Source organism: the organism of the source record quoted next, unplaced genomic scaffold, assembly GCF_019419815.1.
Source record: "Pyrus x bretschneideri cultivar Hongxiangsu unplaced genomic scaffold, Pyrus_bretschneideri_v1 Contig83, whole genome shotgun sequence".
NCBI classification, from domain to species: domain Eukaryota; kingdom Viridiplantae; phylum Streptophyta; class Magnoliopsida; order Rosales; family Rosaceae; genus Pyrus; species Pyrus x bretschneideri.
Genome location: NW_025999824.1, coordinates 1424128 through 1493476, shown reverse-complemented (window position 1 = coordinate 1493476; position 69349 = coordinate 1424128). Strand labels below are relative to the sequence as shown.

Sequence of the window (69349 nt, the reverse complement as noted above, 5' to 3'; positions counted from 1 at the left end):
ATTAGTTTTTAATTAAAATTCGTTTTTAATATTACCCAATTTCAAAATCTCTTTTCTCGAGTTTTAATTCTAAGTAGTTAATTAGGAATTGTTTTTACATAAATTATTAAAATATTCCTTGAGGAGAACGACCTTGCATAAGTATCTATACTACAACATCATTGTATTCTTGCAAGTATTTCATGTGATTTTGCCCCTATTTGCATAGACGGTAAAAATCCTATCAATAATGCTTGTGTTCCCTTCATGCGTCAATTGCTTGTCCTCCTACTGACAGTTAACATATTTTTAATGTACAAACATTATAATTGGAATCATTCATTCTTTTTACCTTTATTTAAAGATCATATATGCAAAAAATTATTCATTTTAGAAATCTTTTAGTCATTTTTATATATAAAACAATTTGATGGTTTATCACGCGGATGCTACTTTTTATTAAAACTGTAGAACAATTTCAAATATAATGTTCAGACTGTAATGTTCATAAATCATAAATGAGGGGACAAATACATTTACTAATAAGGAGAACACAAGCATTATCCCTGTATTATAATTTATTTTTTTTTGGTACAAACATTATCCCTGCATTGTATGTTGTTAATTGTTCCAAGAGAACAGAGTGAGATGGCCCTATATCTGTGAGCAAAAAGTTCATATGAGTGATAAATGTATTAACTTTTCCTTATCGCAATGGCGAAGTATTGCCACCGTCGGAAATGGCATCAAATCACTCAAAAGAAAGGTTCTCCAAAATAAGAAAGTAAAATTAAAATCTTCAAAAAAAAAAAAAACATTTCCGGCATCAAATCACTCAAAAAAGTTTCTCCAAAACAAGAAAGTAAAATCAAAATCTTGAAAAAAAAAATAAAGCAAAACCATTAATTTTGGATATGTAAGTTATCACCCATGGTTTTGGAATTCCTGCATGGCGCCACGTATAAATCCACATATATTTGTATAGAAATTTCCACTAAAATAAAAGCAATTATGACTCAACTGCTAGATTTGGCTTTGTTAATGGAAAACCAACAATTTTTTCCCACTGATCCTCTCGAAAACACGGCAGTTCACTTTTTTAGAAGTCCAAAAGATTAACTGAGACTTTTCAATCTTTTCTAGCCATCATGCTTAAGCATTTCAGCTTTTTCTGACTACTGCATAAATTCGTTAAGATGACGAGAACACAGCACACTTATTGGGAAAAATTGAAAGTGAAATAGCCAACGTGGCATAATCCGGAAGGATCGAGAACCGGAAGATGCTCGAAGTATAACGATGTCACTGGTATTTAAACCCATGAACCTCCCCTTACGAAAGCAAACGTTCTTTGCGTACAATTTCCGAACTCACCTAGTGCATTGCATTCAAGCTCACTCCCTTGTTGGATTTTGGTTTTGCCGAGCTTCTCTCTCCTCTTTCTCTCTCTAGATTCGGTGAGTAGGGAACTGTTTGAGCTTAATATGTTGATTTTAATGGCGGTGGTGTGTGCTGCCTGAGCTCTTTGTTTGCTTCAAAACCCTCAATTCTTTCCCTTTTTCGCTTCTGGTTTTTTGTTTTCTGCATCAGTTTTGCCTCAAGTTTTTACATTTACCAGAAAAACGAACATGCAACTCACCTGGTTTCTTAATTTTTTCCATTGATGGTATCTTTTTTGTTCCCAAAGATTATGTTTTTTTCACTTATGAACTAAAGATGAAATTTGAAATATTTTATCTGATTGATGGTTATAAATATAAACTTGACTTTTTTATTTTGTTTTATCCCATTGGATGTGAAATGTGTTAATTTGTTGTTCTGATCATGTATGTATGTCAATGCCATGGTGTTTTATGTTGTGAGACAGTAGTTGGGCAGGCAGTCATCAACCATGACGGTGACACCGCAGATTTCGATCAATGATGGGAACCTGGTGGTTCATGGAAGGACCATTTTGACTGGAGTTCCAGACAACATCGTACTCACACCGGGAACGGGTGTCGGGCTTGTTGCCGGTGCTTTCATTGGCGCCACGGCCTCCCACAGCAAAAGCCTCCATATCTTCCCTATTGGGGTTTTAGAGTAAGTTCATTCTTTATGTTACTATGTTAAAGTTTAGATATTGTGAATTTAGCTGTAAATGGAGAGTGAGTAAGTTTGCAATGATTTTTATGATATGCTTTGAGTGTGAATTTTTTCCAAAATGGTAGTAAATAGTATCGTTGTTATGATCGATAGGGGTCTCCGTTTCATGTGCTGTTTTCGATTCAAGTTGTGGTGGATGACTCAGAGGATGGGGACATCTGGGAAGGATGTACCATTGGAGACCCAATTCATGCTTGTCGAGAGCAAAGGTGGTGGTGAAGGAGATGAAGAAGAGGATTCTTCTCATACTATCTACACCGTCTTCCTGCCTCTACTTGAGGGCCTGTTCCGCTCTGTTCTGCAAGGCAATGAGAGAAACGAAGTCGAGATTTGCCTCGAGAGTGGTGAGTAGATTATGGCCATGAAAAAGCAGGTATTTAGGGTAGGCTATATGCACCTTCCCTGCCTGTCATTCCATTATTTAAGGCCATGTCTTCCCGTTAATCAGTACCTTCCTGCCGCCAATTATGAAGGAGATGAACATTCTGAAAATGTGGGGTGCAGTGGAGCTGTCATTACTGCAAATACTCGGGCTGGAGAAACCACCCGCAATGAATGCCAATCAAATGGATCAAATAAATTGGTGTATAAAGCATTTGTGGAAAGAAAAAAAAAACAGAAATCGAATTCCAAAAGAACCAAAAACAACTCCTTTTTTGATTTTGTAGGAGATTCTGCTGTTCAGACCAATCAAGGCCAGTGCCTCGTTTACATGCATGCTGGAACCAATCCATTTGAAGTCATCACCCAAGCTGTAAAGTAAGTCCTTAATTTTCTTTTTTAATGACTTTCTTGTATTCATTGTAAATCTGCGATTAAATATCTAGTTTTGTTCGCTAATATGATTATGCTAGTGCTAGAAAAGGTAAATATTTTGGTCTTGATTAGCATAATGTCTTTGCTTTTAATTTTTGTACATGACTCCTTGTTTTTCAATTTCATTAAACAGGGAAGTGGAAAAACACATGAAAACTTTTGTTCATCGTGAGAAGAAAAAGGTAAGTTCAGCACGTGTATTGTTTTCTTCTGTAATTGGTGTTCTACAACTGTATGACGTATCACTATGTTTCTTGAATGAATCTAATTGTCCATCTTTTCGTTGCGTGTAGTTGCCTTCTTTTCTCGATTGGTTTGGCTGGTGTACATGGGATGCCTTTTACACTGATGTCACAGCTGAGGGTGTGGAGCAAGGCCTTGAAAGGTTATAAGCCACGCTATCATCTTTAACTTGCTCTTTACTATAACTTGAATCGAGCGTCAGATTTATTAAATCACTATTTTTTGTTTTGCAATGATTGCAGCTTATCGAAGGGAGGGACGCCTCCACGGTTTCTAATCATTGATGACGGTTGGCAACAGATTGAAAAGAAAGACAAGGATTCTAATGTTGTTGTACAAGAAGGAGCACAGTAGCGCCTCTGACTTATTTCTCAATGTTAATTGATTACGCTTTTATTATTTTTCAAACGGCTCTCTTTCCATGTCCTGCGTGCATGATTGGCATAGGATGCGTTAGGATCTTCTTTTGTCGTCTTTTTACACGCAATTATTCGTTCCCTTTGTTGGTTCCAGAAATTGCTGCTTGGTATATCTAAATAAAGGAGTTGGTTATCTAATGCGAGTATGTTAATTGCAGGTTTGCAAGTAGGTTGACAGGAATCAAAGAGAACGAAAAATTCCAAAAGAATGACCGCAACAGTGAGCAAGTCTCTGGCCTGAAACACGTTGTGGATGTAGCCAAGCAACATCACAATGTGAAGTAAGTAGCAACGAATACTCCCAAACTGCCAGCTGTTCTTTTTTAACTTTTTAAGATCATTTTCTTTTTAAGTTTAGGCACATAGTAAAGTAATTCTAGGATCTAAGATTCCATTATTTTTTTTTTTTTGTTGTTGAAAATGGTAGGTGGCAGTAGGGATAACATGAAATTAATTACTGATATCTGTGATGGTGAAGAGTGAATGATCTGAATAAAGTTTCAATGGGCTCATGGGGCTTAGTTTGTAACTTTTGAATAAAATCTAACTATATCAACAACAAACAATAAATTTTTGTCGAATTTATTAATATGCTAGACTCTGCTCTGCTTGCCGTTTTCTGATGGTTTACCAATATTAAATTTTATTTGATTTTATTTAAGAATTAAGAGTTTCGTAGGAAGTAGTATTGTTACTCTTAGTCAAATTTATGTTTTCTGCTGGCACAGATTTCTGTATGTATGGCATGCCCTAGCAGGTTACTGGGGTGGAGTGAAACCAGCGGCTACTGGCATGGAACACTATGACACTGCTTTGGCATACCCAGTGACGTGCCTTGGTGTAGAGGGCAACCAACCAGACATAGTTATCGACAGCTTATCTGTTCATGGTCTTGGTCTGGTACATCCGAAGAAAGTTTTCAATTTCTACAATGAACTTCATTCCTACTTGGCTTCTTGTGGAGTTGATGGAGTTAAGGTTGATGTTCAGAACATCATTGAGACTCTAGGGGCAGGTCATGGTGGTAGAGTTTCTCTAACCCGCAGCTACCACCAGGCACTTGAGGCTTCAGTTGCTCGAAACTTTCCTGACAATGGATGCATTGCTTGCATGTGTCACAACACTGATGGGCTCTACAGTTCCAAGCAGACTGCTGTTGTCAGAGCTTCTGATGATTTCTACCCCCGTGATCCTGCTTCACACACGATTCATATATCTTCTGTTGCTTATAACACTCTTTTCCTTGGGGAATTCATGCACCCTGACTGGGATATGTTTCATGTAAGTAAAATGATTACGCATCCTCTATCTCAATTTTTTCTTTTTGCCTTGCTACTGCTTGATTTTTTTTTCCTCCTTTTATGGATGATGATGTATGGAAACCTAGTGAAGACCATTTCTTCCTTTTATGTATTGCTCTTTAAATTTACAGTGAAAATATAATTGTAAAATATGGTTTACTGATGCATAATTGTCTATTCTATTTGGTGGAGGCTTGAAACGTCAATATGTCTGTTTGCTGAAGATTTACAATTCAATTTGTATGATTATCTGCAATCATTTTGTGTTTGACATTCAGTGTCATTTATTTGGAATAAAATTTAATTTTGTATATCACGACATTGATGAAACAATCTTTACTTTGCAGAGTGTACATCCAGCGGCAGAGTATCATGGTGCAGCTCGTGCTGTTGGCGGATGTGCAATCTATGTCAGGTATGCACTAAACAAATTTATTCTATTTTTCACTTCAGGAAAGTAGGAGTTCTAATGCATAATTTGCTATTTCTCTAAACAGTGATAAACCAAGCAATCACAATTTTGACCTTCTGAGGAAGCTGGTCCTCCCTGATGGATCTGTCCTCCGTGCCAAGTTACCTGGCAGGCCTACCCGTGATTGTCTCTTTGCTGATCCAGCAAGAGACAGGACCAGGTTCGTTCTGTTTCCTCTCTAAATTTCCCAAGTTTTGTGGTTATCAAAATTTAGATCTCTGAGTAAAGCTCATGTGAATAAATCTCTTTGTAGCTTGCTCAAAATATGGAATGTCAACAATTGTTCTGGTGTGATTGGTGTGTTTAATTGTCAAGGTGCCGGTTGGTGCAAGATTGAAAAGAAGACACGCATTCATGATACCTCTCCGGGTACCCTCAGTGGTTCTGTCTGTGCCACTGATGTTGATGCCATTGCTCAAGTTGCTGGAGCTGATTGGAATGGAGAAACAGTTGTTTATGCTCATAAGTCAGGTACCACTACTGTCTGACAGCAGCGAGTTTGAAAGAACACTTCTACCTAGTTGTCACGAATTTTAACATTGTTCTCATAGTATTTCCGGTCTTCAGCTTTCTAACGAAGTGAACCATTATTGACTGTCAGGAGAGGTTCTTCGGTTGCCAAAAGGTGCTTCAATGCCTGTGACACTCAAAGTTCTTGAATATGAGGTTTTCCATTTCTGTCCTCTCAAGGTTAGTCTTGCTATCACTGACATCTATCCGACTGAAGTTTAATCATTGCAAAGGATTTACTAATTGATATGGTTTTCTATGTTGCAGAAAATTACATCCAACATCTCACTTGCACCAATAGGCCTACTTGACATGTTCAATTCAAGCGCTGCTGTGGAGCAGGTTGACGTCCATGTGGCTTCTGATAGGATCCAATCTCCAACTGCGACAATTGGTCTCAAAATCAGAGGATGTGGAAGGTTCGGAGCTTACTCTTCCCAGCGTCCGCTGAAGTGCACTGTTGACAACGCTGAGACCGACTTAGAATATGACTCTGCATCTGGATTAATGACGATTACCATCCCGGTCCCAGAAAAAGAGATGTACAGATGGTCAGTAGAGATTCAAGTGTAACTAGCCTGATCTGATATGAAGAGTTTAGGTATTAGGACATTGTCTTGCATCTGAAGGTATGCAGTATCTGGTTAGCAAGATGGAGGGAGAGACTCAAATGCCTGGGAAATAACTAAAGCAGCCAATAATGTTGTAGTTTTCCAGTTTCATTAGTTATGTTGCTAAGAAAGAGTGGCCAATGTTGTAGTGTTCTGGTTTTCTCTGTAATAAAAGTGCCTATCTTATCTATTCTGCATCGCCTTTCCTTTTCTATTTTCTTAAGGTCAATCGATTGCAAGCAGCTTGCAGTTGGATGAGCATTCATCTTTGCACTCGAGGTTTCGAAATCAATTCATCGTTCTCCGAATCACTTCAGACATGTAAGGTTCATTAATTCCATGTGGTATTTCATATTTGTAGTCCTAACAAATCCCTTGACGTGTGGGTTCATTTAAGCCTAATATCTAACACAATGGGTAATGTGAGAGCATGTGAACCATTGGATTCAATACATGGTTCATGTGTGGGGTCATTTAACATGTGGGCTGTTGCGTTAAACACATGGCTATTTGTCGGGCTCAAGATAAGATATACATGTGAGGTCATTTATGTCTAACACGTGAATAAGAACACGTGGGCCGTTAAAGACATAGCTAACAGGGCCGGCCATGAAATTTTATGCGACCTATGGAAAAGTAAATCGAAAATCCTAAACCATGCTGAGATAGTAAATTTTTTTTTTTTTTCCGTTGTATTTTCTATAAACTGCAATAGGACAAAGAATTTAACAAAAATAACTGATGGTTTGACATCGAATATTATAGAATGGTATACCACTGTTGTCGAGGTGGTTGTCTCAAAAATTTTCCTAGTCAAACTTTGCCATCCATCTAATATACCTTTAATTAATATATACATGAGTGAACAGTCTTATATTAATTTTATTCATATTTTTATATGGTATCATTCGTATAGATTTCTCACGTCTAATAAAAATTACAATTTTTTCACAAGGCCAAAGAAAACGAGCCTATTCCCAAAACTTCCAACCCCGCCCGTCAGCCTTGGGTTCAACATGATCAAATTGGTCATTAGCTACATCACCATTGCCATCTCTGAACCACTCCTTCCTCTCACCATAGGCTATGACACTACGAAGGATGTATGAGATTGTCTTCAGCAACACTTTGCTCAAAGTTCTGCTGCTATTGAAGCTAATCTCCGCTTCCAACTCCTTGATCTCTCCAAGGCACTATAAGAGTTGATGCTGATCTTCAACACCTTCGTTAACAGTTAGAACGTAAGCCACACATGCAAGGCTAAAACAAAATTTTCTGTTAATTGTTAGTACGTGAATCTCATATGTAAGACTTTATCACAGAAGTTTAAATCTTGATTTTTCTTACCACAGGAACTATCTTTTGAATACTACGAGACTATTGATTTGATTAAGTCAAATAAAAGTAAAAAATAAAATAATAAAATAATAAAATATCTTTCACTCATTCTCTTACTGGGTCTCACCATTTGCTCTTGTATATAGGTCACCATTTGGGTTTAAATTAAAAAAGTTGTCACCAAACAACAAACCTAAACCCAAAATAATTGGGTTTTGACCCAAATGGAAACCCATATTTTGGTTTTGATTTGGCTGACCCAAATGTTGGGGGCTTACCCTTTTTCTATACACCCACATGACTTTAAATGTGATGGTCGACAGCTGAGTAAGTGTTTGAACTGTTTATATCCCTTTCATTCCGATTTTATGCATTTACCACAGATATGCTGAAAATTGTAATTACATATTTAATCAGAAGTTAGATTTATCTCACCATTCTTCCTTGTGATGCTCACCAAAAGGGTTTTTTTATTTTTTATTTTTTATTTTTTCCTTTTTCTTTTTGAACAAGCAATATTATCTACACTAAGGGGGTGAGAAATTGGACTAAACCTCACAATGAGCTAACAATAATGTGGTTCAAATTCGCCTTTGGCGAGAATCGAACCTAAAACCTCTCACTTGCAAATGAAGAGAAATATCACTAGATCGTAGTATTAAGTGGGTTTTCCTTTCAAATATGATATTATCTAAACCAACTTATGTGTTTATTGATGATTGAATATTGATTGAAAATTCAACGTTGTGATTGAAAAGATCGAGAAGTTGGGGGCCTCATTAATCGCATAAAATCAAGTTCTCTCAGTTTCGCAGAAGGCCCATAAGTGAAACATATCTAAATGATTTTTTAGATACGATAAATTTACGGTATAAATTGCACCTAGCTTAAAATTTAGACCTACAGTTCTTTTGTAATTTAAGTGTTTAAACTGCCTTACATCTATTTCCTTCAGATTTTATGCGTTAATGGAAAAAATGCTAGCAATTACAATTATATATTTTAAAAGAAGTTGGATTTCTTTTACCATCCTCCCTCGTAATGCTCACCAGAATTTTTTTTTTCTTCCTTTGAACATATGAAATTATCTAAATCAAATGATGTGTTTGTTAAAGATTGGATTGTTACTTAAGTTTGATTAATGTGCTTATTTCCTATTATTGACACATCATTTGGTTTGCAAATTTGTTTGAAAATTTTGGTCTCCGTAGCATTCAATGTTGTGGTTAAACTTTGATTGAAAATTCAATTTTGTGGTTGAACAATGTTTGAAAATTCAATGCTGTGGTTGAACAATGTTTGAAAATTCAATGTTTTAGTTGAAAAAATTGAGAAGTCGAGGGTCTTCATTAATCGAATAAAATTAAGCTTTCTTTGCTTTGCAGAAGGCCCCTAAAGGAAACGTTTATCTAAATTATTTTTTAGATACAATAAATTTGCGGTCTAAATGCACCTAGCTTAAGGTTTAGACCAATAATTCTTGTACAGTTTAAGTGTTTGAATTGCCTTATATCCGTTTCATTCAGATTTTATATATTAATGACATATATACTAGAAATTGTAATTATATATTTTAGTAGAAGTTGGATTTCTCTCGCCATCCTTCCTCGTGGTGCTCACCAGAAGTATTTTTATTTCATTGAATATATGATATTATCTACACCAAATGATATGGTTGTTGATGATTGTCTTATTACTTAGGTATTGATTAACGTGCTTATTTCTTATTAGTAAAACATCATTTGGTTTGTAAGTTTAGACCTGTAGTTCTTTTGCAGTTTAAGTGTTCGAACTGCCTTATATCCCTTTCATTTAGATTTTATGCGTTAATGGCAGATACACTGGATTGCAATTATATATTTTATTAGAATTTGAATTTCTCTCACTATCCTTCCTCGTGATGCTCACCACAAGTGATTTTTTTAGTTGAACATATGATATTATCTCAAACAAATGATGTGGTTATTGATGATTACATTATTACTTAAGTGTTGATTAACATGATTATTTTCTATTGGTCACACATCATTTGGTTTACAAATTTGGTTCAAAAATTTGGTCTCCCGAGCCTCAATGTTATAGTTGAACATTGATTGAAAGTTCAATGTTGTGGTTTAAAAGAAAGAGAAGTTGGGGGTCTTCAATAATCGCATAAAATCAAGCTTTCTCTACATCACAGGAGACCCATAAAAAAAACATGTTTCTAAATGATTTTTCATATACAAGTTTTCTCTGCATCGCAGAAAGACCCTAAAAGTTTAGACCAAAAATTCTTTTGCAGCTTAAGTATTTGAAATGCCTTATATCTGTTTCATTAAGATATTATGTGTTAATGATAGATATGTTGGAAATTGTGTTTATATGTTTTAGTAGAATTGGGATTCTCTCGCAATCCTTCCTCGTGATGCTCATCAGAAGTGTTTTTTTTTCTTTCTCATTAAGCATATGACATTATCTAAACCAAATGATGTATTTGTTGATAATTGGATTATTACTTAAGTATTGATTAAAAATTCAATATTGTGGTTGAACATTAATTGAAAATTCAATGTGGTTGACAAGATCGAGAAGTTGGGGCCTTCATTAATCGGATAAAATCAAGTTTTCTATGCTTCGCAGGAGGCCTATAAAAGAAACGTTTATCTAAATGATGTTTTATATACAATAATCTACAGTGTAAACTGCATCTACCTTAAAGTTTAGACCTGGAGATCATTTGGAGTTTAAGTGTTTGAAATACCTTGTATCCCTTTCACTCCGATTTTATGCGTTAATGGCAGACATGCTCAATTGCAATTATATATTTTATTAGAAGTTGGATTTCTATCACCATCCTCACCATCCTCCTTCGTGATGTTGACCAAAAGTGCTTTTCTTTTCCCTTTGAACATGTGATATTATCTAAACCAAATGATGTGTTTGTTAATTATTGGATTGTTAAGTGTTTATTAACATGTTTATTAACATTATGTTATCAGATACTTAAATATTTTTATCTTCAATCTCTTATTTGCCATCTTTCAAAATGGTCAAGTTTTTCTAGTTTAACCATATATATGCATTAAATTTTTTTTTTTTTCTAATTGTGCAAATGTCACATCTAATCTGGTTGGTCCCCGGGTCTCCCAGGCGCCAGTGTCATCAACCTCTTTAGTAGCACTACTTGCTAGCATAAGGCGTGGTCACTGCCGCCCCCGCACGCCCGACATGACATCGGCATCCACTACTGATGCCTCGGGGTCATAACCAGGTAAAGTTAAATAACTCCCTTTATTTCCTTGTGAATTTAGTCCAAATAGGGGTGACCCGCTATTAGAATCAATGCCTTAATTAGAAGATATATGATACATAACCTTGGTCAAGTTTTCAGAAACCCATTATGTTCTTAATCAGTTTGGAATGGTTATTTCATCAAGTTTGTCTCTCCATGCCATGGGTTGTCAATTTAACAGTAAATTTAAAAGGGCTACACTTAGTTTTGTTCTTATTAATCATCAATATGCCATAAAATAGTTAATCAACATTTATAAGTCAAGTGTAAGTTTTCTTTTTCTCTTAGAAAAGGAACTAGCCAAACATGGCCACGCCATAGCAAGGTGCTGCTTTTAAATTATATAACATATCTTACATTACCTTTGTGCTTCTTGGAGTATCCCTTTTCCTTTGTTTTACTGAAGTTGTTTTGAATTTTCCATAATAATTCCTTGTCATTTTTGTATTCTTGTTTCTAGAATTTTGCTGAGCTATTATGATCCGCACAAAAATTTAGCTTAGTGGTTTCCATGAGTTGATCCTGCATATGAATTTAAATTTTGCTAGTTTCTCCAACTTATTGGAAATGACTATTACTAGTGTGCTAGTATAAAGGTTAAGTGATCGGGCTTTCTTTCAATCAAAATTGTTACATACTACAATTGTGCATTTGGTCCAAATTTGGCTTATTCAACTGTTGTGATTGTCATTAGGTACCATATATTATTCATTACAATGTCCAGGGTTTGGGAATTGTTATAACTTTAGGGGATGTTCTGCCGAAATTTCGGTTTTATTTGTTGTGTTTGTTTGACTATTTTTTATTATTATTATTTTAGCAAAGAAAAATTCCCAGGAACCTTGTCGCCAGTTGAAAATGGTGAAGGTCACCCATGTCACCAACGACTGTATCACGATCAGATACGACGACCGGCATTGGGCTGCACCAACGATGGAGCAGCAAAGCACATTGGCCCACGACATTGGTCACGTCATTTGGACATATTGCCCTATGCAATGGAATTCTTAAAAGGTGGTGCCAGTCGAGGTGAGGTCGAAGGTGCACGCACAGTTGTCGGTAAATATCCTACCTTTTAATTGTTTTTGCTTCAAATTTTACATATTTATATTACTTAATGTATGTAATTAATTTGTTACATTGCAGACGAACTACAATTTCAATGACATCAACGACAATATGTTGACGTACATCAATAGGCTCTTCGTTGAATGATACAAGCAATGGAAGAGCGACGTGCACCAATATTTTGAGACATTTGATGATCCGTAGGTCACTCTTGAGAAAGGTTGCCTGAAGGAGTTTGAGGACCGGGAAGATAATTGGGTATGGCTCTACAGTCATTTTCAGGAGCTCGGCTATGCGGTACGTTTTTTATATTAAGTTTAAAAGTATTATACGTTTCTTACTAATGTTTATTGATTTTTTTATATTTCATTTAAATTAGTACTAATATGTTTATTTTTTGTATAATAGAAGAAGGCGAAAGCCAACAAGAGCAATCTAGAGAAGAAGACTCTTCTCCACCATTCCCGTTCTAGGCCCTTCTCATATAAGATAGAGGCATGACGGTAGGTAATAATAGAGTTTTTCATATTCAATTTTTAATATGCCAATAATATTATTATTTTTTTCATACTAACATTTTTCTTCTCTTGTTCTATTCAGGGCGTTCAAAATTCCCAAAGATCGATGTCTTTAGCGTGTTTATGTTCGACCCGGGGATGAGTTGGCTGAGTCCCTTCATGTAAGTATTCTTCAATTGTAATTACTATCTTACGCATTCAAGTATCATGGTTATTATTTGAATGTTATTAATAATATTTCATGTTATATTATGCAGGCGACGATGATGGAGAAGAGGTAGTTGGTTCTTCAGGAGGCCGCCGAGGCCGCCTCCCAGCTTCCTCTCAAGACTCCGCTTGAGTTTGTGGATCCGCCAGAGGATGCGAGGTTTCAGATCCTTACAGAGGACCTTGGATCAGACTCTCGGGCAAAGGCCGGGGATGTATTGTAGGGGGATGGGGAATGCCCAAAGGTGGGAACCTAGAGCCTCTTCATCATTGCAGTCAAAGAGTGAGGTGACAGCTTTGACAGCGAAGGTGGCCTACCTTAGGATTGAGTTGGCCTTGTATAAAAGCCAGATGTCACTGATTGTACAAGCCCTCAGTCAGTCCAGCATTCGTCTCCTGGATCTTCGTCCTCCGTCGACATTTGAGCCCCTCCAACCCGAGCATGCCCCTAACCTCAATACCTTCCAGCCACCTCCGAATGACGACCCCGTAGATTACGCCGCATCATTTTCTTAGTTTTTTACTCCCTTACTTTTTAAACATTTTCCTTGTACATACATTTATATTTATTTAAATAAATTATTTTTCTCTTCGTTACATTTTTTAATTGCAATTTAATTTTATTACAAAATTAAAAAAACAGAACAAAAAATTAAATTAAAAAAAAAAAAATTTCTTTTTGCGCAACAAATACCTTTGTCTTGCAAAATTCTAGCAACTAACAATTTTCCGTCGTGCAAGAATAAATTATCGTCGTGCAAAGTTTCGAGAGATGAATACTAGTCGTTCCACATTTGTATCTTGGTATTTTGTGCAACGAACACATTCGTTCCTAAAAATTCCAACGCTATTGTTTGTCTCGCAGAGTCTTTCTTCACAATCTTTGCATATAAATTCTTCTCAACGAAATTTCTATCGAGTAGACATTTGTGCGATGAAAATACACTTTGCGCGACCAACTTTTGTTCGTCGCACAAATAGTTAAATGTAGTAGTGTTAGTATGCTCTAGGATCTCTCATATACATAGGGGCATTGGCTCTATAGTCCCATCCATAAAGAAACCCAAAGCCTTTACTTGATCCTTTTGCGCGACGGAATTACACTTTGCACGACCAACTTTTGTTCGTCGCACAAATAGTTAAGCGTAGTAGTGTTAGTAAGCGCTGGGATCTCTCATATACATAGGGGCATTGGCTCTATAGTCCCGTCCATAAAGAAACCCTAAAGCCCACTTATAAAGCCTTTACCTGATCCTCTGATCAACATTAGGGTTTATCCCTTTGAACTCCTTTAGCCTCTAGTAATCTAATCCAACACTAAATATTAAATCACCCTGCTTTAACTCAATACAATACCTAAACCTTAGCTTATTACTCATAATCCCACAATGACTACGAGGCCGTATCATTCAGAAAGAATGTCGGGGTAACACTCCAACAGAGGCTACACTTGCCAAAGAATAAAACATCATTCACAATTACAAGCCCATGAGAAATACAACATCATTCCTCAACTACAAAGGACTCACATCCAACCAACAACGGAAATAAGAATTACCTTCACATGCAAAAAAAACTACTCTATAAACACCCCGAAAAAAAGACTTCATCACCTTCGTCTGATGACACGTTAAGATTTGGCATTTTCCATAAATTTGGATATCTTGTTATCATACCATTTGAGATAATGTGCATCAAATGTTGTGTCATTGTTAACAGAAATAGCTTTGTAGCGTACCTGCAGACATACATAGGTTGAAGGTCTTTGTCTACTATGAATCATTGATCTTTAATAATTATCATGTTATGTATACTTAATACTTGCTAACCTAATCAAAGTAGCCAACATGATGAGGGTTTAGAATATTCTTATCCCACCATGATGATCAACTACGAGAATAATATACCGCAACGTTTAATGTACACAACTCTCTCTGACGAGAAAAACTTGTGTGGGGCTTGGCATGCAACTGGACTTTGCTAAGTGGCACTACAATCCACTCAAAAATCACCACGTGACAAGTCTTAAATATAATTTTTTTTCTCATTCTTTTATATTTAAAATTCTCATAATTATTTTTTTCACTAATTAATATGCATCAATTTAATGGCTTATATTTTGTTCGTACCCACACCCCCCCCCCTCTTTTTCCCAAATTCCCTCCAGTTTATGTTGCGGGGCATGCTTGCCTTCTTTAACTTCCCAAACAATCTCATTGTGTAATATTATTTGATTTATCTCTTTGAATATGCTCTTTATGAAGACTAAACCCTTTCCTCATAGTATAAGCATTGTGTACTTGAAAGATTTCAATGTCAGAATTCACCACCATTCTAATTTTTACATCTTCTTAAAACTCCATTGTCTCAACAGCAACCTACCAATTGAAATAAATAAAAAATAAAAAAATAAAAAGACTACCACATTAATAAAATACTCATAGTAAAAACGGAAAAAACTATTGTATAAATATGTGGGTAATTCGTATCAACATATTAACCATAACATTGATTAACATTTGAGCCCAAATATTAGATTAACATGTTAACGAAAACAAATAAAAAATTAGGCTAACCCTAATACACCTATATATATGGGTTATTTATGTCAAGTTCACATGATCAAATCACGTATTGTATAAATAACGAAAAAACTTAAAGATTATTGATTGATTTCCATGACAAAAGTTGGAGAAAGTGATTTTGTTTAGGGTACAAAATTTTTTCTAAAGAACAGTGAGAGAAAAAAGTCAGAGAGACAAAGAAGTGGGAGAGAGAAGAAAGTGAAAGAGTCCTGCAACATAAATTGGAGGGAATATTTGGAATGGATAACCATATCTTGCCACCAATTGTCCCATTTTTTTTAAAAAGAAAGAAAACAAAAAAAATATCCATTAGATTGATGTATATTAATTAGTGAGAAATATAATTATGAGAATCCTAAATATAAAAGAATGGGAAAAAAAATTACATTTAAGACTTGTCACGTGGCGATTTTTTAATGGATTGTAGTACTACTTAGCAAAGTTCAGTGGTAAGCCAAGCTCCACACAAGTTTTCTCCTCTCTAACATAATTCTTTGTAAAATTTGGATCCTTCATGTGCTATTCGATTAATTAATCATCACTACATGCTATATTTTGCACGCAACAGATCTTGTATTGCAGAACCATGATATTACATATGAGATTTTCAGAAAGGGAAAACCCCATGTAGACATCAAAATTTCGGTGAAATAAATGTTGACCAAAAATTAAAATTTCAACGCTCACATATCACATAAATTTTACATGTAGCGTGTGACTCAACGAAAAATCGAAATAAATTGGAAAAGTCATCAAATAGGACACGTGTCAATACCTGGCAGAAATGATTTATTTCATCTGATTATTTAAATCCAAAAATCAAGTTTTGGAATTCTATAAATAGGAGGCCAAGACATTCATTTTGGAGGAAGGAAGGAAGAAAGAAAGAAGCCTTGAAACTCTAAAGCTCTCAAGCAAATCCCGAAGAATCAAGAAAGCACTTTTCGTTCATCGTTCATCATCCATCAACCTTCAAGATCAAGCCCCAACGCCCTTGAAGAACTTCCACCAACTCAAGATCAAGCCCCGACGGCCCCTTGAAGAAAGTGTTCATCGTTCATCATCCACCTTCAAGATCAAGCCCCGACGGCCCTTGAAGAACTTCCACCAACTCAAGATCAAGCCCCGACGGCCCTTGAGGAAAGTGTTCATCGTTCATCATCCGTTCATCCTAAGATCAAGCCCCAACGGCCACTTTGGATCAACAACCTCAACAAATCCACACATCCAACCAACCTTCAAGATCAAGCCCAAAAACCCTTGAAGATCCGCTCATCCACCAACCTTCAAGATCAAGCCCAACGGCCCTTGAAGAACTCCCACCAACTCAAGATCAAGCCCCGACGGCCCCTTGAAGAAAGTGTTCATCATTCATCAACTGTTCATCCTTATATCAAGCCCCGACGGCCCTTTGGATCAACAATTCATCCACAAACGTACACCCTTCGAAGATAGAATCAGAGGACCAAATTACAAAGAGATTGTAACCCCAAAATCATTAATACAAAATATATATTTTGTACACGTATTCTTGTCGCTTGTTTCAGGAATTTCTCGTGTTTACAAATTTGGCACGCCCGGTGGGACAATCTCTACCTCTCATCTCTATCCTCAAATCATCAAAAAACGCAAATGGCATCAAGAAAGGATCAAGCTGTTCTTGCAATCAAAGCAAAGAACAAGAACATCATCGCCGCAAGTGGTGATATTTCGGGCATCATAACCCGAAGTAAGGCAAGAGATCTTTTTGCCGCGGCTTCCGCCCCTGCATTAACTCTGTCAAAGGAACAAGAGCACCTGAGGTACGAGCCTGTGATCACCCTAGCCTCGCTAAGGGCGTCAAAAGGGGAGAGCCCAAGGAAATACGCAGAGTCCCTACTGTCCGACGCTGATTCGAGCGGCAGTACAACCATGCAAGTCATGACCACTGGAGCAACTTCAATCGAGGAGCAACTAGCTCAGATGAATGAAGCAATTGCAAAGCTCACACGGACTGTGGAAGAGAAGGACTTGCAGATTGCCGCACTCGTCAACCAACTAGATGCGCAGCTCGACGTGAAAGTCGACCCAAATGTTGGCCCATTAAAGAAAGAAGAAGAGGAGCCACCAGAGGAGGAAGATGAAGAGAAGCCGAAGCTAGACCAAGCAACGGCATCCATGGGATCTCTCTCTATCCAGCAGCTACAGGAGATGATCGCAAGCACTATCAAGACACATTACGAAGGAAGCTCGCATGACTCCATACTGTACTCAAAGCCTTACTCCAAGAGGATTGATGCTTTGAAGATGCCAAGGGGTTATCAGCCCCCAAAATTCATGCAGTTCGATGGAAAAGGCAACCCGAAGCAACATGTCGCCCATTTCATTGAAACTTGCAACAATGCTGGGACAGAGGGAGACTACCTCGTCAAACAGTTCGTGCGTTCGCTGAAAAGTAACGATTTTGACTGGTACACTGACCTCGAACCTGAGTCTATCAACAGTTGGGACCAGCTAGAAAGGGAATTCCTCAACCGTTTCTACAGCACTCGTCGTACTGTAAGCATGCTAGAGCTGACCAGCACGAAACAATGAAAAGATGAACCTGTCGTCGACTACATAAATAGATGGCGTTCTTTAAGTCTGGATTGCAAAGATCGGCTTTCTGAAACCTCTGCCATTGAGATGTGCGTTCAAGGCATGCAGTGGGGACTACACTACATCCTTCAAGGCATCAAACCACGAACATTCGAGGAGTTAGCCACCCGCGCCCATGATATGGAGTTAAGCATCACCCGTCATGGGAAGAAAGAACAGATCGCCGACTACAAGAATGACAAAGTTTTGGGGCCAAAGGTGGATAAGGCTACGTGGAAACCCACCAAGGAAGCAATGACGGTCAACACAACTCCAGTCAAAATCCCTACACGAAGCAAGGCGATTCAAACCGAAGCTTTTCGTGATCAAGAGATACGTAGACGCACTTTGAAGGAGCTTGAGGAGAAGACTTATCCATTCCCCGACTCTGATGTGGTTGCCATGTTGAAAGACTTGCTTGACAAAAAGGTGATCAACCTACCTGAGTGCAAACGGCCAGAAGAGATGAACCGTACTGACAGTCCAAGGTACTGCAAATTCCACCGCTTCATTAGTCATCCGACGGAAAAGTGCTTTGTGCTAAAAGATCTCATCATGAAGTTGGCTCAGAAAGGGATCATCGAGCTAGATCTTAATGATGTGGTGAAGTCAAACTATACCACCGTCACTTCTGGCTCTTTGAACTCAAAATCTTCACCTCAACCGCTGGGGGCATGCTCCAAAACCATGTCAGTCAAGTCAAGTGAAGTTGAAGGATGGACTTATGTCACTCCAAAGAAAATGCACAAGAAACATAGGTCTCTTCCACAAGTTCACCAATCGGAAAGGGGGCAAAGCAGCTACCGTCAACCTTCAAAGCTACATGAAAGTGTTGAGGATGATGAAGTTATGACACAAAGATCGTCCGTTGCCATCACGATGCGCGATTTCTTCCCCAAAGACTTCTTCAATCACTCAGTCAAGACTTCTTGCTATAAAGATTGCAAGGAATGCGTCTCTAAGATCGTTTGACAAATTCAAAAAGCTCCTTGCCCGCACGAGCCTAAAAGGCGACAACCAAAGCTCCTTGTCCGCACGAGCATAAAAGGCGACAACAAACGCTCTTTGCCTGCACGAGCTAAAAATGCAAACGGCACCAAGACGCTCCTGGCCCGCAAGAGCATAAACTGTGTACGGCAAAATCATCATCAAAATCATCATCAAAATCATCACTCATTTGAACTACGTTATGACTTGATCTCTTCTTTGAAAGAGTACGTAGGCAACTTGAAACTTCAAAACTTCAAGTACAGTCACATCAAAATAAATAAATAAATGTTTCATTAATGAAAGTCAATATTATTACGTTCTTTGTACAAAAAATTACATGTTGTTGGTTTCAAAAGAAAAAAGATATACATATGTTACTATGTATTAGAAAATATATATATATATATATATATATATTCTCTATCAAAAAAAATAAATATATACATATGTTACTATGTATTAGAGTATATATATATATATATATATTCTCTGCGAAAAAAAAAAGTACATACGTTGTTATGTGTTAAAAAAAAAAGGAAAAAAAAAAAAGAAAAAAAAAAGAAGGAAATATATACAATATATATATACAAATCCAGGCCCGGGCCCGGCTCTCAAAGCCCAATCTGCGTGTGCTCCATCATCCGCTCCATCATCTCCTTAAACGTATCTCTCTCACACACTCTCTCTCCACAATAACAACAAAATTGTCAAATGGCTCCAACGCCATCGCTCGCCGGACTCCAGATCGAGACGACCGCGTTTCCACCGTCTGTCAAACCTCCGGGCTCCTCCAACACTCTCTTCCTCGGCGACGCAGGGGTGAGGGGGCTGGAGATTCAGGGGAACTTCGTGAAGATCACGGCAATCGGAGTGTATTTGGAGGATAACGCCGTGCCTCAGCTCGCCGTTAAGTGGAAGGGTAAGACGGCCGAGGAGTTGACGGAGTCCGTTGAGTTCTTCAGGGACATCGTTACAGGTCCATTTGAGAAATTCATTCAAGTGACAACGATACTGCCACTGACGGGCCAGCAATATGCTGAGAAAGTTTCGGAGATCAAGCGCGCCGAGGAGACCGAGGATCTCGACAAGGTTGAGGAGATTCCATCTTCCTTCCCTTTTAAAATTGAAGATACTCCCGAAGATTCCGAGGATCAAATTGCCTACGAGGGGCCTGATTTCCATGATTTGGACGAGAACCTTCAGAAGGCATTCCACAAGTATTTGGAGGTGGTGGAACAAGATCTGTTATGGGAGGATCACGGATCAAACTTGCGAGACCCGGGGAGTTGGGTGTCTTGAGAAATTCTTTTCGATTTCATCCTTGCTATCTCTACCGCAACGGATGAGCTTGAAAGGTGGGAAATAGACGCATACTACGGTGATAGTTGTTATTGGGGTGAAAGAGCAGAAAACGCGGAGAAGAAAGAGAGACGCTCTCCGCTCCCTGCCGCTGTCGACTCCCCAAGGTCCAGACGGCTGCTCCTTGTTTCTCTCTGCCCAGCGAGACTGCCATCCGTGAGCCCAGAGACCACAACGTGCACCCTCGTCTCGGCCGATAACAACGGAAAGGCAGTAGCAAAGTGGTGACATTTGGAGACCACAGTTCTCTCTCTACTTCTCTTGGACTTTCCTTCAACGCACACTGCAGCCCTTCCTTCCTCGACTTCCTTCTCGCCGCTCTCGTGCGAATCCCAACAATGCAAATCCCTCGATGTGTTTGAGTGTCGGAACGGCACGTGTCTCTACGAGGTGGCGTACGGTGACGGCTCGAACACTGTCGGCGACTTTGTGACGGAGACAATCAGCATAGGTGGGGCTTCGGCGAAGGAGATTGCCATCGGCTGTGGCCACACCAACGAGGGCTTGTTCGTCGGAGCGGCTGGGCTTCTCGGACTCGGCGGCTGCTAATGCTCTGTTTCACATCGCCACTGATCAAGAAAGGGTCCGAATTATAATTGATTTGTTGGGAATTAACGTTGTTGTTTCGGCTTTGGGCGATTCACCAATGAAGGTTCAGGTGTGCATGGTGAGATTGGTGTCCGAAATGGCGGAGCTTGACCCGGTGGCGCAGGAGGAATACGACAGAGCAGCCTCTTCCGCTAATCTGAAAATCAGATTTGATCAAGTCCATGTCGAAGAATGAGATAATTGAATCTGATATCGAGCTTTCGGATCTCCAACGACTTCCAAGGACACGCTGAAATCGAGGGAAGTCTCCACCATGATCAAAATGGGCTTCATCTTCGATTGAACTTTCTCTTTCTTGCCGTCAAGATTTCTCTCCAAGCACTCATTCCCCTGCTCGTTGATCCTTTACTTCAACAACTCCGTCTTCTTCGTCTCTGCTGTTGACATCGACAAGTTTCTCCAGTACGGCAATTCGTTGAAAGCTAGCAACTATAGATCTGCCAGCAGCATCCACGAGCTCAAACTCCAACAGTAGCTTGTTCGCTGCCCGTCAACGCCTCCACCAATTGCAGCAGCAACCATCCTTGCCGTCTTTGCCGATGTCAACTCCTCCCGCGGAGTGTTCCTTCTTCATCTCCACCGATTGAGACATTTGCAGCACTACAAAAAAAAAAAAAAAAAAAAAAAAAAAAACGGAAATCTCACCATAGCCGCAGCAATTCCTCCACTTCAGGCTTGACGCCTTGCACTACCTCGAGCTCGTCACCCTGACCACCATGATCAAGATCGGCAAAGAAACTTCAGTGACCGCCGTCAAACGACTAGCCGGTCGTGAAGCTCGACGCCTTACACTTTGCCTCAAGATCTGGCTGCTTCTGCACCTCCGCCATGACTGCTGCCTTTGAATGTGATCAACAAAATCAAAGTTTGTCAACTCACACCCAAAGATCTCATCCGTCTGCCTGCCTCTGCTGCTGCCTTTGAATGTGATTGACAAAATCAAAGTTTGTCAACTCACACCCAAAGATCTCCTCCGTCTTCTCTCGGACTCGCCTGGGTTTTCACCCACGAACTCAGCCTTGCAGATGGCCATATAAAGAAAAAAAATAATAATAATAAAAAAAAATGGTAATGATGATGCTGGGAAGCATCTTTCAAAAGAATAATAAAAAAAATAGCAATCATGATGTTTCTGGAATCATGTGAAAAAAAAATAATATATATATATATATATACATATAATAAAAAGAAAGGAAAAAAACGATGGTGGTGCTTCTGGCACCATCTGAAATATATATATAAATGAATGGTGGATCAGCGCCACCGAAAGCAAAGAAAAGAATAAAAATTTGATTATGGATGGTGATGTATATGTTTTATCTGTATTTAGCATAATACACTAAATAAAACAAAGCATGTTCATTGATTTTCGAGAAATTACAAATATGTACAAAAAAAAAAAAAAAAAAAAAAAAAAAACAAGTTGAAGCTTTCACAAAGGATGTGTACGTGAAGCCCCACTACGTGGCAACACTCTCAGAGCAGGAGGCATCGGAGCAGAAGGCATCGGAGCAAGAGGCATCGGAGATAAAGCATTCGAGGCCTCAATACTTGGCGGAACGCTGGATGACCCAGGAAAGAGGTGCCTCTGGAAGAAAGCTGCAAACCGTTGACGATCACCAAGCTCATCAAGCTTCCTCTTCATGCCCGACGAATAGTTATTTGCAAGCACATGCAAACTTCTATTCTCGTACTTAAGCTGTTTAATCTCCTGCTTAAGATCTTCCACCTCTGCCATCAATGATTCCACCTGACGGGACCGAGCAAGCAGGCGTTGGCCCATGTTGGACACAGAGCCCGCACACTGAACGCTAAGAGCGAGGGACTCTTGAACGGCCAACTCATCGGACCGTCCTGACAGCAGCCTACTATCTTTTGGAGTGAGGAGGTTCCTAGCTACTATTGTAGCTGTTGTGGCGTCCTGCATCACGGAGTCTTCACCTGTAAGAGGACCGTTAGAGGATAAGAAAGAAGGACACCATACATTACCTTGAAGCGGCGCAACCGGATCACTGCTGAGACTCAATTCTAAGCTAAGGTTCGATGGGTTAGCCATTTTTCAAAGGTGTTAAAAGAGATGGGTGGATGGAGTTAAAACTCAAAAGGCCGGAGATGATTTTCAGGAATGAGCAACCTTCAAAGTATGCATGTTACAGGTGATCAATACCTCTATAAAAAGGAAGAGGCGCTTGCTCAGAAATCAAAGAGGCGTTGGTTCAGAAATCGAAGGGCCGCTTATTCAAAAGTGAAGAGACATCGCTCTGCAAATCTCAAAAGCTGGATTTTCCGGCGTAAGTTAGGCGACGCTTTCTCGGCTTTCCAGAAAACGCGTTCAACTTTGTCAAAAGATCTCCGACAAAGTTGAAAACACGTGGAGACTGGCGACGCTTTCGCGGCTTTTCAAAGCACGGGTGCCACTTTGTCAAAAGATCACGTGGAGGTCATCATCGCAGCTACACGTCTTTAGCTGACAAGCGCAAAGTTCGGCGACGCTTTCTCTGCTTTTCAGAAAACGCGCGCCATTTTGTCAAAAGAGACGCTCGTGCAGAAATCGAAGAGGCGTCGTTCAGAAATCGAAGAGGCGTCGTTCAGAAATCAAAGAGGCGTATTCAAAGATCGAAGAGTCATCACTATTTCAAAAAGCCGGATTTGCGGGATCAAAACGTTTGTCGACAAGGGTAAAAGAACAGTACCACCACTTGTTATTTGGAAATCCCTATATATGTCGACCTTCATCTTTTATGGCAAGGCAAACCTGCAAACAAGAAAAAAAAAATGCCCAACTCTTCCTCACCTCCGAGAGTACACTCCCAGCAAAGCATCTCAAAATGCTCAGTTTTCTTCCTCTCCGAGAATACCCTTGCAAACAAATGACACCAAGGCAAAAGTATCTCATATCATCAAGGGCGAAAGCAAAGGTATCTCATATCATGCTTTTGCCCTATCTTTTCCTTTGCCCTTGTTCTCACCTGCCAGGACAAGGACAGAGAAAGCAATATGTCGGAACCTCCACTCAAACTTGCGCTGCCACCAAGAAGTAATGGTCCATTCAAATGCAAGGTTTGCATTCAACTCCTGCATCAAGAACAAATAGTACAAGAGAAGATGCTAAACCTGCATAAGGAAATACCACTTCTACAAAGGGGAGCAAGTAAGGCAAGTGAAAATGATGCATTGAAGCATGTGGAGACAAGCGACAACTGCATATGCTGAGCTATCCTCTAACCCTCTTCAATACGAATTGGAGAGATTGAACAAAGAAACAGAAAAAAAGGAGTAAGCTCAGACCTTCGGGGAAGACCAAAAGAATCCTGCTACCCAGTTCAAGAGTAGCACAAAGGAAAATCAACGATAGGGGGAGACCAAAAGAATCCTCCAGCTCAGTTCAAGAGTAAGCTTGTGGAAAATCAACGATTGGAGGAAACCAGAAAATCTTCCAGTCGAGCTCAAGATCAAGCCTCGATGGCCCTTGAAGAAATTTCCAGCCCAATTCAAAGATCAAGCCTCGACGGCCCTTGGGTTGACATCTACATTAAGGGACTTCAAAACGCATCTTCTACACGTGACAAGCACATGTCTACGACACGCCTTGAAGTGGGGGCATTTGTAGACATCAAAATTTCGGTGAAATAAATGTTGACCAAAAATTAAAATTTCAACGCTCACATATCACATAAATTTTACATGTAGCGTGTGACTCAACGAAAAATCGAAATAAATTGGAAAAGTCATCAAATAGGACATGTGTCAATACCTGGCAGAAATGATTTATTTCATCTGATTATTTAAATCCAAAAATCAAGTTTTGGAATTCTATAAATAGGAGGCCAAGACATTCATTTTGGAGGAAGGAAGGAAGAAAGAAAGAAGCCTTGAAACTCTAAAGCTCTCAAGCAAATCCCGAAGAATCAAGAAAGCACTTTTCGTTCATCGTTCATCATCCATCAACCTTCAAGATCAAGCCCCAACGCCCTTGAAGAACTTCCACCAACTCAAGATCAAGCCCCGACGGCCCCTTGAAGAAAGTGTTCATCGTTCATCATCCACCTTCAAGATCAAGCCCCGACGGCCCTTGAAGAACTTCCACCAACTCAAGATCAAGCCCCGACGGCCCTTGAAGAAAGTGTTCATCGTTCATCATCCGTTCATCCCAAGATCAAGCCCCAACGGCCCCTTTGGATCAACAACCTCAACAAATCCATACATCCAATCAACCTTCAAGATTAAGCCCAGAAGCCCTTGAAGATCCGCTCATCCATCAACCTTTAAGATCAAGCCCCGACGGCCCTTGAAGAACTTCCACCAACTCAAGATCAAGCCCCGACGGGCCTTGAGGAAAGTGTTCATCGTTCATCATCCGTTCATCCTAAGATCAAGCCCCAACGGCCACTTTGGATCAACAACCTCAACAAATCCACACATCCAACCAACCTTCAAGATCAAGCCCAAAAGCCCTTGAAGATCCGCTCATCCACCAACCTTCAAGATCAAGCCCAACGGCCCTTAAAGAACTCCCACCAACTCAAGATCAAGCCCCGACGGCCCCTTGAAGAAAGTGTTCATCATTCATCAACTGTTCATCCTTAGATCAAGCCCCGACGGCCATTTGGATCAACAATTCATCCACAAACGTACACCCTTCGAAGATAGAATCAGAGGACCAAATTACAAAGAGATTGTAACCCCAAAATCATTAATACAAAATATATATTTTGTACACGTATTCTTGTCGCTTGTTTCAGGAATTTCTCGTGTTTACACCCCATGCCTACTTTTCATGCGAAGAACTATCTTATATAATATACTCACTTATAAACTTGTCCAAACTGCCCTCACATTCCCCTGTACTAAGTCAGTAGCTTCCAACTGAAAGCACATAATTTTCTGACAAGATTTATCGAGTGTTTCAGTAGTACATGTTTAGGTTAACATTTGAACTTTGGGCTGAAAGGAAGAAGGGCCCAAAAAGATTAAAAAAGGGAGGCTTGCTCAAGGCCCAACACCAAGCTCAGATCGTCCATCTCAGGACCAAATGGTACTCCCCCATTAATGCAAAGGCTAGTTGCTTATAAGGGAAGTGACAACTGAAGGAAATCAACCTACTCTCAGCCCAAAAGCACTTTCTGAATGGCAGAAAATGTATAATACTGATTAGTCACTACCCTTTAGTTTCTTTCGGGCAAGAACAAAGTTACAGGTAGTCGGGCTAATTTGTCTATAAAAGGGAGAAGAGGCCCCAGCAACAAGGACACTCAACCAATCAAACAAACAAATATACAACTTGCCTCTCAGTCAAGCAAATACCCAAAAAGCTATGCTTTGTCCAGACTTTGCACCTTTAGAAAAACATCCTTTGTCTAGTGCAAAAGTTCTGCTACCTTTCCCAAATGTTGTAGTATCGATTCTCTCATGTAAATTTGTTCATCTTTCACCCCGTTTTAGTACTTGATCCCCTGTAACCACAAGGAGAAAAGACCGTAAGACGTTTAAACCTTGCCCGACAAGGTGAAATCTTGCCCGATTCTCTTTGTTTTGTCTTTAAATCAATAGATCTGGCGTTATAATTCATTTCCCAGTATATGTTCAAGTCATTTCTAGTCTTTTGACGACCCAAAGTCCCATCAGTGCTCAGATCTGGCTTACATAGTGGTTTACCATCATTAAAAAGGCTAAATGGAAACCAAACTGGTGACTTAACCAGATCTGGACCTCCACCCTTTAAGCATACAAGATAACGAACTAAAAGTTCTTGGTCCCAAGGTATAGAAAGGAACTTAATGTGGACTTAACTCAGCCACGACAATCCTTTAATAACAAGAAGTTAGAATAACTTAGGGCGCAAGTAATTGACTTAAATACACTTGTTCTACATCTGTCATACATAGATGGTAGTGGCACGCCTTTGCACTTAATTAGTTTTGATTGTGAGCCTCAATGCCTACACCCAAGGCCCCACAAAAGCACCTTTCAGAACTAATTGTGTCCTCCTCTTGCAGTATCCCGACAAGCAGGAGCCCGACAAACAACCAAAGTGCCAACTCCTCGGGGAGTTGTGTGCTTGAGCCAGGGACCCTTTCCAACGAAATTCCTGTCTGAACAATACCGAAATTGTTTTAAAACGTCAGTAGATCCCAAACGAAATATTTTCATGTTTGTGTGAAATGTCTATACTTTTAGGTAGACGTCCAATGAAATATCTTCATAGGTTTGGTAGTTATTATATACTGAAAATTTATCTTCTGGTTTAGAGTTTCACTAATCGTATTGCATCATTAAAATTGATACAACATGAAAAGAAAAAAAGAAGTTATACTTCATATGGAGCCTTCAAACAGCCGATTTTATGTTTCATTCATCAAAATAAGCTCCTTTTTTTCCCCCTTTTCTTTATCAGTGTGAGTATTTGTGTCTTTAGGCTTCCTTTGTTCTACAATATAGAGTGAGAGTATGAAGAAAAAGATTCTTGAAATCTCAGGTTGAACTTGAGAATAAATTCATAAAACTGAATTTTATCTAAAACATTTTATGTGCCTAAATAGTCATTTAATATTAAAGTGTATAAACTATTTAATATTAAAACTAGGTTTTATTGTTTGGCGGACAGTTTAGTTGCTCTGGAAATCGTATAATCTAAAAGCAAATGGAACATTGATTTCAATTTTTCCTAGTGAAGTGCGACGTATTTTAAATTGATTGTCACCGTTTATTCAAGTGTTATCTAGTTACTATGCACATCCTACTGCCGTCGTATAGAAATTACTCTCGCCATTGCATGCTGGTAATATAGCCGTAAGGCTGTTTTATGATTAAAAAAAATAAATGAAAATTGTTGTTGGCACTCTAAAAATTTCATTTTACATTTCAAATTTTTCATAATTAGAAAGAAAAATACATTTAAAAGGAATGTAGAAAAATATTTATGAAATGCTAATAATAATTTTCAAAATAAAAATAAATATGAAGTTTAGAAAGGGTACACGGGTCGAGTCAGTAGTTGCAATGTCGATGTACGTATGTCTTGAGAGCACGACGTGTTAGCGTAATGTACATCTTTTGGGGTACCTTAATTTGAAAATGTTTGTGGTGCCAAGATGACTACATCTTCTTTTTCTTGGATGTTTGAGGGTCGTAAATGACAGATAAGCTCCCTGTTGTGCTGAGTCTGCAAGACATCTATACATCTAAATACTTAATTAGGCAGATGAATTCTAACACCATATATAAGAAAGGAAAAGGATCATCACTTTCATGGGAATTCTAAAGATTGCGTGATCATAACCGTTCATCGTACATCATGCGATTAGAAATCATTTCAAAATTTAAAATTTAAAATTAAATATAAATAGTACCGCACGATGTACAATGAAGGGTTACGATCACAAAATCCCTAGGATCCTTAGGAAAAGGAACCGGCAAGGATCCTTTTCCTATAAGAAATGTCAACCATGCATGCCCTTTCAAAGTTCAATAAGTGTAATTTCGTACTGCAGTTTAGTGATATTTTTCTTGATTTGTAAGTGAGAGATCTTAAGTTTGAATCATGTCATTTATTTTAGCATGTGCATGCTAATTTTCTGGGACATTTTTGTCCTATGTACGTTCATGGTCGTTTCTTGATAAATTTATATTACCTAAAAAAATCTCCTCTAATTTACATCGTATAGCAAGTGTCATGTTTGTTGTACAGAAAGAAAGAAAGATTTGATTAAATATATAAAAATGCTACTCTTATCGTAATTTTTATACCACATTTATATTATGTTTCTAGTAGAAATAGATGTCGCATGTGTTAATAAGTCATACTTCTTTTTTTAATCAATAGTAGACCCTACTTCCATTAAAAAAGTAATGCAAATACAGTATAAAAAATATAATAAGGGTAGCATTACTCATAAACATATCATACATGGATTTACGTGCATCTAGTAGCTATGGTTCCCGTTCCCTAGTACTGCCAAAGACAAATTAGCATCAATAACTTGAGGGGCTATCAAAAAGCGACGCATGCAACTTATCAGTTTGTGTCTGTCTCTATAAATATTGGATCTCATAATGGACATCTAATATATTGCATGCTCATATTATATAATAGAAGAAAACGTAGGATGGCTCCTCAGAAGAATGAACTCATCCTATTCATTATCATCACCCTTCCCTCCTTTGTTTTATGTTATAGCAGTTTACATGAGAAGCAACTCATCGACAAGAATGTTGACGAAGCATCTGAATTTGATTCCAAAGCGTATCCATCGTACCTCAACACGATCGACGATGGCAGTGACTTGTTCAAGGGCTTGATAAAGGAAAGTGCAGATGTCCTATGCTTAAGGAGCTTCGATAAAGTGGATAGCAGCACTTCATCTTCGGCTGAGACGGTCAGTGTTTATGATTTTGGAGCTGAGGGTGATGGAGAAACTGATGACACAAAGGTAATTAATTACATAAAAATAATTATAGTAGTAATAATAACAAGAAGATAGCAAATAATAGGGTTAGTCTATAACAACCTGCCTTGCAATGTAATCACGTAAGCACATAACAACCTGCCTTGCAATGCAATAGGACGTTCACAACCTAAACATCAAACTTCTTACAGTGATAACAATTCCATTACGTGCTATTAACTATAAAATTACCATTACTATGTAACATTAGACTGCAAATATAACTTTCACCAGCCTTACCTTTCTTGTAATTCTTTGTTCCAAAAAAATATATTCTTACATTTAAGACTCCATTAACGTCATGTTATAACAACGTTAAACGTGAGTAATTAAGGAGCCAAAGGTGAATAACCATGATAGGTTATTCTACGACATCTCTTATTAATCTGATTTTTTTTTTTTTTAATGGATGGAGAGAGGAAGAGAGAATGTAGGAGTGGGGAGAGAGCTTTATTTTTTATTTTTTATTTTTTAATTAGAGATATATTAGAATCATATATAGGTGGGGTTTTGAAAAAAAAAAAATTTTGGTTGTGTGAAATTATAGTCTGCCCATATTTTTTTTTCATATTCAGTTTTAATTAGAGGGTTAAAATGGTAATTTCATAAGGTTTTGGTTGTCAGTAAAGTTTTTTTTTTTTTTTTTTTAACAAACAATATTATTTACACTAAGGGGGAGGGGGGGGGACTTAGTTTCACAATTGGCTAGCAATAATGTGGTTCAAATTCACCTTTGGCGAGAATCAAACCTAAGACCCCTCACTCTCACTCACAAGTGAAGAGGAATACCATTAAACCTTAGTACTAAGTGGCAATAATGAGGGTTCTATTAATATGTAGTTTAGATTATAACTTTTCTTCATACCGTACAATTTCTCTAATAATTGGTCAATCTTTACATATGAGCTCTTCCAGGCTTTTGAGAAGGCTTGGAAGGTAGCTTGTTCATCTAAGGAAGCTGTTCTGGTGGTGCCTAAGAAGACGTATCGTATTAAACCAATCCGATTTTCAGGTCCTTGCAAATCTCAACTTACAGTGCAGGTGAGTTATATAAATTATGTACTGTACGTTGTAGACTAGCGTTCGAAGCTTAAGATTTATGTTTAGGTTTATTTGAACAATTTAAAATTTGGATAACTTTCAGATTCTCGGAACGTTAATAGCTTCTGATGATCGATCTGACTTCAGCAAAGATGGTAGACACTGGCTTATCTTTGACAATGTTTCCAATTTGGTGGTTGAAGGTGGTGGAGCCATCAATGGCAATGGGAAAAATTGGTGGCAAAATTCATGCAAAACCGATCAATCTAAGGTATTTTATTAATTACCAACACAACAAAATCATATATATCCTAATTCTGTTTATAATTAGATACTTGTACTTCGTTAATTAATTGCTGACTATATGTGTTTCAATATTGATTTGCAGCCCTGCAAGGACGCACCAACGGTATATAACTTCATGTCCTTGATATACACATACAGCAAATGACGTTTTACCACAGTGGTGGAAAACAATCATACTTATACACTCTGGTGCGGGTTTGATCCCCACCAACCTCCCTTTCCCTAACAACTAACAATTTAACCCTTACTATTATCGTTTATAAAAATAAATAAAAAATAAAAAAAACACACACACACACGCACATATATATATATATATATGCTAATAAAATAGTAAATTAATTTGTTACATGCGGTCTTCAGTCTTGATCAACAATATTGCCTAATTAAAGCAAAAAATGCAACTTTTAAATATCATGTATTATTGTTAATTTGGGTCATTTGCTTAGACTTAAACCTAGATGTTCTCTTTTGAAGACACGTTTGGGAGTATATTTGCAAGAAATTTTTATGGTTATTAGTGCTAAAAAGTATTTTGTAATGGCTAACTTGAGTTAGGATTCCCTTCAATAAACAAGGAAAAGGACACACATATGATGAAATTCTTTTCAATTATCAGATATTAACTAAAAAACAAACATTCATAGAACTGTAAGCATGGCAGAGCCACGAATGGACTAGAATGGTTTCTGACCCATCCTGCCTTTTTTTCTTGCTATTCTAATAGATTGCTGCATATTAGTCTAATACCCTTAAAATTCAAGTGTGTTGTTTATATAAACTCTTTTCCGTTCCAATCCAATCCTCACTTTCGTCTCCACTTTCTTATTGTGGTGCACTACTCTTCACTTCCCCTCCTTATTCTATCAACTTTTCTTTAGCTTTGACTTATATTTCAAAAAATTCTTGTTTACTCTTTACCTCATATTCGGGTTTCTGGGCATATACAATGTTCTTAGTTCTCTTTATTGAATTTAGGGTCATGCAAATTACTCCAATCTCTCATGTTTTGAGTTCAAATTACCTATATATGTGAGAGGCCCCCTCACATGAAATCCTAACTCCCTCACTAACTACAAGAATTATATATAAGTGATTCTGAATGGAAATTTATTTGCAAGTGTAGTAAACACAAAAATTAGCGGGAAGAAAGTTGCAGCCATTTTTTGTTTGTTTTTGCAGTTTCTTTTAAAAGGGATTTCTGTTGTGGGAAAGAAGATATTCAAGGTTTCAATTATCATACCACATTCATTCAGCACATTATGAATCACCTCTCTACATGGACCTATCTGTATTAGAACTGAGCATCAAAGTGGTCCAATAGCAGTATTGTATAGAACGTTAACACTTTGTAGTATATATAATACAAATTGTACAGTAAAATATAGTTCAAATTAAAGTAATCATAATTATTTTTTCTAAAATAAGATAGAGGGAGTAATTTCTGCCCACTCTTTTTCACTTTTTACACGTCTCTTCCTAATTCTGATACTTGATTCTCTTTTAATTTGCTCAATTTAAAGGTCACAAAAAGCAAAAAGTTAAAAAAGCATGTAAAAATTACTTCCTAAGATAGAATTGGAGCCGCTTTTAGGCCAAAAAAAGGGGGTATTTGCATGGGTTTTCTACATGTATTTGATAGCAATTTTTCTTTTCTATGTTTCTGAATGAGTTTTACTCGTGTATTTTGGCTGCAGGCACTCACCTTCTATAAGTGCAAGAATTTGATGGTGAGGAACCTGAAAATTCAAGATGCACAACAAATTCATGTGTCTTTCCAGAAATGCATGAACGTTGAAGTTTCCAATCTCTCAATAACTGCACCAGAAAAAAGCCCCAACACCGACGGAATTCATGTTACAGACACTCAAAACATATTGATCACAAGCTGTGTCACAGCCACAGGTACTTAACAGAAACATCCAAGTGTCCTATAATATGAACTCATGATGTATAATTTAGCTGTGTTTAATTAATTAGGTGATGATTGTCTTTCTATTGTAAATGGATCCAAATTGGTGCAAGCTTCGAACATAACCTGCGGACCAGGCCATGGTATCAGGTTGAATTTTGTAATATTTATTATTGGGATTTATTTTAACGGATTCTCGATTGATAGTTTGAAAACGTAATATGTCGGTCTGACTGACAAAAGGGTTTTCACAATAACCTCAGTATTGGAAGCTTGGGATCTGGAAACTCAACAGCATATGTTTCGGATATTACAGTGAATGGAGCAAAACTTTATGGAACTACAAATGGAGTTCGGATCAAAACGTGGCAGGTAGAGTTTCAAAATACTTCAATTAATTAGATGTACTTGTTGAGCTTTGAGTACAAAGTACATAAAAAACCAGCAAAGTGATATATATATGCAGGGAGGGTCAGGAAGTGCAAGCAAAATCAGATTTCAAAACATTGAAATGCACAATGTTACCAACCCCATACTTATAGACCAATATTACTGTGACAGAAAGAAACCGTGCAAAGAACAGGTAATTCATAGAAATACCGCGAGGCCAAACCAACTTCTATCGCTTAATTTCTTGATCGAAAATGACGTATCTATTGGTTCAATAATATTAATCACAGAGATCAGCGGTTGAAGTAAAAAATGTGGTGTACAAAAACATCAAAGGAACAAGTGCTTCAGATATTGCTATAAAATTCGATTGCAGCAAGAGCTTCCCTTGTCTGGGGATTATATTGCAAGATATTAACCTCCAACACGAAGGAAGGAAAACAGCTAAAGCTCTGTGCAACAATGTTAATGTGACTAGCATAGGAGTTGTTTGCCCGCTTTGTCCTAAATTAGAAGGGCAATATGAGACTTGCCAATGTCTATGAACACAAGCACTTATAGTGTACTGGCTGTGTTGAGCTGGCTTAATATGTGTTGTTATTGTCCTGCCTTACATTATATGTATCAAAAGTTCGACGGTACTAGTATAATAATTAACATGCATTATCATAATGCATGGATCCATTTATTTGATACATACGTAGACTAAACCTGTTGGTGGAGTATCACCCAGGGATTAATTTAGAGCTTCTTAGATTATGCTTTGATTAATTAGTTTCCTTATTGTAACTATGTTACGACCTCCAAGGCATACACTTGTGTGTGTGTAGCTATCAATAAAATTATATAATTCTATATTTTAGAGCTAACTGTTGCACATGAGTACTTTCTAGAATATGTAACTCATATTTTATTCAAAACGATTTTGCATTGAGACTTTTTTATGTACTGTCCAATACATTATATGTTATAATATAACTAAAAATATATTTTTAGTATCTCTTCTCTTTATTATATACTATGTATACAAAATCACGTGGAGTACACTGAAAATATCTCCTTCACATCAATAAAGGGAGTCCGCATATTTAGTTTTGCTAAAAGCCCATGGGCCCAAACACACTGGCTTTGTCATTTATTCCAGCCCAAATCTCCAATTCCTTCTTCTTCTTTTTTTTTTTTTTTTTTTTGGTCATTTTTCCGTTTTTGTTCGTCCTTTTGGTTTCCCAGTAAATTTCCCGGGGGGCAATTTGCACGACCATCTTTTTTTCTCTTCGGAGAAAACTCGGGCGTGGACTTGGGATTCCGCGGATTCGGTGTCTCTCTCTGTATCCGCGGAAGCCAAAATCCCATCCAAACCTTCGGACAATCCGATTCCGGCGTCTCTCAACAAATCCCGGAACTACATAATCCCGTCGATTCTACATTTCCAGCACGTTTCGTTTATTGGCGGGGAGCTTCTAGTGTTGTACATACAAAATTTGAATGGGAACTCCGGAATTTCCAGATCTGGGTAGGCATTGCTACGTCGCCGAGTGCCAGCAGATCGATTTCTTGCCCTTCACCTGCGATAGCTGCCATCAGGTTCTCTCTCTCTCTCTATATGCACACATTTGTGAAATTATATACGTCCATATTATATAAATATTGAATGTGCATTGTGTTTCGAAATAGGCATTCCAGTTATTTGGATCGGGATTATCCTCTGTTTGGTTGCTGAGAAAAGTAGAATTACCCAGACAAAAAGAAGGGAAATTTTCAAATTTTGGTGATTCGCGGGCGCGGGGGGGGGGGGGGGGCGTGGTGGAAGGGGGCAGATTGCTTGAGAAAACGCAATGGGTGTGAATGCACATTGGATTGGATTATGAATTTGTATTTCTTGGAAAAGGAAAGGATGAAATTCCGGAATAAATTTATCTTATCGAAATTTGAATGGTTGACAATTTTCTGTCAACGTTGTCTGGAAGCTTACAATAAATTTCTGATCTTGGCGTTTGCTTGAGTTGAAACTGTTTATCTTTATAGGGTGATATTTCATTCCTGCTCTGTATTTTTCTTTTGCTATAAATGTTTGTTTCGGATTCACGTTAGATTGACGTGCATGGTGCAACGTTTGGATTTAACTGAATTCCAAGTACATTACCGAATATTTACTTATGTGATGTTAAATATCGAGGTGCTAAAGTTGTTTGCTGGGAATAAATTGAATGTTGTAGCTTCATGTTCTTAGATTACTCTAAGAAGTGGTATGTTTCGGAGAAAAGAAGGACGGTGGAAAGTGTTTGAAATTAACAAACTGATGGTAAAAGGGAAGTGAAATGTTTTGCACCCTCGTTCTTCCGGAATGGTGGTGTGATGCATCACGTAGATCTTGCAGTTTTTGACCAAATTTAACCAAAGATAGTTAGGGGTTGGAATGTTTTCCATTTGATTCCTAAAGTCTTATTTACTTCAATATTTTTAGGTCAGAAAAGTCTTATTTACTTAGGTTAATACAATAGCATAGTCTTCAATCTTTTTACCATCTTCCATCTTCCTAATTGTGGATTATCATTCAACTGCCTTATTTCTGCTTCTCAAGAATATTCAATTCTTCGTACTCACACAAGCTGACATTATGCAGGTATTTTGTTTGGAGCATAGAAGCTACATTAAGCATAATTGTCCGAAAGGTGACCGAAAAAATGTCACTGTTGTCATCTGTCCCCTCTGTGCCAAAGGAGTTCATCTGATTCCCGATGAAGATCCAAACATTACTTGGGAGAGACATGTTAACACTGATTGCGACCCTTCTAATTATGAGAAAGCCACAAAGAAGAAAAAATGCCCTGTCCCTGGCTGCAAGGAGATCTTAACATTCTCCAACACAATCAAGTGCAGGGATTGCACGGTAGACCACTGTTTGAGGCACCGATTTGGACTTGATCACAAGTGTCCTGGACCCAGGAAACCAGAAGCAGGATTTCCCTTTTTGGGTTATTTAAGTAGGAGTAGGAAAGAAGTGTCAAAACCGAATCATGCTCCTGCTGCATCCTCCCCGAATTGGAGTAGCTTTCTTACTGCAGCTTCATCTTTTCGAGCCTCAGCTGAAGCAAGTGTGGCAAAACTGAGTAGCGAACTTAGCCAAAAGTGGCAGATAGCAAAGGATGGAACAGGGCAGAGTAGCAGCAGCAGCGGGAGTAGAAACGGGCAGGGTGAGGTGTGTCCTCAGTGTGGTGCTAAGTTTTCCTCAGTCACCACTCTAGTAGACCACGTAGAAAAAGTCCATGAGAAGGGTGGCAACCGAGCTGCTGCGGTGAAGAAGGTGACAATTGATGCCTGCCCTAAATGTAGTAAAGGATTTCGTGATCCAGTAGCACTTGTAGAGCACGTTGAGAGAGATCACGGCGGTACTTCAAGAGCATAGGTATCGTTTTTGGAGAAAGTATTTGTTACTTATATTTTCTTTTGGGTATACATTTCACGGTTCACATTGACAAATCGCAAGTGTATATATCTCTTAAGCATTCAGTCGACCTACTTGTGTTTTAAGCTGTAAAATTGTATACAAAATTGTTCAATTATGTTTTCGGGATAGTGATTTCTACGCATTATTTTTCTCAACACACCACACCCATGTTGCTTTTGGCTTTTGTATTGAGAAACCAAAAGAGGATGAAATGACATAAATAAATTTGGGTTTGCAGAAGGAAAAATAGAGCGTGCAAAAATAATTTCTCATATTTTATTTTGACAAATGATAGTATACTTAGTAAGCTACTGTTACAACGGCATCACTCATTCCTATCAAAATTACGCTACCAAAATGGGCTAGCCAAAATAAGGTGTTAACATAACAAAATATCCTCGTATTCATGTGAGTCAAATTTGAGACAATCTCTAAACAAATAAAAGACAATGACAATCAGACAAAGGCTAATTAATGAGAACATTAAGTTAAGATTTTTGTAAGACTTATTTTGCGGTATAGTTTCATGATTTGAACCGTACTTAAAATGAATTTCTAAACCATGCTTATAGAACATCAATTTTTTTCCTCTTTTTTTTTTTTTTTTTTAAGTCAGCATGTTGGACCAACTTTAATAATTTAGTAACAAACTCGTTATACACAAAAGTTAAACTTAAGACTCTTCACTTTAAAATGAGCATAAATACTACTAGACAGACCGGTTGAATAATTTCTTTTTATCTTCAAGCCAAGTGAAGCGCCATGACCCGCTGATTATTGTTGAGTGCGTGTCGGGCGGTTAAAGACGTGAAAGGGAACGGGCGTTTGAGTGCTTCCGTTCGGAAAGAAGCTGAATAATCAACCTCGTAATTGTACTTTCTCTTCTCTAACTTCCTCATCCAACCTCATCTATTTGTTATCGTTGTAGTTGGCCTTTTCATTTTTTTGTATTACTTTGTGTTTTTAAGTCACTAAGTCAAATATTAAACGGTCAAATACCTAAAGAAATATGTTATAAAATCTAAAATTTAAAAAGAAGTGAAAAAAATGTTTGTCAATATTGTTGTCCTTTGATCCTATCCTATTTATTTATGCATGTGATTTTACTTTGTGTTTTCAAGTCATGATGACTTGCATATTAGCTAAGTTAGCCCGTACTTTGAATTTGATTCTTGTTGGTTTGAGGATTAGTTTAGGATGATCTTCAAGAGCATTAATTGCAAACTTCCATAATCTTTTTGATAAAATCGCTATCGTTTCTTTCTTTAAAAAAAGGTATCATTTTGATGATTATAATTGAATTAAATAATAGCTAAAATTTAAAGTACGTTGAAGTAAAAAATAAATTTTACGATTAGAGAATTAAAGGAATAAGTACAAGGTGTCCATTTCCTACTATATTGTGTGAGTTTGACAGATCAGTTTCTTTCATGAGTATCTTATACACCTTCAAGATACTTTGAATGAGGAACTCCCTTTTAATTAAGAATTTTGAAATAAAAATTACTTTTATGTGTAATTCAATGAAGAACCCCTTTTAACTCTAAAGTTAAACTTAAATCAAGTATGACTTCATACTTGACTCTAAAGTCATATATAATATCAATTTTTTTTCAAGGACTGAAGAGCGATATAACAAATTTAGAGTCAAATATGATTTTTTATTCTAAATTTTCCGGCTCATAAGAGATAGCCTAAAACAAAATTCATGGAACTAAACTCCATGATAGAGATCATATTAAAAATACATGAATATATGACATCCTTTTGATTCGATCGATATTCTACCCAAGAAATGCAAAATCATAGTACCCCAGCCGTTTTTTCCTTCCTCTATCGAAGTAAGCCTTTTACACAAAAAAAAAAAGGGAAGAAATTAGGTAAATTGACTGTCAAAATTTCGGTTAACAAAAAATGAAAAAATTTTAGGAAACCTAATGAAAGAGTTTTGAAAACTTTGAGTTTTAACGATAAAGATAAAATAAAAAATAAAGTGATTAATACCAAAATTAATATTTTAATATAAAAATATAATTTTTCTTTAAACTAAACAATACCGAAAAACTTATCCGTTAAAGCTTTCAAAAATTTAACCGTCGAGAGAGCAGAGAGCACATCTATGATCACAGAATCTTAATCTAATGCATCCACGTCAGCATGGACCCCAAAGATCTACCAAATCCCTAGGACCCACAAATTGAGCCGTTAAAACGTTATTGTCCCAGAACTGCAGGTGCAGGCTGGACGGATATTATTTGGAGTATAAATTCAAAAATTCAAAAACAGAAAAAGGGAAGGACACGTAAGAAATCGCGGTGGAATATGCTGGAATTCCGGTACATTTTCTGCATGGCATAAGGTAGATTTTCCAGCCTCAGGTCTCCTCCTGCTCTTTGAAGGCGTTCATCGCCACGATTCCATACAAAGCGATCGAATTTCGATGTGTATTTGCGATTTTGGAATACCCTTTTGCTTGAATTTGAAAACCCACATTGGAAAATTGTATTGGGAATTGAATTGTTCTTGAATTTTGAGGCTTTGATTGGATTTTTGAGATTTTGTTAATTGCTCACAGGCTGGTTTGTTCGATTTTAGAGGTACTCATCTCAGCTTCGAGCCTTTCTTTCCCTTCTCTACACCCAAATTGTGAGGTTTTCCTCTCATAGATTTGGAAGGGAAAGAAAGGCCAAGTTCTGAGGAGCCCATTTTTCCTGTTTGTGTAAAGTTGTATGTATCTTGTATTCGACAATGAGCGCTGTTTCGGGGGTGATTTCGCGCCAAGTGTTGCCTGCCTGTGGCACCCTTTGCTTCTTCTGCCCGGCATTGCGAGCCAGGTCTAGACAGCCGGTTAAGAGGTACAAGAAGCTCATTGCTGACATTTTCCCTCGTAACCAGGTTCATTCTGCTCTCGTATTTTATCTACATGGGTTTTTGTTGCTTGCATTCGATTCGTTACTTGTTTCCTAAGATAGTTTTACCGTTTGTAAAGAGACTTGTGTGGATGATAATATATGCCATCTCTATGTGCATTTTGTGGGTTTGGAAAAGTGTTGATGTAATGGTAGATATGTAGTCCATTGCTGGATGATGGAATTCTGCTGTGAAAATGCAACCATTTGACATGGCTATCAAAGTAATGAATTTCCTAAGTGAACTGAAATTGAGAGGATAATTCTTTAACTTGCTACCATCCATTTCATAGTCTGATTGAGTAGATTGAGTTTGAAGAATCGTTTGAATTGTCTGAGTTTTGACATCCAAGTTCTTGAATCTTTATACAATCACTCCTCCAAACCATAAATTTTAACATGGTAACATCTAACCAGTACTTGAATTATTTGACAGTTACTTGCCCATCCATTTTGTATTCATAAGCCTACATATATATTTAATATGTTTTTGTATGTCGACAAATATTGAGTTTATTATGGCTTTGAAAACTAATCGAAAAACTAAGTATCTGCTAGTGTTGGATGCCTTATGAGGCTAAGAGTTATGTAATATGCATCTTTGTCTAGTAAAATGAGTATTTCGTAACTTTAGAGCACTCATGTAAACAAATGTTGAAACTGATTATGACTATGGTAGCCAATTGAAAGCCCAGTTTCTCATATTGTTGTCTGCCATTCGAGGATGAAATGAGGCCTAGAAAGAACTGCTTATCGGTGTAGTAAGTTGTTTATGGCTCTAATTAAAAACAGAGCATTGTAATCGTTGTGTACCATGTCGTTATTAACTGTAGGCCTTATGTATGATGTGTTGGCAGTGTAATGTTTTTATCTTCTTATTTACATCATGGTTTTTATTTTTCTTGAGAATTCAATTCTTATACAATGAGGTTCAGTTGGGTATACAAGAAAGAAATTGTAGGTTGCCTTTTCTTGATGCAACCAATGCCTTGTAGATGAATTTGTATGTTTTATTTCCTGACAATTCAAAGCCCTTCCCGTACTTCTTGCCTTTCAGACTCACTTAAGAAGAATTTACTTCTTTCTCTGGTTGATAAATACTAGTTGATTAAACCTTTTTTTTTTTTTTTTTTTTTTTTTTTTTTTTATTCTACTCACCCAAGGGAGAATCCTGTCAGGACAGTATGTAATAATGTATGTTTGTGTGACTCCCTTTAGGGTTTTTCTGGTCAGAACACATGTTCTTTGATGGAAATCCCGGTTAGACACCATCAAATTTAGTTTCTTTCCATCCCTTAAAAGTATGAAGTATCCCTATTCTGGCTTTTCTGTGAAATATTGTTCTATTAATTAAGCATCATATACTCAATACTCATGCAAAAAAATTTAAAATTTGGTTTAGTTAACTTAAAGTTGATTATGAAATTTTAACATCAATGCAATCACTTTCTTAGCGAATGTTGCATTATCAAGTTTCAGGACTTATTCTTTTCCCTTTGACAGGAAGAGGGACCAAATGATCGGAAAATTGGAAAGTTGTGCGAATATGTTGCCAAGAATCCTTTGCGAATTCCAAAGGTATCAATTATACTATGTAAATCCTAAAAATTTATTTTAACCTTATCTGAGGGATCCCAAACGTAACCTTATCTGAGTGGAACCTTGTGCAGCGCACTCTGGAATTTATTTCGATGATTTGAACCATCTTATGTTTTAGTTCTTCATTCAAAGGTCATCCTTGCAAAACATTAGACAAAACCGCTACCACTAAGACATCTAGTTGTAGCCAAGAAAATAGACCACTAAATTGACACCACTTAATTCAGTGGTTAAGGGTTTCAGATTTGAGTAATTTTTGCAAGTACAATCTTGAGTGAAGACATAAAACAAGGTGAGCTGGATCACTAAAATACAAGGGGAGTGGATGTCCCTGAAATAACCTTATTTGAGAATTCCCTCAAGAAGCTCCTTCCATATTTGTCCATCATATATAACTTAACTCATGATAAAAATAAAAAACAATTATCACCGTAACTCAATAGATAATTTGTTTAAAGAAGAGAGAAGGGAGAAAACACTGGGAAGTCAGTTGGCCAAAAGAGTTGAGAGAAAAAAATGGATGTAGTTATTAGTAAGTCACAAACTACAAAGATCTCAAACGTACATGTTTTTGTTCATTTGTCTATTTGCGTTTGTTGGGGGCTATGTTACCATGTCTAAAACGCCTTGTTCACGATGATGTGAATTTTTGACCCTTCTAATAGGTTTCTCAAATCATTTCTGATATTGAATTTCAGCAATGGTTCAATCTTCTTATAGTTTTCTTAATTTCTCTGAATGGTGTTACCAATGGAATCAAACCTTTTCCTTGCACCACAAATATGTGATATGGTTCACTATGCGATTGTTGTCAATAAAAATTCAGCCTTCCTTGCTTCCTTTTTTCTACGAAGTGAAATGTCTTTTGAATTACAGTATTTTGAAGGAGTAGCATTTTGAAGATTTTTGTGAAAATCAGTTTAAGAAAAAGTACCATATACAGACAATGTTAATTATTCTTTCTTTTCTGACCAAATTTGAATATTTTGGAAGCAGATCACAACTTATCTTGAGCAAAGGTGCTACAAAGAATTGAGGAATGAGAACTTTCAATCTGCAAAAATTGTCATGTGCATTTACAACAAATTGCTGATTTCTTGTAAGGAGCAAATGTGAGTTCGTCCTTATCTAATTTTTTGTTCTATATCTCTCTCTCTCCCTCTCTCCCCCCCACACACACAAGTGAATCTTGAACGAGACCTCACACTTTTCAAATAGCAGTATTGACTGTTCAAAGAGAGTGAAAAGTTTATTTTATGATGGTCCCATTTGGGGCTTAGAGTTGAGCTCTAAGGTCTAAAACTATAAGCAACACTTCAAACCCTAGTATTTGCTCTTTTTGACTGTTAATTTGGACTATTGAGTTGGAATGATATGTTTGAACATGAGGTCCTGATCCACATTCTGGCAACATATAACATGGCATAAATCTACCAACAATAGCCTCTCTCTCTCTCTCTCTCTCTCTCTCTCTCTCTCTCTCTCTCTCTCAAGCTCTCTGTTTATTTGTGCTTGTGGGTGTGTATATATAAAATATATATAAATGCATATTTTTGTGTGATTACATGGTTAATTTATATGTTCAGTGACATTTTCCTAGGCCTCTTTTTGCGAGTAGCTTACTCAGCATTATGCATACACTGTTGGATCAAACACGGCAAGATGAAATGCAAATTATAGGATGTCAGACTCTTTTTAACTTTGTAAATAATCAGGTTTGTAAATTTTTACCACTTAATCGTAAGTTACAAGATACAAAGCTTCACTTTTAATTTATCACCAGCCAGCGTGGCTGGAGAAAATTTCAAATTTAATCCATCTCTGTGATTTTTGCAGACGGATGGAACTTATATGTTCAACTTAGAAGGCTTTATTCCAAAATTCTGTCAGATAGCTCAAGAGCCAGGGGAAGATGAAAGGGCAAGTAATCTACGTTCAGCTGCACTCCAAGCCCTTGCTTCAATGGTACTCTTTTCATATTATTTCTGTTATAAATTAAACACTACACCTTAGCATTAACTTCATGTCATGTTAAATGCATGTGAAATTCAAAATTCAAAAATGCAACATGCTATGGGAGATTCTTATTACACTTTGGTTTGATCTTTCTTTCTTTTTTCCGTCTCCCCTTTTTCTTGAACTTAGCAAATTTGTCCCCTTTACCATGAATTATGTGCTTTTCTGTATTCTTTGCCTGATGAAGCTCTTAAAAGTGAAATAATATGATATCTCTGTTGGAAATATATGCTCGCCACATCATGTTTTCTCAAAGCTCATAATCTATATCCCTCATGCGAAACTGAGTTTCCTAAATTTTCTTTTGTAGGTTTGGTTTATGGGTGAAAACTCTCATATATCAGTCGAGTTCGATAACGTAAGTACATTTGAAGTTTCTTAAATCTTGTTCCAAATTTTGAAGTAATCTTTTGATAGTTCTAGAAGATAAATGTGAATATAATTTTTTGGATCAACCTCAACTATAAATTTATTATTTATGCTTTAAAATTTTGCAGTAAATATCAAATGTTAACACCTTCAAGACCTTTTGATAACCATTTCATTTTTTGTTGTTAGTTTTCACTTTTTGTGCTTGAGACATGAGGAAAGTTATGGGGAGAAAGGAGGGATGGAGAAGGGTGGTGGGAAGGTGGGGAAGAAATAAAGTACAATGAATGAAAACAAAATCTTATAGGGAGAACAACTTCAAATAGTTGTTGGTTTTTAGTTTTCATTTTGTGCACCACCTCTTATACATTTATTGGACATCTCTCCCACCATCCTTCCTCCACTCTTCTGGATCCCCTCCTTTCCCCCAGATACTTTCCCCATATCTCAAGTACAAAAAATTGAAAACTAAAACTAAAAACGAAATGGTTACAGAATGGGCCTTAGTTGCCCCTTCAAATTTTCTTTTCACAATCTTTCAGATGGTTACAATTTTCTACCTGCTAGAATTTTTTTATTTTTTTTCATAATTATGAACTTATTAGTTATGACTAGCCTAAGGCTCCATTTTGATTGCCAATATTAAATCTGAGGGATTGCCAACTTTGACTACCCATTTCAATTAATGTTACAGGTTGAATTGATTGAATATATGATAACATTGTGAAAAGAAAAATGGTTACAGGTTGAGTTGGTTCTTCAGTTTTATGATTGTGTTACTCATCACTCATTTACTTGTCGAAGTCATTCTTTTGAAGCAGCTAGAACGAATGCTACCTAAACCTCTTGACATTGGTCTTTTTCCATGTTAATATACAGATTGTTGCAGTTGTCTTGGAAAATTATGGTGGCTTAAATAAAATGAACCTTGAAGGTTCTAAGAATCGGTGGGTGCAGGAACTGCAAAGTAATGAGGGACATGTTTCTTCTTCCCCAGATGTCATCATTAGGCTTAAATCTTGGAGCACCCTGGTGGATGACAAAGGCGATCTAAATGTGACAGTGTATGTCTCTGTTGGCATGAGATTTTGTCGACAGCTTTACATTGTTTTGTCAATGGACCAATTCATTTCAATTATTAATGTTTGTTTTATTATCCTATAGGGAAGATGCCAAGAACCCCTGCTTTTGGTCCAGGGTTTGCCTGCACAACATGGCCAAACTAGCCAAGGAGGCTACAACAATAAGGCGTGTAATGGAATCTTTGTTCCGTTACTTCGACACTGGGAACTTATGGTCTCCCAAATATGGTCTTGCTATCCCAGTCCTCAAGGATATACAAGTTTTAATGGATGATTGTGGTATTTAAATTTACCTTTTGTATACTTCATCTTTAGGTCCTATCAGATGTTTCAGCCACAAAGGCTCTTCTATTGATAGACTTATTCAGCCTTTCGGTCTTTGGTTGCAGGGCAAAGTACACATGTTTTGCTTTCCATTTTAATCAAGCATCTGGATCATAAAAATGTCCTCAAACAACCCAACATGCAGGTCGACATAGTGGAGGTCACCTCCTCTCTTTCTCAACTTGCCAAGGTTGAGTCCTCTGTGGCAATAATTGGTGCAGTAAGTGATGCCATGAGGCATTTAAGGAAGAGCATTCACTGCTCGCTTGATGATGCTAATCTAGGAACAGATGTAATAAAATGGAACAGAAGCTTTAGAGAAGCGGTGGATAAGTGCCTTGTACAGTTATCATATAAGGTGGTACTCTTCTGTAACACTGACTGAATTAACTTTGTGCCTAAAATTCCACCATCACAAAATTTTCTGAGCTATAATTGCTTCTTGTAATGTTAATTCTTATCATAGCAAATAGTTTAGCGAGTCATAAGTTTCCATATGTTCAGATATCAATTTTTATTGTTAATTACTCCATCACAAGTACAACAACTAAGCTGTCATTCTTTAACAGGTTGGAGAACCAGGACCAATCCTTGATGCAATGGCTGTTATGTTGGAGAATATCTCAACCATAACAGTTATAGCCAGAACAACAATTTCTGCTGTTTATCGTACTGCTCAAATTGTAGCTTCCTTGCCAAATTTGTCCTATCAAAACAAGGTGAGTAATTTACTTAGGGTCGTGTACTTATTTGAAATTTTGAGATTCTTTCAGTCTTATTTGTCCTATCAAAACAAGGCAAGCAATTTACTTATGGTTTTGTACTTGTTTCAAAATTTTGAGATTAGTCGTGTACAGAATTTTTAATTATTTGCCTTGCGCACTTTCGTTAGGCTTTTCCTGAGGCATTGATTCATCAACTACTCCCAGCTATGGTCCATCCTGACCATGAAACACGTGTTGGAGCCCATCGCATCTTTTCCGTTGTTCTTGTTCCATCTTCAGTTTGCCCTAGTCGCTCCTTGCCTAATGCTGAGTCAAAAAAGGCATTGAATTTTCCCAGGACACTCTCAAGAACTGTATCTGTCTTTTCTTCTTCAGCTGCCCTATTTGAGAAGCTAAAGAGAGAGAAAATTTCTTCACGAGATAGTATCTGTGAAGAGGATAATGAAAATTCTGTTGTTGATGGGGAACAAGGAGGCACCAATAGTGGGATTCTGAGCAGATTGAGGTCTTCTTATAGTCGGACGTATAGCATGAAAAGTTCTCCTGCACCTTCAGCAATAAATGAAAATTCTGTCAACAATTCGATTAAGGAACCTGTGAGTTTTAACAGTTTGCAACCTCTTCTCCTCATTGCTCCCTTTTATTTTTTATTTGCAAGATGCAGCGTAGGGGTGCAGCCATATGGTTCTCTCTGCCTCGATGTGTTTGTCTCCCTCATGTGCAGGAGGGGGCTGTACGTGAGGGAGAGGATGTTAGCTTGATATACATTGTTGTCACATTCCATAAAAAATTAGACTTTTGGAGTTCAATAGTTGTCTAGCAACATTGATTTGATTGTGAATAGCTGTTTTTATTTGTTAAACCTCAGGAAGCTAATTCCCTCAGATTGAGCAGCCACCAGATAACTCTCTTGCTTTTATCAATTTGGGTGCAATCCATCTCTCCTGGGAATATGCCTGAAAACTATGAAGCAATTGCTCACACACATAGCCTCGTAGTACTTTTTTCTCGGGCCAAGGTAATTGCTTGAGTGATGTTGCTTGATGAGTCTCTTCTATTATATATGCTGGTGATGTTTTTTTCTAATAGTTTCTATTCTTTCTGATGGCATTTTCATTTTAATGGCATCCGATGTTGATAGCATATTTGCATGATAAATTGCATCCTTTCGTGTTATTGCTTAATATTTAGCTGGAGCAATAGTTAACATGTTACAGGAATTAGTTCATTTCCAGTTTTCTTCTTCTTCAGAGTGTATTTAGTGGATTGTTTTACATCCTAGTCATCACTTTTTTATTTTAATCCTGGAAGGAATTGAGGCACAAGTAAAGGTTGATCAATCTTCCCTATGAATTCCAACTGTATGCCCTGGAACCTCTGACAATTGATTATTATGTAATTGCACTAGAATAAAAATGAAAAATGATAACATAATTTTTAAGATTCGCTCAAAACCGTCCTAGATCATTGCTTATTTGAAGCTCAAGACATTGTCTTAATCTTCCGTAACTGGTGCTAACTTCTTTATAAGCTTCTTAGCCCACTTCCCACCTCCTATGCCATTGTAATTTTGAGGGTAATGTCAGCATGGGAAAACTCTGACTCTAAAGTATATGGAGAATTCAGAATTTTAAAGAGACGACTTGGGGAACTTTTTCCGGTTCTATACTCGGATAATGGCACTATTATTTTGTCACTCCTTCATCTTTGTTGCTTCTATATTCTTGTTTTCTCTCTTCTTATTTTTGTTTAGTTTTCTCTCTTCTTATTGTTGTTTATCTTTTGTTGTAGAATTCCAGAATTGAGGTTCTTGTTCGAAGTTTTCAGCTAGCATTTTCCTTGCGGAACATATCTCTTAATGAAGGAGGTGAGCCCCACAGTATGTCGAAACCAATGAGCATGCATAATGCATATGCTTTATGCTTGCGTTTTCATTTATGATGATAAGATATAATTGTTCGTTAATTCATTTGCTAATGTTAAATATTAGTTAGAGAAGAAAACATGAGAAAGTAAAACATTGGTTAAGTAATAGACTGGATAGTCAATAATTTATTTGTTAGGATGTCATAACAAGCTCTTTCCCTCTATCTTTTCAGGTGTGCTGCCACCATCGCGTCGCAGGTCCCTCTTTACCCTGGCAACTTCAATGATTCTCTTTCTATCAAAAGCATACAATATTGTTTCTCTTGTTCGTAGAGCCAAGGCAGTACTTGTGGATAAAATAGTAAGTTGCTTTTTCAGGTGAAGTTTCCCATAGGTTGCCTCGTTAATTTCCTGTGGTCTCATAAGCTTCAAATTATCTTTAATAACTACTTGCTTATGTATGCGCATTTTGCATAAACTTATCAATTCTAAGGACATGAAGGACTTAAAGAAAGTGAACCATGTACTGGTATCTTTTTATGTGAGATTTCCATAATCAAACTTCTCTATCAAACATAAAATAGCTTTGACAGCTTTACACACTTAATCAGGTTGATCCGTTCCTGCGTTTGGTTGAAGATTGCAAGTTACAGGCTGTTAAGACTGGACCGGACCATCCCAGACATCTTTATGGATCTGAAGAAGATGATCGTCTGGCATTAAAATCTCTGTCCGAGATAAATATTACTGAAGAGCAAACTAAGGAATTCTTTGCTTCTGAAGTTGTGAAGAGCTTGGAAAGATTGTTAGATGTAAGCTTTTATACCGATTGTTTAAGTGTTTTGGACTTTTCATAGTGCAGGAAAAGAAATCATTTGTGTTATACCATGGATTATGAATAGCAAGCTATTTATGCAGGCCGAATTGTCTACTATAAGGGAGGAGCTGCTCAGTGAATTCTTACCTGATGATGTATGTCCACTGGGAGCCCAGTTCTGTATGGATGCGCCGCAAAAGTTATATCAGGTTGATTCCCGAGACAGTAAATCTATGAAGGAGGTAAGTACCCTTCATAGCTTTCACTTTTGTTTTTGTTTTTTGGTTGTGTGGGGGTGTAGCAACTAAAACATAAGCGTTGAGAGGGAAGAAATGGAGGTACTTATCACCACACCACAGTTAGAGGTGGTCAGCATCAAGTTTTCTCTTAAAGCTCAGGACTCATGGTTTTATTCTTGTAATGCAGGATGCTCCAATATTTTCATTGGATGATGATTCCTTTCCAGGTTCATTTGATAGCCAAAAGAACAACTTAGATTTTTCTGCAGATTCTCCCAATCTTCTGAGCGTCAATCAATTTATTGAATCTGTACGTTAGCCATTGCATGTTCTATATTTAGTTTGATCGCTTTTAAAAAAAAATAGTCTTCTGTTGTTTGTTCACGGGCAAGATTCAGAGTGAGAAGTGTTCACCATTACAATGTTTTTATGTGCTCAGGTCCTGGAGACAGCACATCAAGTTGGAAGACTGTCGATCTCTAATGCACCTGATGTGCCATACAAAGAAATGGCTGGGCACTGTGAGGCACTCCTGATAGGAAAGCAGCAGAAGATGTTGAATTTGATGAGCTCCCAACAGAAGCAGGAGTATTTGATGAACCAGTCTTTACAAAATCATAATGATGATGCGAAATGGATAACATCTGGTTTCCATGCTGACTTCGGCTCATATAGGGTACTGCTTTCTGGCTTTAACCAAAATTAGGCATACTTAGTACTGTACAAGTACCATGCACACACTCTGGCTGGTATTTTAAATCTAAAGCTGTGAACTTGAATGACAATACAGAGCGGAAATCCATTTGTTGATGACACTGCCACTTCATACAATCCACCCCCAACCGCAGGCCGTGCCTCAGTGATGTGTGTAAACGAATACCAGCATCATCCCCACTCTTTCAGGCTACCGGCGTCGAGTCCATATGATAACTTCCTAAAAGCTGCAGGTTGCTGATTCTATACAAGTGATGGAAGAAAATTATTGGTTAGTGAATTTAAGAAGCTCAAGGGATACCAGCTTTAACTATTTATTGTTACTTTTAGCTTTTAACTTTTTCATTTTAGGCCCTTTAATTTCATTCCAATTCTTTCATTCTTTTCCTTTTTCCAATTACACTAATTCAATGTATTTGATGCATAAAAGGTAAAAATTATTTGTCACTTTTAATTGTTACTGTGGAGCTTCATAGGGTGTTTTATTTGGAACATTTACCATTTTCTTACTAGCAGTTGTGAGGCAAACATAACAAAGCTATTGAAAGGATGTTTGTTACGCAAGATTGGCTCGAATTGGACTAATTTTACAGATTGAGCTGGCTGGATAGGCTTGTCTTGGACTTAATCATATCCTATATTTGGTGTGTATAAAGACTAAGGGGGTAGGATAATATTTTATAGTGCTGTTTTATGTTTGGGGTAGAGATGAATTGGTGCGGATGGAAATGTAAATTACTTTTAAAGTCATGTCTTTATATGATGGCAAGTCTGAACTTGAAGGTGATTCATTAGTCGTTTGACTTGTTATCTCACCGATTAAAACATTTAGTCGTTTGACTTTGGAAGACATGAAGGGCACCTTAACCTTAGTAAGAGTCTCATTTAAGGTGTCTTAGCCACATCGGATTTCATGGCATGTGACGAAGCCACGATTGTAGGAATTTTCATCTTGTCGTTGATGGTGCAGGTTAACTCCTTATTTATCCTTGCTAGGCTAACCCCTCTTTGAGGCCTTGTTAGGTCAGAGGAGGGGTTTGGGCTTTGTATGCCATCTCATGATTTAAATGTTTCCATGGAAAATCGTAGGTGTTTTTTTTTTTTTTTTTTTTTTTTTTTTAAGTACAACAATATATTTTACAGTAAGGGGAGATGGGAGTTAAGCCACAAAATGGTTGGTATCGAATTCGCCATTTAGGAGATTCGAACGGAAAACATCTCACTTACAAATGAAGAGGAATACCGCAAGACTGTAGTAAGTGGCTGAAAAATGGTAGTTTTATAGACTTCTTAAAAAAAGTCTTATCCTTAAGCATCCAGTATTACAAGTGTATGAATCTGTGAAGCTTATGGCCCTGTAGTCATATATTGTCACTAGAACGATTATAAAGACTTACTGTATACATACATGCGCTGACATATACACGACGCTGAACATGTTTGTCCCGTTAGTACAAAACAACCATTCACAACATTTAGAGGGAGTATTTTAATCTTGGTCCAAAAAATTGAACTGTTATTTGTAGGTGTGACAGGCTACTTATAAATAGTTTACTTACAAGAAGGGTAATTGCAGCACCTAAAATTGAGGATTTTTTTTGTTTTTTTTTATTAGTTTCAATTTATTTTAAATTGCATGCACAATGTTGATAGAATTCAAAGACTTTCAATGCACATCTTAAGTTCGATTCCTGACGTTGGTGAATTTCATGATGGTGGTCAAGAGGAGCTAGAATGTCTTTGTGCTTCCTGACTTTCAAAATAGTGGATTGCCGTAACAAAACTTCTAGCTGGTCCTTTTTTATTAATTAAAAAAAAAAAATTCTTGAATGTCCAATTTCAACTATCTTTACAAATTCTATGACGGTGTCCCAAAACGCTTTTGGGTGTACGCAAAAGTTTGCCGACCTCAACTAGTCAGTCCAAATAGTTTGGGCTTAAAACCCAAATCCATTTCAGCCCATGTTACATATAATAACAGTCCAGGAGAAGTCCCAATAAAAGGAAAAACCCCGTGATTATTTGTTTCCCTGAAAGCAGAAGCAGCAAAACCCTAGAAAATTAACAGCCTTTTCGAGCTCTTCTCATGGATCCTCCGCCGCCAGAGGCCGTCTACTACATCTGTGGAGGTATTGATCTTCCCTTTCTTCGTCTTCGAGATGAATTACATAGAGAAGAATTTGAATTTGTGATATTAAATTAGGGATTTAATGTTGTTGTAATGTATTGTAGATTGTGGGATGGAGGTGCAGCTGAAATCCAACGATGTGATTCAGTGCCGCGAGTGCGGTTACCGTATCTTATACAAGAAGCGTACTCGCCGCAGTAAGTCTCGATGTCCTTAAATGCTTTTATTGTTGCAATATTGGTTGATTTCTCCGAAGGTTAATTATTTGCATATATTCGGGGGATTGGGTAAATTCCCAATTATCAGTAATCGATCTCGGATTGACAATTGTGGATTCTCGTGATTATTCGAACGGTAGAGGTAGTCGAATTTTTTAGCTTATTGTTTTATGTTTTAGGGTTTGTGTCACTTTCCGAATTTCGTAGTATGACATTAGTTTTAGTTTGTTGCAAAAGGAGGACATGGTTTTGGGTAAGGAATTTGTGTTTTTTCACTGTCAGCATTTAGTGTTTTCTGATCGAAATGTTTGGCAGCGAGCAAATCTACAAATTAATTGGTTATGAATACCTCAAAACTTGAGTGGCTTTCTAGGTGAATCCTTCCAATCCCTTTGGAGAGTTAATCATTGCATTTACACCCAATTATGCGCTTGAAAACTACACTGGTCCAATAGGCCCAATTTAGGTTCAATTAGGCGTCATTGTCTTTTTGTTGTTTTCTCAGTTCATAGTATCTCATCAGGTTTTTATTAAAACTTAAAAAGCCTGGTCGAATTCATTCTTTGTTCGGCTGGTTGCCACCCTTTTAGTACAAGATGGTGAAATTCGTTATGTTTCACGTGTTCTTCATCTTTAGTAATTAGTAGCTGTTATCTTAGCAATACTAATAAAAAATCCTATTACACCTTAGCAACAGAAATTATTTGTGAAGTTATAGGCACTGTAGGAAATCGTTATATTGATGCCAATTAGCGATACTGACCAGAGTGATAAGTTTTCCGTTAGTTTTTAGGGCTCCGGCTTAGAGGATATGGTTTTTCGTCCACTTAGCCTACACCAAGATGCACCAATACTAATATTTGATCACTGAATTTAATCGGCAAGATTCTGAATCAAAGTTAGGAAAAGCGTTGCACCCAATTATTTGAATTTTGTTGAAATATCTGTCATTCCTGCTGATTTAAGGTCATTGATCGAGCTAGCAGTATTGGTGCCACAAAGTGTAAATCACAATATGGTAACTGCACACGAAACAATAAAGGCTGTTTTGTCACTTTGTTCATGTTAGGCATTAAGTTATGCTAGTCCTACAGTAATGTGCTATATATACTCTCTTTTGTTTCTTTTACGTCTTGATGACATTGCCATGTTATACTAGCTACCAGCACAGCTATCGTACATTTGATTCATAAAGAATTGGATTGATATGGTCCACTTTTGAAAGAGAACTTCATCCTTACATCAATTTGAAAGCCAAAAAAAAAAAAAAAAAATGATAAACGTGAACACACAAAGAAGTTGTAACACTGTCGTGTCCTCTTTCTTTCCTATTCTGCTGTAGTGTCCCTTATGTAGCACTGTTGAATGCGTTCTTGTTAGCCTTTTCATATATATATATATATATATATATCATTCATCTATGGTTCTCTCAGTGACAATATTCAATGATTTATAATGACTCATGGTTGTTTTTGCAGTTGTTCAGTATGAGGCACGCTGAGAAACCCGCTCAGAGCTCCTCAGCATGGCAGCAGATGACATGAAAGGTAGATGTCGCTTGTTAAATACCTCCATGTTTGATACAACTTGGGGGCCAACTCAAAATAGCCCGATTGGGCAAGGTAATTCAGTGTAACAAACGCAGCTGTAGTGACATTAAAATTGAACATATTGTTGTGAAATATTATGTTTGGCGATGAATGGAACATCAAGACGTCTGTTTGGAGCCTTATAATTGAGAATGGTTGACAAATGTTCAGTTTCTTTCAACGTTTCTCAATTTTCGTTTCTTATTATTCATGGATCTCCTGGTATACCAGAACCCAAAACGATAGTATTATATTCATCGAGTATGCATTGAGTATTATATTTTAGGGGAATTTATTATCACGTCAGCCATTTTCTCTACTTATATATCTCTTTCCAGTTTTGGCATTTGCATTGAATAGCTCAAAGGGAAGTCGAGAACAAAAATTAACGGATGTGCATAAGGGGAAAATGGGCTCTGTGGATTCCATTTCCCTATTTCAATTCGGTTGGCCCTCACCACCACCAAGCAATTGAATTCGTGGTTTCAACCGAAATCCGAGTTCCTTTGTTGTAGATGGTGAGCCAAAAACTTCCAAATACTAGTGTCGCGCTAAACACTGGAGTTTTGTGTAAAGTCTGATGTACCATCCACCGTGCTGCGTCGCCGACAATTAGGGAGTTCGGAGGTGAGGAGTGAAAAGTTAGAGGTTTCCTCTCCCCGCCACCACAGATGGCCAGGGAAGTGTCCGTCGGAAAAAGCCAACATGCTTTGTTAAACCATCAAAACAACAAACTTAAAAACTACAAGCTCCAAATTTCTCTAACTTATTTTGACGCTCAGCTGGTTAAAGCTTAAATAAAAAACACTCCCACAAACCCCAATAAATACTACTCTCTCAGACCTTATTTGGTATAGAAGATTGGATTGAAATTGGTGAACCACTGTTTTTAAGGTGTGTTAAAGGAAGAAATGAAAAAAATTGTGACCAACTTAAAGGTATGAAAATTATAGATGAGTGGTATTTTTTATTATTTAGAAATGCTGTCCTAGACATTAGGTGGCCAAATAATGTGTGGCCACCCAATGTAGCTCTAGAACCACATTAGTTGGCATCATAATTTGGCCCCCAGTCAAACGGTACGTCAATTTAAAGTTGGTGACTTCCAAAGAAGCCAACATGCGAGTTAGAACTTTCAAACCCTTGATTGTTTTCTATAAGACCAACCTTTTGAGATTACTATCGAGCCCAGATTTAAAAGTGAGTGACCAACAAAAGAGAGCAGATTATATAACTATTACTTTGAAGATGAATGCTAAGGAGACTCTCTTAAAAATGAGCATCTTCATAAACTCTCTCACACCTCTTTCGGCACAGTATTTTCTAATGTTAATACGAGAATTATCGTTAAATAATGAGGTAACAGAAAATTCATGGAGAGTCTAATTTTAAGAGATTTTCTTTAGTATTTCTCGATTTTGAAATAGAAAATTGATGATCCAACAATGAATACGACACCCATTGCATTGTCGTTGATCACCAAAAAGTGGAGAGACGAAGAAGGTTCAAGAATTCCTGTCGTGGGAAAGTTTCTGTCTCATTATCTCGTCAGAAGTGGAGACAAGAAGAAGGTTCAAGAATTCCTGTTGACAGACCCGATCGTGCGATCTCACCGACTCGGAACTCCTCCTGCTGTAAGTTTTCCGTTTCATCTACAGATATAGAAACAAAGAAAAACCTCCGAGGTTGTCGTTCGTTCTTTCAGAAAGATTTCTGTTTGTCCTCAGTTTGCAGTTTTATTCGATTGTTACTATGTTTTTGTGTGCTTATGTTTGAGTAAGATTCTTAGTAATTAGTGAAGAAACAGAAACATGAAGTGGGTCGAATGAAAATGCAAGAAAAAATGAAGAAAATTGAGTGCTTATGTTTCAGTAAATGGGAAATTGTAATGGGGTTTTCACTTGTAGGTCCTTGATAAATTTATAATTTAGAGAAAAACCACTTCAAACCTAATACTTCACGAAAATACCCAATCGACTCACTTGGTAACGGGGGAAGTATTTCACAACTAAGAATAGTTAAGAGTATGTGTATAGGTGAGGGTTTTTTTTTCCTCCAATTGGGCTCTTGAGGTGTTTTTGTATGAAACTTATAGTTGTCGGGGTGTTTTTTGTTTAATTTACTTAATGGACAGGGCGGTTTATGCTATGAAGATTATGAGAGTTATAAGTAAATAAATTGACTTGGTTATTCTCCAATATTGTGAACTAACTCAGATCTCTTGAAGAGTCATTTATTTAGGTTCTCTGCTTTGCATTGGTTTGGAGAATGCATTTTAGACATGCAACAGATTTGGACTTGAATTTCAGTCTTTAGTTGGGATACCCGTCTGGCGGCTGGGACCGGACTGGAATCCTGTCGCAGGATTAGGACCGAGTCCAGCACTCTACCGTAGAGTCCCGGCTTGGGAGGGGATTATTTGGTAAACGGGGGTGTGTACCCCCTCTTGTTTCTCTCTCATTGTGTGAGCTATTAGTCTCTCTCATCATGTAAATCCACATGATGAGAAAGATATTAATAGCTCACACGATGATATAGATACTGTTAGTAGGGGGATATACCTCCGGTTGCATGTTAGATTCTCCCAACCCTTGGGGAGGAGACATGTTGTCTTTGATAAGTGGGAAAGTTATCTAATTTCACTGAGTCTTAGTCCCGCTATTGTTAAGCTCATCGAGCATAGGCCACGACAGTTATTCCATTTTAATTGGTCTAGCGATCTGTAGTCCCAGCCACCAAATAGGGAACTAGGCTAGTCGTTCTTAATTGGCAATTCAAACAGATAGGGAACTATCTAGTTTGTTTTAGGCCACGTTTGGTGCCTGGGTTTGGACTGGATTGGATATGACAACTCACTAGATTCAAAGTATCTTGAAGTAAGATATGAAGGCTAATTCTGCCCAAGTTGAAGGAACGGTCTTCATCTCTTACTTCAACACAATGTATTAAAAGCGTGAGGCGTGGGCGAGGCGTCCGAGGGATAGCCCAGCCTAGGCGTGAGCCTCACGGGACCTAATTTTTTTAATATATACACTGAGTGTACACATATATTATATTAAAAATAAAAAAAAGATTATTAATCAATAATCACCCCTAGCACACACATATATTATAAATACATATACACACATATATGTACATATATTATATTGTATATATATATTATGGGAAGTGTTATTGGCACTCCAAAAATCTCATTCTACATTCCTCACAAGTGTATTTTTCTTTCCAAATATAGAAAGTTTGGAGTGTAGAATGAGATTTTTGGAGTGTCAATAACAATTCCCTATATATATATATATAATAGAGGATGAAAAACACAATGAGCACACATATAACAATACACGCACATAGCACACACATCCATTATATAAAAAAAAAAAAAATCAGAAAAAAAAAAAAAGGGAATTTCCCCTAAGGCATGCCTAGGTGGCTCTAGCGGTGCCTTCCGTCCACTCCCTCAAAACAGAGGCGGCAACCCTCAAGCCTAACCTCACAGGGCGCCTAGGCGCGCCCTGAGGCAAGCCTTTTAAAACATTTCAGCATACCTTGAATCTAGTAAGTTATCCCATCTACCAATCCTAAGGGACCAAACGTGACCTTAGGGGGTATTTTGAATGCCTTCCTTTTTTGTTGTCATTGCATATTCTCTCACGAAACCGGGTTATGTTTCTCATTGGCAGTTTGAAATTTGAAGATGCGTGCAAAATACATCATTCCTGCTGTTTTGGGATCATTTGCAGTGGCATGGGTAGCTGACCATTATTTCGCTGACAAGAAAATATTTGGAGGCAAGTTTGTTCTATTTACATCTTTTTTTTTTAGGAAATTTATGGCGTAATAGTTGTTGCAATAGCCTGATGGCATTATCTTTGTTGATAAACTCAGGAAGTACTCCGTCAACTGTTGCAAACAAAGAATGGTGGGAAGAAACTGACAAGAAGTTTCAGGCATGGCCTCGGACTGCCGGTCCACCGGTGGTCATGAATCCCATTAGCCGTCAGAATTTCATTGTCAAGTCCCGCACCGACTCTTGAAGATTTTCCGGATCTTCACTCCGTTTATGTGTGTTGTGAGCTGAAAGAAGGATTGAAGGATTAGCAAAATCAATGTTAGGCTGGTTTGATAATCCGGATCTTCACTCCGTTTATGTGTGTTGTGAGCTGAAAGAAGGATCGAAGGATTAGCAAAATAAATGTTAGGCTGGTTTGATAATGTTGTGATGAACTTTTTTGTACCAAAATAAAAATGTCAGGGAATCCTAAATCTGAGGTACAATAACCCAACTATGAATCACCGTGTATTGATCACTCTTCCGGATTTTATCGATATGTATGTATTTGAATGAAACAGTCAATATTTGGTCGGTATGTCGTCTCTTAATCATTTCAACAATTGGTTCAGTCAATTTCCGATTATTTAAGCTTTAACTAGAAACAGATGGCCTCAAGGCCCCCCGACAAGCTTAAGTGGATGGAGAATTCTCATACCAAAGCTTGGATCTGATGCATTCACAATTGAGAAATGATGGTTACACGAAGCCATCTCCAACCGAAAAGGTTAAACATAGCCCAATCAGAATTATGGTCCTACAAAAAATTATTCTTAAATGAATGGTGTCATGTCATATTCATGCCATTTCCAACCAAATGGATTAAATATAGCTTCAATAATTTATTAGTTTTAAGTTTATAACATAAATTTATTAGTTGATATAATTAAACTACCATTGGATGTTTTTAAATCTAGCCATCGAATTTGGAGCTGAGTCTCAAAAAAGGGCTAAGAGGGAGACCACATTTGGCCTAGTCATCGGTTGAAGATGAGTTTTTGCGCAAATCAGGTCATTTCTCAGCTTTTGAAACTTTAGCCTTCTCCATTGGAAATCACCTAAGTGATTTGAATCAGATATGGACTAGTTTTTCAATGCAAAGAGGTGTGAACTTGATTGAAAGCGAAGCCATAACATGCACCTTCACATATAAATCGCAAAAACCAGGAACCACAATATATGATATGGACCTAAATGTAAACAGAAACTTAGACTAATCCTTTCCAGTGGGAGGACTTTCCCTGCATTCATCCACCCCCTCTTCCTGCTTCAACTCGAACCGATTACAACCGCCTTTTCGCTTCATTTCTTGAACACCCCGAACAACCAGATGGATGATATGATTGATGCGTTCAGGACATAGAAGACTCAAATGACTTACCATCCATCAGTTTTTCTTGATTTCTTGCAGCATTTCCACAACCTTCTTCATTTTCGGACGTTTGGCGGGTATGCTGTCAGTGCAGAGCAAAGCAATCTTCAGTGCTGCAAGCATTTCTTTCCTCCAACCGAAGGACACAGTGCTGAGCCTTGCATCGAGAATCTGCTCCGGGGTTTCGCCTCTTGCCGGAGCATTATGCACCCACGTCACCAAATCTACCCCCTCGTCAAAGGCTTCGTCTACTGGTAATTTGGTTGTAAGGATCTCAAGCAAAACTACACCATAGCTATAGACATTTCCAGGCGCTGTAACTTGCATTGTATATGCATATTCTGATGACAGAAGAGAGGAAGAACACAAAACTAGCTTAGCACACTAACAAAGCTACCAAGTGAAAGGAATGAAGAATAAACTGTATAAAAAAAAATATACCTGGAGGAATGTAGCCAAAGGAGCCTGCAACCGCGCTGATACTGGCTGTACCTCTGGATGGATCCAAGAGCTTCGATATCTCGATCTCTCCAACCAAAGGATTGGAGTTAGCATCCAGAAGAACATTAGCAGAAGAAATATCGAGATGGATAATCGCTACATGGTGAAGGAAAGCCAACCCTTCTGCTACTCCTATGGCAATAGAGAGTCTTTTTGGCCAGTCAGGTTCATATTCGGGCAGCTTTGTGGATTCATGAAGAAGCTGACATAATGTCCCATAGGACAAGTAATGATGCAGCAAGAGAGCAACGTCCTCGTAAATAACAAATCCGATAGGACGCACTAGGTTATCATGACAGAGTTTGCTCAGCCTTTCGAGCTCTCGGATCATCTTGTTCTGGTGATGAATGATTGTCCTGTCCATAGATTTCAGTCTCTTCACAGATATGATTAGCCCAGACGGCATAACAGCCTTGTAAACCGTGCTAAAGGTCCCGGTGCTGATCTTGTTTGAAGCCTTCATGGTTGCTTTAACGGCACTATCAAGATCTATTGCTTGTTTGAGATTCTCAACAAAGACAGTGCCTGCTGCTATCACCGGTAGGTTGTTGGCTGCCTCGTCTTCAGTCCCTGTAGCATTTTCTGCCTTCTCCTGTCTCTCTCTTATCATAAACAGCAAAACAACAATGGTTACCGATATAAAAACTGCTAAACCAGAGCCGATAACTGCCAGTATGAACCTGAAAGAACCCCTATGATGATAATTTGCTCGGTCACCACCTTTAGAATTTTCACATAAGGAGCTCAGTGGTTCTCCACAAAGCCCTTTATTCCCAAGAAAACTTGAATTCGAACTCTTCTGGAATGGCACGAATGTTGGTACTGGGCCAGTGAACAGATTGTTGGAGAAATTAACCTCTATCAAACTTAACATGCCCTTAAGTGCAGTTGGAATAGCATCAGAGAGCTGATTGTTGGAGACATCAAGAGAAACCAGCTTGTCAAGTTTCCCTAAATCTGCGGGAATAGGTCCGCGGAGATGATTGAAGCTTAAGTTTAAGGCAATCTGCAAGTTTTTGATATGACCAATTTCAGGAGGGATACTGCCAGTCAAATAGTTTCTTCCCATCTGCAACTCAAGCAGTTTAACACAGTTTCCAATCTCGTGAGGTATCTCCCCCCGAATCGAATTCTGACCCAATAGCAAGTATTGCAATCTCGACATGTTGCAGATATCACTTGGTATGGAACCATTGATTCTGTTATTGCTCAGATCAAGCTTGTTAAGATTCTTGCAATCAAGAATTGATTTCGGAATATCTCCAAACAGACTGTTGCCGGCGAGAATCAATTCCTGCAGATTCATGAGCTGGCCAAGCTCCGGAGGAATTTTCCCGGTAAATCCATTTGAGGCTAAATTTAGGAGGGTGATATTGGAGCACTTGGAAAACTCGGGAGTAATCTCACCAGAAAGATTGTTATTGTCTGCCTCAAAGTATGTAAGGCCACTAACATTTCCAATTGCATGAGGAATGCTACCTATAAGATTATTGTTACCAATTCGAATACTCGAAAGGCTACTGCAGCTTCCAATTTCTTCAGGAATATCTCCACCTAGTCTGTTCTGGGTCAGAACCAAAAACTCCAGATTCCCTGAAGCAAAAATGCTTTTGGGAATTGGGCCTTCTAGCTGGTTAGAGTGCAGATTCAACAATTTGAGCTTAGAAACCGAGCCTAGAGTATCTGGAATTTTACCCTCAAATGCATTCTCATAGGCAGTAAAAACTCTCAAGTTGGTGAAATTCCCCACCCAAAGTGGGATGACACCACTCAACTTATTACTAGAAATTTGAAAATCCTCTAACTTCTCTAGCCCCTGAATTTCATCAGGTATTTCTTCTACTAGGAAGTTATTGGAGAGGTTCAATGATCTAAGGTTTTTGAGATTACCGAGCTCAGGCGGAATTGAACCTCCAAACTTATTCAAAGCCAAATCAAGAAACTCAAGCTGTGACAAATTCCCAAAAGCTGAAGGAATTGGTCCATGGAAATCATTGTACGACAAGTCAAGCCTCTTCAAAGCCTTGAGCTCGGAAACAAGAGTCACATTACCTCGGAGGTTCTGGTGCGAAAGATCAAGCTTTTCCACCATGGAATGATTCAAACCGCAGCCAATGCCGGGCCAAGAGCAGTAATCTGAGCCGTTGCCACCCCAACCGAGTACTCCGAGCTCTTCGGTAATGGCGAGCAATGTAGCTTGATCATGAAGCTGAGCAGCCACAAGATGAGACTTGGATAGAAACCCAACAAGAAGAACACAAAACAAATACAAAACCTCCATTTTTGGGCTGTCTGCAACACTTTCCCTGTGGAAAAGAACTCAACTTTCTTCTCTGAACTCCAAAACAGTGACAAGAGCATACATAAAACCCTTCAACCTCCAAAACCCAATTCTTTTTTTTTCTTCAATGATTTAGTTTTCAGCTTCTGAATTGCAACCAAATGTCAGTCTTCCTTGTTCTTGTTCTTGTTCTTGTTCACCATGAAAAACCATGACCCCAAATCAGCTGTCAACTTTTTTGACAAAACGCATTTCAGCATTGCATCAGAGAGCAAACCCAATCCCTTAATTTATCGGGGTATTCCTTAATTCTAAGGGTAACAAGATAAAAAGGAAAGCACAACATCAAAGGGTTTTGATTTCAGGGATGGAACTGATTGAAGACTCAAATGAAAGGAAAGAGCTACTGGTACAGTAGAGTGCAGAGAGAAAAACAGGAGGAAGCAAAAAAAAAAAAAGAGGTAAGAAGATGATTGAACTATGGAACAAGGGTTGTGATTTTGTACATGGAAAATGGCCAAATCATATCATTTTACTTACAGAAAGAGAAGCCTTGGTTGCAGAACCAAACAAGAAAATGAGTCCATACTCCAGAGGCAAAGGCTTTTGTGAGAAATGGGAGAAAGAGTAAAGAGTACAATGTTTTTGGTACGCGAGAGAGAGAGAGAGAGAGAGAGAGAGAGAGAGAGAGAGAGAGAGATTTGTAGGTCTGAACTGAAAGGAGTACAGGAGTAGGGAGGGAAGGAAGGAAGGAAGGAAGGAAGGAAGAGAGATGAAATTCTTTGTCACGTAGGCCTTCACGAGAAATGGGCAGTGATGAGTGAATGAACTGCCTACATAAGGCCTACCTGGCCGTACTGCGCTTTTCATAGCATACCACACAAGCTTATTGTACCAGATTATTTCGGATTGAATTAACTTTATGAACTAACTAGACTAGTTGTGGAGTTCATTTCATATTGAACTTCAAAGATCCGAATCGTTTATTTTTCAAGTTGCACTTCATAGATTATCCTCACAAAATATTTGAGAGTCTGAGACATCGAATTAGGTTCAAAGAAATTAACGAATACTTTGTTTGATAAAAAACAACGAAATTTCATTGTGATAATTAAGTAGGCAAATGGTTTCGGGTTGAATTGAATTTTTGTAAGAATGATCTATGAATCGAGAGTTATAAAATAGACAGTTCAGATCATTGAAATTAGAAGTGGAGTGGGTCCCACAACTAATTCTCATTTTTTGAAAAAAAAAAAATGCGAATCTCTTTGCATAAAAGGCATGTAATGAAAAACTTATATACATACATAGAGTACATTTATTGTATCAGACTATTTTGGAACGTTCTAACTTCATGGACTGATTGGACTAGCCATAGAGTTAGTCAGAGCGAGTCCCTTATAGTCTCATTAAACTCAGTCCTTGCACCCAACAAACACGAGACTACACTAATAGCTCATCCAATTCAATCAAGTGAAAATTTAGTGAAGCCAAAGGGATATACATGTACACACCTCATCCCATCTAGTCACACACACATACACATACACATGTATACACCTCATAGCATATACGATATTTATATCTTGCAGATTTTTTGGTCTGAAGATAAAGCGAGGATTATATTTACAGTTGAAAAAAAACTACGCACAAGCTAGAATTCTACTCTCGTTTTGTTCTTTATGTAAATAAGAAAGTTTGGCATTTCATACTTCATAGTAAACTGATACTATACTCACTTATGTGTTCTATTTTTCGACCCAACTTTATAGTAATTTGTTATTTATCTCTCGGTTATAAAAAATGTAAAAAAAAGAAAAGGAAAAAGAAAAAGAAAGAGCAAGTGAACGGATATAGCAATAGTCTTGCAGAATCTCTGATACTATCTATCAACTTAAGATGCATCAATTTGTGACTCTTTTTTGGGGTCCAAGCATCAATTTATAACTAAGCATAAGTCAAGTTGAGGTAATATGTGCGCTATATGATAGGAAAGGAGACTATATGTGTATTTAGAATGATTAATTAACTTAATATAGCAAATGGCCTTCTACCACAGCAGTGGAGAGAAGTGTTGCCCTTGTACCACGGCGTGGATTCACAACCATTCGACTCCTTAATCTAACAAATCTATCGTTTGTCGAAAAAAAAAAAAAAAACTTAACATAGTACTTATGACATGTAGGAGCGACTGGCCGAGCATATTCTATGTTGAGAGAGGATCCTCGTCGGATCTTCTTTGTGAAGATTTCAGGGATTCTCCAATCATATCCGTTCATCGTACATCGTGCGGTCAGAAATCATTATAAATTTTTTTTAATTTAAAATTAAATATAAACAATACATTTTTTATTTAAATTGAATATAAACAGTACCTGACTAAAATTGATCTTACAATGTATAATAAATGGATGTGATTTAAAGACTACGTTTATGTGATTTAGCCAAATACATAATTCAGGTTGGTACCTGTGCTTTTAGAGCACATTAAACTTTAGACTACCTTTAGTTTGAGTAAACGTCCTACTGGCTCTATTACACTAGGCAGTGGCAGGCATCACTCATTGTCTTGACACTTTTGTACAGTTTCCTTCCGGATATTCATGTGATTGAATTCAAAACACTTTCCAATTGTTAAAAGAAAAAGGACACAGAAAATTGTGGTCAATTCAATTTGGTAAAAAAAAAAAAATTATTGCAACTTAAACAGTTGTGTTTAATCCTGCACTTCCATTTTCATCTCTGGCAATCGTTTTTATTTTTACTTTTTTTAAATAACGATATTGCCTTGCTTAAATAAATGGCAAATCGCATCATGGTCATTCAAATCTGCGGTAAAAATAAAGTTAGGGAAAATGGAAAAATTTAGAGAAGGCGTTTTTGGGAAAGGAATGAAATAAGAGATGAGTAAAACAAAGGTCATTTGGTACTAAAAACTGAGCATTGCTTAGACTTCGTCGCCACAAGGGACTTGTTATTTGTTACTACTAAAACTAGAAACGATGAGACAGGAAATGAGGAGTTTCGAGGCCTTGGTTTTTCGCTAAGGTTTTTCTTTGGAGGCTAGGTTTTGAAGGAACATGGGTCCAAAGGAAGGACAAGGCCCCATGAGCATGGAAGGACGAAACCGAGCACTTTGAATAGTCCGTGGCCCTCAGACCTCTTGCTAGCAATCAAGCCGAACACTTTCCCACAAAGTGCTTTCCGAGTACCAAATGGCAAGTTGGCCACTGACAACTTTAAGGCATAAGGTCCCAAGAGCAGAAAGGGCTTGCCTAGTCATACTTGAACTCCAAGCCATGTCGCAGCTAGACAAGGGGAATATAAGCCTACAAAGGGACATAAAGACTAACAGGTAAGAAGCTCAAATGCGAGTTCCCACCAATTCGAGGACCGAGCAAGGCTCGGCCACGTCATCCCAAGAAAGGACACAAGTGAACCTGCTCAAGTGTCATTTCATTGCCACATGTTAGCCAAAGCATAGAAGGACATCTAGTAGGTTCAGTATGTGCATTCGGTGCATTAAATGTAAAGGAAGTGATAGGATTTGAGCCTAGGGGCTGAAGAATCAATGAGGGCCTATGTAAGGAGGACAAGTACTACTTAGAGGGGTCGGACGAATTGAGAGAGAAATTGTATTGTACAGTCTATACTAAGTCTAGCGCTATTTGTAACTTTATTCTCTATTTATACAAGAGACTCAGTGGATGTAGCCTAATTTTGAGGATGAACCACTTAAATCCTATTGTCCATTTGTTATTCTCTGCAAAGCCTGAGCCCATCAAGGGCCAACGCTTAACCATTTCAATCTTTGTTGACCTCAATGGTTTTGAGCGTTAATAGCATCAAATCGATTGAACCGACCAAATTTATGGATTCGAAGTATATTAGTCGGTTTGATTTGGTTTTGATTAAGAAAAAAGTCAAACAATTTAAAAATCAAATTGAAGACCGATTTACTTTTAGTTTGGCTAGGTTGTGATACTTTTGAAACCGACCAAAAACCATACTGAATCGACCATGTATCTTTAATTATTAATTAATGTATTTTGCAGATGTCAACTTATTATAGATTATTTAGAGGCCTTGCCATACACATATTATAATTGTTAATGACTATTAACAGTTATAATATTTATAAGTATTTTATGCTTATGTGAGGTTGTAATTAATAAATCTTTTGCTAGCATGAGATTTTATTTAATTGGTTAGTTCTATTTGACTTGATGAACTTTTTATGTCTAGAAAACTTAATCTTTCATTTGAATTGGAATGCATGAGATGTGTGGGTGCTTAAAAGATTAAAACTTTTGAAATGTTGAATGTGTGGATGCAAATTTCCACTTTCTCCTTCTTGGACAAAATTGCACCTACAAAACAAATCACACCTTTGATCAAGGCCAAAAAACCTCACGCGCCCATGATGAATATTGTTGTGGGGGGGGGGGCCGCCTTTGGCAGAAGAGCCTCCGATGTCAAAGATGTCAAAGTTAGAATAGGGACCGACCATTTATGGTTTTTTTTGGGTGTAATTTGTAGTTAATTAGCCATTAATAGATTAATTAGGTAATAAATCCATTAATTGACTAATTAACATAATTTAAAAGAAATGTTTTGGGGGTTATGGAATAATTACCTTGTGGAGAATATAGGATGAGGGTGGATGAAATAGTTTTGAATTTGTTACCTATTTTGGACACTTTTGACTTGGTTGATGGATGATTGCCAGCTGCTCCCGGGTAGGAATCTTGATATGCCTTAAGGGTATTTTTGTCCTCTTCTATCCAAAAATCCACGTGTCGCCTTGTAATTATTTTTGGCTCCATAAATGCCCCCACACCTGTTAGGCTGCTCGCAGAAAAGGCAACAGGTGTAGAGATTTTCTTGCTTTAGGAAACTTTGGACTACTTCCGATTTTGATGTAGATTCCCTCTTTAATAGGAAATTAGATCCTTCTAGGAAAGGGAAATAAATTTCTCTCAAAGCCTATTTAAGTCCACCTTAAGTGTGTTATTAAATCAACTTTGGAGAGCAATTTATTCTACCCTACAAGAGAGAGAGCTTAGAGGATATTTGTTCCCCCTCCTCTAGTAATCTTCTACATCTTGCCCGTACAAAGGATCATCTTTTGTTACTTTCTTCGTCTTCTCTGCGTCGCACCGAGGTAAGAAAAATTAATTTTCCTTGTCTTCTTCTTAGATAGTGCTATCATGGGGCAGCCGTCGGGGTGGTGTGGCACGTCGGTTGTGGCAATAACCACTGCTTGGGCTGCTCGGCTTGGCTAAAGCCAAGGGCAACTTACGCAGCTGGAGGCGCAGATTGAGAAGCTGGGCGTAGTGCTAGGTGAGCTGCATGGCTTATGTCCTTTGGGCTCTTAGACCTGACGGGGGCCAAGTCGGTGATTGAGAGAGATGAGGAGGTCAAGGGCCTCATGGACTGCTGGAATGCTAGGCATGTAGGCCTCTTGCCTGTTGGTCTAGAAGAAAAAAATGAGGAAAAAACCAGTATGGGTTGAGTTCCCCTGCTGAGTACTGTGAATAACGTTGGCTGCTTAGTTCTTTTTGCCAGGAGAAATGTGAGTTGCTCCCGAGAGAGAAGGTAAAGAGGATCAAGGCGGATACTTTGGCTCATCTGATCGTTGTCGTGCAGCCTACTGTGAATGAAGGTGGAAAGAAGAGATCTTCCCCTTCTGCTCAAGAGATGTTGGTCAAGAAAAAATTGAAGACTTTCTCTGCTGCTCGTGAGGGTCCACCTGCTGTCGAAAGGTTTGTGATTAGCATGACTTCTTCCAATTAGAAGAAAAATGAGGTTGCTAGATTTGAGCATGTGGCGCCTACTATGTTGAGAATGGCTAATTCGATTGTTGATAGTATTGCTCAATGTAGAGGTTTTATCATGTCCCCAGTGTCGAAGTCTGTGCCAAGACGTCCGTTGGGAGCTAAGTCCGTTTCTTCTTCAAAAAGGCTTGCTATTATGAAAAACGATAAGGTGGACTTTGCTGCTAAAGTGGCGCTAAGGACCACTCTCTCTGCTTATGAGGTTGATTCGCTTGCTGGGAAGGAGGAGACTGCTCGCATGGGCAGTTGTGAGAAATCCACTACGCCTGCTTCTGGGAAGGCTGTTGAGATCTGTGTGCTCTTGAAACCAGATCTGCTTAAAGACATGGACACTTATGCCAAGTTTGTTTGTTTGCCCAAGTTCCTTTGTGAAGCATATAACCCAATATAGAAGGACTGCTCTGCTTGCTATGATGCATATTTAGTGAGGTTGCCAAGGAGGTGGTGAAGACTATGGCAGCTAGAGCTTATTCCTCGGCTGAGGAGATCAAGAGGTTGGATTTTGAGCTTGTTGCTTTACAGGGGTCTAATATTTCAGCCCTCACTTCTCTGCAGCTTAAGACTGCTCGCCAAGAGATCGTTGACTTGAAGACTAGGCTTGACGCGATCCAAGTTAAGCATGAAAGTGCAGAGAATGAGATTGGATGTTATATACCTCAGATTCAAGATCTTGAGTTTGCAATTTCTGAGCTTTGTTTCGCTGCTTATGCAAAGGATGAAGAGTTGATTGCTGCTTATAATCAAGTGATCCACTTCAAGAGAATCGTTGATAGGCTTGAACCCCAAGTGTTGGAACTTCAAGGTGTACTGAAGATCAATGAAAGTCTGAAGAATGAAGTGGATGAGCTGCAGCACATCCGTGTTGGTCTACTCGAGGAGAATGAGCAGTTAAAGGGTGAGAATGATAGGCTCGAGGTTTCAAGACCTTCTCTATTTCTCCGGAAGACGTGCTTGCTTTTACTTTTGAGGCTTCCATTGGTGAAGTAGTTGAAGAAGTTGGTGCCCAGGTTAGGCCAGCCGGGGTGAAACAATGGATGATGCCGCTGCTAAGAGCGTCACGACTGCTGAAGGTGTGACGACCGAATAGTCGTGGGATGTCCAAGCTGCTAAAGTGTAGTCTTCTGATGCGAGAATTATACGCGCACAAATTAAACCCTCTTTTTGACAATTGTAGTATGGATGTAAGTAGGGATCGTTCTGGACCGGGGATTAGGAGGGATTGTTAACCACTTGGATTTGACTTCAAAAACGTAAAAACAAGATAAAACACTAAACTAGACTCAAAGAATGTGAAACTAAACGTTAAAACACTAAGACAAACCAAAAGACTCAAAATGCTTTAAAAATACAAAATAAATTGATTTCTAACTAAATTGAACAATAAAGTAAAGGGGGATTGGATTTGGACGACTTTAAACTAAAAATGGAAACTTGGAAACAAAACAAATTGTAAATATGGATTTGACGGAAATGAATGGATGGGAAGCTAGCTAAGGGGTTCATCTCCATATATGTTATACTTGCATACAAAACGATGTCTAATTGCTTTTCAATAAACCATGAATTCTCAACGCCCCGGGTTAATTAGGTCCGCTTAAATTAACCGTCAAGTTTTCCTTAAGTTAATGAATTGGATGATTGCATACGACAATCCAAAGCATTCCTCACAAGTTCCCTACATGAATTGCATAATAGAGATACAAGCAAGAATCATTAAGCATCATGAAAACTATAAGTGCTGACGAGGCATTCGTTACTATGATTGCATGAAACTTATGCCAAGAATATGTTTAACACGATTGTTTATAAGCAACCTCCACTACTTGTGAATATAAGTTCATAACTATTGCGTGAAACTCACTTATATTCTAGCGTCAAATTCATGCATGAAAATTAAGCGTTCATTCTTAATAAACATACATAAATAGGTTATCAATCAAACAGTTAAACAAATTGAATTCACTACTTATGAAACGTAATTAAAAGTAATCAAATCATATTACAAACATAAACATAGTTTCGAATCACCCCCTAGCTAAAGGGGGTTTATTTCCTCATAACTTTGAAATCAAAGAAACACCTAAACATTCCAACAACTCAAAACTTTGAATTGTATGAACGTTTAAGCACTCTTTTCTTCCATTTCTCATACGTACAAAACAAAGAGAATTAAAATGAAACTTTGAAATCAAAGAAACACCTAAACATTCCAACAACTCAAAACTTGAATTGTATGAACGTTTAGGCACTCTTCTCTTCCTCGTTGTTGTAGCACAAGGTTTAAGGATAGGTTGGTTGGGGGGATGGAAGTGTTGGGGAATTATGGAAATGGA

The 69349-nt window shown here is 37.8% G+C and overlaps 8 protein-coding genes across 14 annotated transcripts; 7 read left to right on the top strand and 1 right to left on the bottom strand.

Moving 5' to 3' along the window:
- The first annotated feature begins 1308 nt into the window (after nt 1-1308).
- On the top strand, nt 1309-6686 carry LOC103968044 (probable galactinol--sucrose galactosyltransferase 2). Of its 4 annotated transcripts, none has more exons than XM_048575998.1 (14): nt 1310-1436; nt 1847-2061; nt 2218-2468; nt 2793-2883; nt 3074-3122; nt 3234-3325; nt 3426-3533; nt 3761-3883; nt 4331-4883; nt 5251-5318; nt 5401-5535; nt 5629-5846; nt 5977-6065; nt 6153-6686. In XM_048575998.1, the coding sequence occupies exons 2-14, from the start codon at nt 1871-1873 to the stop codon at nt 6456-6458; spliced, it is 2274 nt and encodes a 757-aa protein (XP_048431955.1). In that variant the 5' UTR covers nt 1310-1436; nt 1847-1870; the 3' UTR covers nt 6459-6686. The 4 variants fall into 4 exon arrangements, with proteins under 4 accessions (XP_048431958.1, XP_048431955.1, XP_048431957.1 ...); XM_048576000.1 differs by having other exon boundaries at nt 1326-1436; nt 1850-2061; XM_048575999.1 differs by lacking the exon at nt 1310-1436 and having other exon boundaries at nt 1454-2061.
- A 13003-nt stretch (nt 6687-19689) lies between these two features.
- LOC125473356 lies at nt 19690-21232 on the top strand. Its single transcript, XM_048576039.1, has 2 exons — nt 19690-20379; nt 20900-21232. The coding sequence occupies exons 1-2, from the start codon at nt 19801-19803 to the stop codon at nt 21230-21232; spliced, it is 912 nt and encodes a 303-aa protein (XP_048431996.1). The 5' UTR covers nt 19690-19800.
- A 7930-nt stretch (nt 21233-29162) lies between these two features.
- On the top strand, nt 29163-33695 carry LOC103968027 (polygalacturonase). The gene is made up of 9 exons (XM_009381358.3): nt 29163-29486; nt 30417-30542; nt 30646-30813; nt 30931-30951; nt 32546-32753; nt 32829-32910; nt 33024-33132; nt 33227-33343; nt 33441-33695. The coding sequence occupies exons 1-9, from the start codon at nt 29163-29165 to the stop codon at nt 33693-33695; spliced, it is 1410 nt and encodes a 469-aa protein (XP_009379633.2).
- A 642-nt stretch (nt 33696-34337) lies between these two features.
- On the top strand, nt 34338-36734 carry LOC103968026 (zinc finger AN1 and C2H2 domain-containing stress-associated protein 11). The gene is made up of 2 exons (XM_009381357.3): nt 34338-34734; nt 35774-36734. Exons 1-2 carry the CDS (start codon nt 34636-34638, stop codon nt 36554-36556), a joined length of 882 nt encoding a protein of 293 aa, XP_009379632.2. The 5' UTR covers nt 34338-34635; the 3' UTR covers nt 36557-36734.
- Nucleotides 36735-38838: 2104 nt separating this feature from the next.
- Nucleotides 38839-49712, top strand: LOC103968023 (protein SEMI-ROLLED LEAF 2-like). 3 transcript variants are annotated; one of them, XM_048576013.1, is made up of 20 exons: nt 38839-38976; nt 39174-39493; nt 41011-41085; nt 42103-42218; nt 42707-42821; nt 42943-43071; nt 43433-43480; nt 44371-44555; nt 44656-44852; nt 44963-45255; nt 45467-45616; nt 45790-46218; nt 46491-46640; nt 47414-47489; nt 47722-47849; nt 48100-48300; nt 48407-48547; nt 48732-48854; nt 48984-49220; nt 49335-49712. In XM_048576013.1, exons 2-20 carry the CDS (start codon nt 39347-39349, stop codon nt 49497-49499), a joined length of 3105 nt encoding a protein of 1034 aa, XP_048431970.1. In that variant the 5' UTR covers nt 38839-38976; nt 39174-39346; the 3' UTR covers nt 49500-49712. The 3 variants fall into 3 exon arrangements, with proteins under 3 accessions (XP_048431970.1, XP_048431971.1, XP_048431972.1); XM_048576014.1 differs by having other exon boundaries at nt 38852-38957; XM_048576015.1 differs by having other exon boundaries at nt 38860-39453.
- A 1532-nt stretch (nt 49713-51244) lies between these two features.
- On the top strand, nt 51245-53368 carry LOC103968024 (DNA-directed RNA polymerases II, IV and V subunit 12). The gene is made up of 3 exons (XM_018642291.2): nt 51245-51387; nt 51491-51583; nt 53083-53368. The coding sequence occupies exons 1-3, from the start codon at nt 51345-51347 to the stop codon at nt 53103-53105; spliced, it is 159 nt and encodes a 52-aa protein (XP_018497807.1). The 5' UTR covers nt 51245-51344; the 3' UTR covers nt 53106-53368.
- A 1255-nt stretch (nt 53369-54623) lies between these two features.
- Nucleotides 54624-57563, top strand: LOC103968025. 2 transcript variants are annotated; one of them, XR_007255268.1, is made up of 4 exons: nt 54624-54827; nt 56891-56984; nt 57082-57309; nt 57396-57563. XR_007255268.1 is itself a non-coding variant. In XM_048576091.1 (3 exons), exons 1-3 carry the CDS (start codon nt 54639-54641, stop codon nt 57228-57230), a joined length of 432 nt encoding a protein of 143 aa, XP_048432048.1. In that variant the 5' UTR covers nt 54624-54638; the 3' UTR covers nt 57231-57563. The 2 variants fall into 2 exon arrangements, 1 of the variants encoding a protein (XP_048432048.1); XM_048576091.1 differs by having other exon boundaries at nt 57082-57563.
- Nucleotides 57564-58112: 549 nt separating this feature from the next.
- On the bottom strand, nt 58113-61918 carry LOC103968022 (leucine-rich repeat receptor-like tyrosine-protein kinase PXC3). Its single transcript, XM_009381351.3, has 2 exons — nt 58839-61918; nt 58113-58738 (listed from the first exon to the last, which is right to left on the bottom strand). The coding sequence occupies exons 1-2, from the start codon at nt 61177-61179 to the stop codon at nt 58413-58415; spliced, it is 2667 nt and encodes an 888-aa protein (XP_009379626.2). The 5' UTR covers nt 61180-61918; the 3' UTR covers nt 58113-58412.
- Nucleotides 61919-69349: the final 7431 nt, after the last annotated feature.

Coding starts and splice junctions, on each gene's coding strand:
- LOC125473356 (XM_048576039.1), top strand. CDS start 19,801: ATGGCTCCAACGCCATCGCTCGCCGGACTCCAGATCGAGACGACCGCG. Junction 20,380..20,899: donor TGCGAGACCCGGGGAGTTGG/GTGTCTTGAGAA, acceptor CAATCAGCATAG/GTGGGGCTTCGGCGAAGGAG.
- LOC103968025 (XM_048576091.1), top strand. CDS start 54,639: ATGAATACGACACCCATTGCATTGTCGTTGATCACCAAAAAGTGGAGA. Junction 54,828..56,890: donor GACTCGGAACTCCTCCTGCT/GTAAGTTTTCCG, acceptor TGAAATTTGAAG/ATGCGTGCAAAATACATCAT. Junction 56,985..57,081: donor TGACAAGAAAATATTTGGAG/GCAAGTTTGTTC, acceptor TGATAAACTCAG/GAAGTACTCCGTCAACTGTT.
- LOC103968022 (XM_009381351.3), bottom strand. CDS start 61,179: ATGGAGGTTTTGTATTTGTTTTGTGTTCTTCTTGTTGGGTTTCTATCC. Junction 58,739..58,838: donor CTTTGGCTACATTCCTCCAG/GTATATTTTTTT, acceptor TTCTGTCATCAG/AATATGCATATACAATGCAA.
- LOC103968027 (XM_009381358.3), top strand. CDS start 29,163: ATGGCTCCTCAGAAGAATGAACTCATCCTATTCATTATCATCACCCTT. Junction 29,487..30,416: donor GAGAAACTGATGACACAAAG/GTAATTAATTAC, acceptor GAGCTCTTCCAG/GCTTTTGAGAAGGCTTGGAA. Junction 32,911..33,023: donor GGACCAGGCCATGGTATCAG/GTTGAATTTTGT, acceptor CAATAACCTCAG/TATTGGAAGCTTGGGATCTG.
- LOC103968023 (XM_048576013.1), top strand. CDS start 39,347: ATGAGCGCTGTTTCGGGGGTGATTTCGCGCCAAGTGTTGCCTGCCTGT. Junction 39,494..41,010: donor ACATTTTCCCTCGTAACCAG/GTTCATTCTGCT, acceptor TCCCTTTGACAG/GAAGAGGGACCAAATGATCG. Junction 46,641..47,413: donor TACTTTTTTCTCGGGCCAAG/GTAATTGCTTGA, acceptor CTTTTGTTGTAG/AATTCCAGAATTGAGGTTCT.
- LOC103968024 (XM_018642291.2), top strand. CDS start 51,345: ATGGATCCTCCGCCGCCAGAGGCCGTCTACTACATCTGTGGAG. Junction 51,388..51,490: donor CGTCTACTACATCTGTGGAG/GTATTGATCTTC, acceptor AATGTATTGTAG/ATTGTGGGATGGAGGTGCAG. Junction 51,584..53,082: donor CAAGAAGCGTACTCGCCGCA/GTAAGTCTCGAT, acceptor TTGTTTTTGCAG/TTGTTCAGTATGAGGCACGC.
- LOC103968044 (XM_048575998.1), top strand. CDS start 1,871: ATGACGGTGACACCGCAGATTTCGATCAATGATGGGAACCTGGTGGTT. Junction 2,884..3,073: donor GTCATCACCCAAGCTGTAAA/GTAAGTCCTTAA, acceptor TTCATTAAACAG/GGAAGTGGAAAAACACATGA. Junction 5,319..5,400: donor GGATGTGCAATCTATGTCAG/GTATGCACTAAA, acceptor TTCTCTAAACAG/TGATAAACCAAGCAATCACA.
- LOC103968026 (XM_009381357.3), top strand. CDS start 34,636: ATGGGAACTCCGGAATTTCCAGATCTGGGTAGGCATTGCTACGTCGCC. Junction 34,735..35,773: donor CCTGCGATAGCTGCCATCAG/GTTCTCTCTCTC, acceptor GACATTATGCAG/GTATTTTGTTTGGAGCATAG.